The 72,089-nt window shown below is 39.1% G+C and overlaps 3 protein-coding genes across 3 annotated transcripts in view; 2 read left to right on the forward strand and 1 right to left on the reverse strand.

Annotated features, from left to right (window-relative positions):
• Window positions 1-1,072: 1,072 nt before the first annotated feature.
• Window positions 1,073-13,681, forward strand: URAD (ureidoimidazoline (2-oxo-4-hydroxy-4-carboxy-5-) decarboxylase). The gene is made up of 2 exons (XM_051986530.1): window positions 1,073-1,305; window positions 11,717-13,681. Exons 1-2 carry the CDS (start codon window positions 1,131-1,133, stop codon window positions 12,067-12,069), a joined length of 528 nt encoding a protein of 175 aa, XP_051842490.1. The 5' UTR covers window positions 1,073-1,130; the 3' UTR covers window positions 12,070-13,681.
• Window positions 13,682-24,658: 10,977 nt separating this feature from the next.
• CDX2 (caudal type homeobox 2) lies at window positions 24,659-32,103 on the forward strand. Its single transcript, XM_051986531.1, has 3 exons — window positions 24,659-25,510; window positions 29,287-29,432; window positions 30,402-32,103. Exons 1-3 carry the CDS (start codon window positions 24,997-24,999, stop codon window positions 30,639-30,641), a joined length of 900 nt encoding a protein of 299 aa, XP_051842491.1. The 5' UTR covers window positions 24,659-24,996; the 3' UTR covers window positions 30,642-32,103.
• Window positions 32,104-66,868: 34,765 nt separating this feature from the next.
• PDX1 (pancreatic and duodenal homeobox 1) overlaps window positions 66,869-72,089 on the reverse strand; it is a 5,939-nt gene continuing 718 nt past the window's right edge. Inside the window, exon 2 of the mRNA XM_051986532.1 lies at window positions 66,869-67,751. Coding sequence (XP_051842492.1) covers window positions 67,285-67,751 — 467 coding nt within the window. The 3' untranslated portion in view covers window positions 66,869-67,284. The remainder of the gene's footprint in view (window positions 67,752-72,089) is intronic.

Here is a 72,089-nt window from a genome sequence, read left to right on the forward strand (position 1 = left end):
ATTCTTTTATTTGTAATATTATATAATGTATATTAGGTTAGATATAGTTCACATAAGTATATGTGTACATGTATAATCCACACATTGGGGATGGAAGGCAGAATAAAATCTATGACTTCATTGGTATAGGAAATATAGAAGAAGTTGTCTCTACAGATTCAGATCTACAAATAATGTGCAATTTAGAGCTTTGAAGAATTATTTGTAGCATTGAGAAGTTAAATAATTTGCCTAGGATCGCACAGCCTGTACATATCAGAAGAGACACTTGAACCCAGGTTTTCCAACTCTGAGATTAGTTTTCTATCCACTGCTATACAAAGCTTCTTCATATATATGGATACATACACATACACAAAAAGACAAAAACTAAAAGAACTTACAACTGATTAAAAAGGGAATTTTCCCTTAAAATAATGAAAGGGCCATTCTCAAAATCAGGAAGATCTGGACTCAAGCCCAACTTCCAGCAGTACTAGCCATAGGTAAGTCATTTAACCCTGATCAAAGAACCTGAACCTAACCAAATCTTGCTTTCTTGGAGTTCAGGCTGCTTCTTCACAGATATAGAAATACATATGGAAAAGAATATCAATATTAATTTATGAAATGTGTGTAGGAGCCCATAGCAGGTAGACATCAAGTGTAATAGACTCTATCGGATCATAGACCAAGCTCACTGCCATAAATGGCTTTTCTTTGGTTCCTATGAGGAAATAATCTGTAGCATGATGATATAAAACTATTACTGGCACCAATAATAGGCATAACTCAAATGCTCTGAATGACAAAGCCCAAAGATTACAAATAGTCTTGGTCTTCTCCTCTCCCCTAACCTCATCCCAAACAAGCTCTTATTATGTCAACAGGTTGGCAATGTTTAGCTGCACATATCTCCTCTGCCTGACTTTCTGTCTCTTGCTGATGTTTGTTCATTACACAATATTTCCTGTTCACCTTCACCTGAGGGCATTTAAAGCATTCCAAGCTGGTAGTACATGCAAACAATTTTTTTACCTGCATATTCAGCAAATAAAAGTTAACTTCACAAGTTAACACTTGCTAATGACACTCATTCTTTCTCAGCCTCCCCAGTAGGACTTTGCTGTTTTTCCTGCAGAAAAAGAGAGATGGATATCCAGCTGGTCAATTCCATGGACTTTGGGGAGTTTGTTGATGTTTTAGGGAATATTATAGAGAAATGCCCCCTGATTGCAGCAGCCATCTGGTCCCATCGCCCGTTCATGAACTTGGCTGATTTAGAGAAGCATGTGTTTGATTTTATAGACGCCCTTCCACAATCAGGTAAGTTTTTGCTATACTGAGATATTAGTGAGTTTGGCTTAAAACATTTTTATCCTTTTTTTTTTTTAAGTTAAAATATATTTGTCTCAAAGTTGAATAAATTTCTCTTGAGGCTTAAGAATATGCAAAGTGCTACACAGAGTGTGGAATTACATGTAATTTATAGTCTGAGGTCAAGTGGCTCTCAGAAATTTGAGATAAGCATTTACAAGAATAGGGGAGCAGCAGCTGCCTTCCCTCTATGATTGCAGGGACTAAAGGCTGCTGTCTGGTTCTGTCTTTCAATTCTAAGGTTAAAGGTCATGCTCAAGTACTTCATTCCCTATTTCACAAAATGATTTTACTGAGAAAGTCTTTAGAGCAAGAGAAGAGCCAGCTCAGGGTGAAATTCTTTTAAGAGCCCAGAGGAAAAGAAGACATGAGAGATCTTTTCATTGAACTGGGTTAGACTGAGCAGGGCAATGAGAGAGAGTTAATTTAGATCCACTCTCTTCACCAGAGGGGTGGGTGGAAAGAGATGAAGAGGTTATGGGACCTAGTGGAGAAAAGATAGGGAAAATAAAGCATACTTTGGAGGAGAAAGAAAGAGGTCAGAGTCCTTGTGATTCAGAGGATGACATAGACACCTGGTTAATGCCGAATATTTCAGGAGCTAAATCCCTATTCTTTAGTCTATCCTTTCTTCATCTTTAGGAGAGCTTGAAATAAATAAAGAGGTGATTGGTGAAAAGGAAAGTCTAATCCTAACCACAGAGGATTCCAAATGATGATCTAAGGTTAGGGTAGGGTCTTGTTTTTTATCATAGAGCAAAGCACAGCAGGGCATGCATGTGCGCGCACACACACACACACACACTCACACCAAGCTTTGTTTTTGGCAACTAAGAGTGGTTCTGTTAAATAATAACTCCAGTATTAATTTAATGGGGCAGCTAGATGGCACAATGGATAGGACACAGAGCTTGGAATTACGAAGATCCATCTTCATGTATTCAATTGGCTTCAGACATTTGCTAGTTATATGACCCTGAGCAAGTCACTTAACTCTACTTGTCTCAGTTTCCTCATCTGAAAATGAGCAAATGTCAAACCACTCCAATATTTTTTACCAATAAGACCCAAAAATAGTCACAAAGAGGCTAACATAACTGAAAAAGACTAAGCAACAAAATTAATTTAATTTAATAGAGCTTTAAGGTATATAAAGTACTTAACTTACAACCATTTTGTGAAGAAAATACTTGAGAATAGGGAGTCAATGGCTTCATTAATAAAGGAAACTTCTATCCATGGAGGCTAGCACATTTTCTGTAACTTTTATGGTCAAATTTTCATAAATCTTAGAGATTAGCTTTGATCAGAGAGGTTAAGTGATTTTTCTAGCCGTTATAAGCCAAATATAAGACTTAAGTCCAGGTCTTACAGCTTCCAAAATGAGCTCTCTCCTCACTATACCATACAGCTTTTCAGATGTGAGGGCAATCTGAATTTATTAGTCACTGAATTGATAACCAGGGTTAATTTGGCTGATCTAGCTAGCTAACTCAGTGCAACTTATTCTGTATGAAAGGATGTAACCAATATCCTCATTTTACAGACAAGGAAGCTGTGGCTCACAGATATTTAGCTATTTATCTATCACACTCAGTAGTGTCAAGGCTGTGTTTTGAACCCAGGTTACCTGTGGCCAAGTTCAATTCTTTTGCCTGTAGTGGGCTAATTCTGAATTTGGAGTCAAAGAACCTGGGTTCAAATTCTCTGAAGAGCCTACAGGTAGTAAATAGAAAAATCAGGATTTGACAAAATACACATCCCTTTCTGTGCTTTAGTTTTCAGATCAACCCTCTAGTCAACAAACATGAATGGCTCCCTATTGCCTCCAAGATAAAAATAAAAATGCTCTGTTTGGCATTCAAGGATTTTCATAAACATGCTCCCTGTCTTCACCTCTTGTCCCCCATCTTTCTAGTCTTCTCACACCTTACTCCCTGACAGCTAGTGACACTGGCTGTTCCATGAATAAGACACATTAATTTTCAGGTCTGGGCATTTGCTCTGGCTGTACCCTATTCCTGGGATGTTCTCCTTCTTCCATTCCAACTACTGATCTCTCAATTAAAATTTAAACTTTTCCCAACCAATCAATTCCAATACCTTCCCTCTGTTAATTATCTCTTATTTATAATGCATATAGTTTGCTTTGTATAATTGTTTACATTCTGTCTCCCTCATTGCACTATAAGCTCCTTGAGAACAGGGACTGTATTTTGTTTCTTTTAGTATACAAAAAACTTAGCTGTGGCACCTAGAATAATAGTAGGTGCTTACTACATGTTTCTTTCTTTCTTTTTTTTTTTGGAGGGGGGTGGTAGTGAGGCAATTGGGTTGCCTACACTCACACAGCTAGTAAGTGTTAAATATCTGTGACTGAATTTGAACTCAAGTCCTCCTGATTTCATGGCTGATGCTCTATCCAGTCGTTTCTTAAATTGAACTGAATCTGTAAAATGAAGGGATGGACTGAATTGCGCTAATGTATCTTCAAGCTCTAAATCTTTATATGATTCCTGCTTTCAGGAAGTATTACAAAATTGGGGGAGGGCTTGGTAAAGATTAATGTTAGGAGATTTATGCCATGTTTAACATGTATTAGACTACTTGCCATCTAGGGGAGAGCATGGGGGAAGGGGAGGAGAAATTGGAACACGAAGTTTTGCAAGGGCTAATGTTGAAGAATTGTCCTTGAATATATTTTGAAAAATAAAAGGCAGTTTAAAGTTAAAAAGTTTTTTTTTTTTTAATCAATGTTAGTTCATTCTACAAAGACAAAAATCATAGGTTGGCAGAACTGAGAAATTTCAGAATCAACTAGTTCAAGGCGGTCAAACTGAAATAGGCACAGTCATACATTCCATAAAGATCACAAAAGGTAACATAACTTAGTCAATAACTTAGAAAACCATAGATTAACATTATTTATATTCTTTGGTATTTATAAATTTTTGTTAAATGTTTTCTAATAACTATATATTTAACACCTCTGATCTAGTCTAAATCCCTCATTAGAAAGATGGAGAAATTAAGATCCTTAGAAAAATGGCAAATTAATGGCAAAAGCAGTACTAAAACCCTTGACTTCCAGTTCTCATTCCAGTAATCTTTCCATTGTATTATTTTGTTTTTCTTTGTCATGTTCAGTATGCAGGATATCTGCATTCTAGTCCTAGTTCTCATGTTATGACTTCCATTTATATAATATTTTTTAATAAGTTCACTGATATATTTTGTTTTTATATCATCTTTATTTCCAAATATATTCCACTAATATATTTCCTCTAATCATAGAGTAATACCTTTGAACAAATCATTTTTAAAAATTGTAAATGCAAAGAATTGAGCAAAATCAATCGCTCTATTAATGGAGTCTGACAGCATGTGTAATGTTCCTAATCTATAGTCTCCTACTTCAAAGAAAGGTCTCTGATCATTATAATTATTCAGCATTCAGTTGCATTTTTGGTTTTACGATTTATATTGTATAACCACTGTGTATTTTTTTCCTGGTTTTGCTTACTTTATTTTATATCAGTTCATGTAAGGTTTCTCATGCTCCTCATATTCTACTCTATTCATAGTTCTTTTGATGTAGTAATATTCCACTATATTCATAATTCATAAATTTCTTAACCATTCCCTATCCAATGGATATCTCTTGTTTCCAATTCTTTGTTCTTACAAATAGTGCTATGTGTGTCTATGTATATGCACATATATGTATGCATATTTATAATCTGCATCTGTAAACCATCTGTCTATCTTTAATTTCCTTTGGTATATGTGTACCAGCACACAAAGGGTCTGGACATTTTAGTCACTCTCTTAGTATAATTCAAGTCTCTTTCCAGAATGATTAAATTCACAATTCAACCAACAATATAATTCATGTGTATGTTTTTTTTTTTAACAACCCTTCTAATACTGAATATTCCCTTATTTTGTCAGTTTTACCAATTTGCAGGATATGAAGTGAAACCTCAGAGTAGTTTTGATTTGCATTATCTTTTTACAGTGTTTAACAATAAAAGGGATTCTCAACGCTGGTAAAGTTGAGGATTCATTCATTCTTTCAATGAAAATTTAGTGAGCATTCTTGCATATTTTATCATATCAGAAGCCAGTGAAGATCATACAATTATGAAATTTAGAGCTAGAAGTAACTTCATGAAACATCTGTTCCAAATTCTTCTTTTATCAAATGTGAACAGCCCTTGCCCTCAATGGATTTACAACTCTATGGTGGGAAATGAGATATGTACAGCAATGACTCCAATACAAGATGGGATGTGAGAAATGTTCTAAGAGTAGTGTCAATAAAGTGGCATAGGAATACAAGGGAGGAGGGGAGCTCCTGGTTGGGTGATCAAAGAAGACTGGGACTTAAAAGGTACAGAGAGTTCTGAGGGTGGGGGAGGGGATTTCAGGCACCGAATTGACAAAGAACAAGGCATTTCCAGGCCATCATGAGTTTCCAGTTTAGCTGAAACCCAGAGAGCTTTGAATTTGGAATTTTCGTAAAAACTCATACTGTAATAACTAAAACTATCTCTGTGTGAATATGTCCACATGATGTTTCTGTATATTTGAATATATGTAAACAGGTAATATCACCAGAGCAACTTTAAATATGTGACTTTTTCCTGTATTTGACTGAAATGTCCTGGAAAGCAAGGGAAGGAGAAAAAAAAAAAAACCTCCTGATTGATTAATTGGAAACCTGAAGTGAAAGCTAAAACTCCAGTTTCTAAGGAAATCAAGACTGAGTAAATTTGGTTAAGCTATGTTGAGTAATAGCCAGTAGGTGGCAGGCCAGGATCAGTATTGGTCTCTGACCTGGCTGGTGACTAACACAAATTCTTTTAACTAACATTTCAGTTCAGAACATGATAACGATAATATAGCACCTACTCTGTACTAGGTACTATGCTAATAAAAGGTTAAAGTTATATAGGATTGATAATTTGACACCTGAAGCAAGGTTGTAAGGTAGCCAGTTCAAATATTATTATTCCCATTTTTATTTATGAAAACACACACACAGATGAACACGTACCAGTACTTGCCCTCTATAAGCTTATAGGTATTTAAAGAATTGTTTAAGTTTGAAGAGAGGGAGATTATGTTTGTCTGGCAGAGGATCACAGAAAATTTACTGTAGAAGAGACCCCAGATGAGAAACTAGAACAATGAAGGGTATGGAGGCAGCATGATAAAATGAAAATAGTTTTGGACTTGCCCTCAGGAAGGCATTGGGTTCAAATCTTTCCTCAATTTATTAATTGTATGATTCAAGGTAAGTCATTTATTCTCTCTGGGTATCAGTTTCCTCATCTGTGAAATGAAAAGATTGTTCAGGATGACCTCCAAGGTCCCTTCTAGCTCTGGATCTATGACTCTATGATGTAAGGATTGGTTGAAAGAATTAGGCATGTTAAGCTTGAAGATAAGAAAATTTTGGAGGCGATATATACTCACCCATATACATATATGTATATGTGTATTTATATGTACACACACACGTGTGTGTGTGTGTGTGTGTGTGTGTGTGTGTGTAGGATAGCTGAAGACCTTTCAGATGAAAGAGGGATTTGCTTGGTTCCTGAGAGTAGAAGCAAGAACAAAGGATTTATAAAATTTACAGAGTCCATTTTAGGTTTGCTATCAGGGAAGATTTCTTAGTATTTATAGCTATCCAAAAGGGGAACAGACTGTCTGGAGTTGTTAGTTAAAGACTGTTCTTAGATGACCATTAATTGAATATTATCCTAAGAATGACTTTCATGTATGGATTGAACTAGTTGTCAAATTGAGGCTCCTTCCAGTTCTAAATTCTGGTTTCGTGAAGGAGATGGCACTTAAGCTAGGCCTTTGGTAGGAATTTGATCAGTGGAAATGAAAAGGGAATCAGTACATTCTAAGAGAGAAAGGGAAGCTGTGGGCAAAGAAAGAAAGGAATGCCCTAGGTAAGAAGTTATAACCCTGGATTACAACAATTTATTAGTTCCCTTGTACCTATTTTGATTTATTGTCACTTTCACTGTTAGCATCACCAACAGGACTCAGGACTTTCCAGAATTTGAGGGTGAGATGGGATCGTGGTAAGGTATCTGGGGCAGCTCATAAAGATTTAGATATCTGCAGAAATACGAATGTATTCTTAGGTCATTTTGGATAACATCTTGCTTTACTGGTACCAGATTTAAAAGAAAGTCTCTAGTGGCAGATTTACAGAAGGAAGTTAACAAGAAACATATAGGAAGATTAGATAAATGGGTTAAGATCTCAATCTTTGGAAGGAGTACCCACCTAATGAAATTTCCTATTCATATAAAGAAAGCAAAATAACTTGAGAGATTCTATGTCTGTCTTCTCAAGGAGTTGTGGTTAAACTAATATATATGCCTACTACAATTTCCTCACAGGGTCCCTATACTGCCAGTGTCCTTCTTTATCCTACCTTTATCTTCCTCTTCTCTTCTGTGCCCTTTCTACCTTTCTTTTTTTAAGATAAGAATAATTCCTATAGTTCCTATCTCTCACTTCTTTCACCTGCTTCCTTATTTGAAAAGTTTTTTTCTCCCTCTCTCCTTTCATTCCTTCCTTCCTCCCTTCTTTCCTCTCTCTCTTCCTCCCTTTCTTCCTCCCTCCCTCCCCTCCATTTTTCCTTCCTTCCTTCCTCTCTTTCTTTCTTTTGTTCTTTCTTTCTTCCTCCTTTTCCTCTTCTTCCTCTTCCTCTTACTCCTCCTCCTTCTTTCTTGTTGTTGTTGTTGTTGAATCTTCTTCTTCTTCTTCTTTTTCTTGTTGTTGTTGTAGCTTCCTCTTCTTCTTCTTCTTCTTCTTCTTCTTCTTCTTCTTCTTCTTCTTCTTCTTCTTCTTCTTCTTCTTCTTCTTCTTCTTCCTCCTCCTCCTTCTTCCTTTCCCTCTTATTTGATTTATCTCTCACTGCTCTGTGATAACCTCTTTTTCTCTTGGAATTTTCTTTACTATCTCTTCAGAGATTTTCTCTGCTACTGTCCTACCTAGTCCCAACATGAATCCTCTCTTTTCTTCAAGCAACTTAAAGGAGTTCTGGTTTGGGAACAACTGACACCTAAGAGGGAGGGAAAGTGTCCTCTTAGAGATTCCTCCAGGGAACAGAGTTATATTAAGAATTGTCCTAGACTGAGTCAGTAGACTGGATTTTGATCCTAGGTCTGATAATAACTCAGTATGACCTTGGACAAGACATTCTCCACGAACCTCAGTTTCCCCATCTATAAAATAAAGAATTGAGTGAAATAATCTTGAAGGTCTTTTTCAACCTCAGTGATTCTATGATCCTCTGACCGGATTGAACCAAATTCTACTTCTGCCAATAATTTGGGAGAGTACAATGGGAAAGAGCTTTGGTTCAGGAATTAAAGTTTAAATCCCTGGTCTCAATTTCCTCATGTGTAAAATAAGACTGTGCTAAATAATTTCTAAGCACCTTTTAAGCTCTAGTACTCTGTAATTTAGTAACACTACCTCTCAAGATTTCTTTAGCCCAGGAGAACTCTGTAACAGGTGATTGTTCCTTTCTCCACTTTAGCCCCCAGACATTGCTGCCCCCAGATGTTTGGTAGCAAGACAAGCTAAAATGGTGACTTCCATTTGTTTTAGTCTGTGACAGCCAACCAGTGCTAGGGAATGAAAGTGGAGTTAAGTGCCAAAATAAAGGGCTTAAAAGGACACACATACATATCCTTTTACACATACATACACACATACTTAGATGAACACATTTTCAACCCTTGATAAATATTAACAAGGAGATATGTTAACCAGTACAAGAGAGGATCAAGAAAACAAAGGAAATAGATGGAAGGATGAAGGAAGCAAAACCAAAGTAGGATTTGAGAAAAAGGAGAGTGGACTCCCAAATATGGAAATTTACATCATTGACCAATCTGAGGCTTGAAGAAGGGAGGGGAAAGGAAGGAAATTCATTGTAGTCTACCTAGAAACACAGAGAGGAAAGTGGAGCTTCTCAAGAACCCTGTTATCTAGTGTTAGCCACCACTAGAGTCCTTCAGAGAGAGGCTGCTTCAGAAAAGTTTCAAGTGTCCTGTTTCTTGCCTTCTGAATGGATGAAGGAGCAGCTGGAAGGAAGGATGTGATTTGGAACTGAAGATGAAAATAAAATTTTAAAAAAGAAAAAATTCCTGACACCTTTTGAAGCCAAATTTCTTCCATCATACCAAAGTATCTTCAATCAGCAACCAGGGTTAGCTAGATACAGAAAGGGCTTGGCTCTTCCATACCATATGCGCTCTGCATCTCCACTGAATCTTCATTTAGCCCACACATTCAAGGACAGCAAAGTCTAGTTCAAATAAATTCAGTCCTTCACACAATAGTTGATAGCCCGTGCTAACTATATTTTTTTTATTCCCACATTGTACTTTGTGCTAAACAGGACAGAGAATATCAAATGATAGGGACAAATCTTCCATTCTATATAGGTTTATCTTACTTTCTTAGTAACTCCTTGAGCAGGTTGTATATAAACTGTAGAAGAAATAGGGATAAGAAAAGCAGCCATCCACCAAAAAGGAAACATGTGGGAGCAAGTTTGCTCAGGAAAGATATTTTTATTATGAAGTTTTATAAATACACATGTTTTGATATTCCCAGAGTCAGCTTTTCATGGCAGGTAGGTGTTTATTTTAGGTCCTCTGAAGTCATAATGAAATCTCAGAACCTGAGGAAATGGGGTATGTGCAATTTTCAAATCCTGCCTGAGTAAAATATACCGGTCTGTAATTAAAAGTTTACATATAGAATCTTATTTTTTAAATGCACACGTGAAGCCATATATTTAAAGGATCCTGTGGTTAATCCTTTTAATAATCTTCTCGAAAATCACCCCAATTTATCCTTTTTTTGTTAACTTCTCTTTGGTAATCTATTGTGCTCCCCCATTCCACCCCGTTTTGCATAAATGAGGCAGCCTGTATTAACAACAACCACAAGAATGGAGTTGTTAATGATCTTTAGTCTTAAGTGTTCATCATTTTTCCCCCACCTCTTTTTTTCCAGATATTAAATTTGAGTTCAGAGAAAAAGCCAGGGCTTTTGTGCTGCCGTTCCAGCTAAAGGACATCCCAAGTTCTCTAAATTAAAAAAAAAAAAAAAAAAAAAAAAAAAGAAAAGAAATAAATTGAATTGTTTTGTTCTCTGTTTTGCCTGTACATTATGTCTTAACATAACCAACCTAGCCCCACTTTTCTAATTAAGCACTTTACATATATATGTGTGTGTATATATATTCCTCCCCTTCCCCATTCCCCCCCCCCCCCCAGGTGTAAACTGTGTCACAGAGCCATGGAAGGGCTGGCCAGACCAGTTGCCTCAGGGCAAATATGAAAAATTCCTGCGATTTCACTTCTATTGATTCTGCCTTTAAAAGATGGGGGCAACTTGCTCCCAGCGAGGCATGAATCTAGGATATCTTTGGAAAGGGCGGGCATGGCCGAGGGACTAGGGTGCAATTCTTCTGGGAGGAGGGAAGCGGGCTTTAGTTCAAAGGGCCTGAAAATTAAAGCTGGAAATAGGTTTTCTTGCAGTTAATCATCTGCATTGCCCTTTGGCTGTCTGATTCTAAAAATGAGAACTGCCACTTGGGATCACAGGTTCCTGGGGTGTTTATTTGCTAAAGGGAATAGAGGCCCCATGTTTGATCAGATACTTCAGGATAGTATGCCGAGATGACTTTATCCCGGGCCCTATTCCTCTTGGAACAGAATTAAATCCAATCTAATTCTGGAGTAGGGACTTTTTTGTCCCGAAATTAACCCCCCCCCCATCTCCCCAGCTTGGTCCCCAACCTCCCCTAATCGCCCCCTATGAAGCGGCTTTGAAAAGGTCTAACGTGTTCAGAGCTTCTTATCTGGTCTCTGCTCCCAGGCAAGCCATAAATTCCGGGTCCTCTCTCCCTGGCTGTTCCGCCTGAAGGTCTGAGGACTCTACCATAGCCCCCCTCCCCCTTTCCCTCATTCCTTATAACAGACTCCCTCTCCCCCTGGAGCGAACTGAAACCACTGGAGGAAGGAAGGAGAGATCTAGGATATTTTAAGAGATAAGAGCATCCGTTAACGAAAATGTTCCCTCTTCGCAATTCCCTCTCTAGTCAGCCTCTTCTTTCCCGTCCACCACTTCTTCTTTACCCCCCTCCATCCCCAGCCCTTTCCCTCAACTCCAACTCTTCCTTCCCTCCAACCTCAGTCAACTCTTCCAGAATTGATGTCCCGGGGAAACAGATTAAAACCATCCTGAGTGGGAGCCGCGGGTTGGGAGCGGGTGGCTCAGCTAACTTGCGGCCTGTGTCTTTCAGGGAAAGAAGGGATCCTGAGGTGTCACCCAGACTTAGCTGGCCGGGAGTTGCAGCAGGGAACGCTGACCCCAGAGTCCCAGCGGGAGCAGAGAGGGGCAGGACTAAGTAACCTGGGCCCGGAGGAAAGACGCCGGCTGGGCCAGCTCAACTGCGAGTACAAGGCGCGCTTTGGTTTCCCCTTCGTGATCGCGGCGCGGCTCAGCGACAAGGCGACTGTGATGAGGGAGCTAGAGCGCAGGCTGCACAATCAGCCTGCCCAGGAGCTGCGTGCTGCATTGGAGGAGATGCGCAAGATTTGCCACCTCCGCTTGGAAGACATCCTGCGGTCCGGAGAGGACCCCGCCAAATTATAGAACCCTAAAGGGGCGGGAATAGGAGGCAGTGGAGGGGGGTGTCAGTGCGAGGAGGGCAATGGAGGAGTCTAACTTCAAGCTAGAAAATAACAACTCTCTTCATCAGAATGGCGTGCCTTGCCTAAGTGTCTATCCAAAAACAGGATGTGAACTCGCAGGTGGTGAAAATGTGCGCAAGCATGGATTGAATTGGGCAATCGGGGGAACTAGCCAGACACATCCAGCACTTTAATTCAATGGGTTACCATAGTTTGAAATTTAGGTGAGCTTTGCACGGAATTAACCAGTTTATTAATAATGCGTGGAAACAAGAGGCAGCATGATTTTAGTAGAGAGCTGTCTTCAGAGTCAAGAAGCCCTCATCTGAACTCTCAAACATCTTTATTTAATATACATGCCTGACTGTGTGACCTTGGGTAACTCACGAAACCTCTTTATAAGACTATAAATTTCAGTGGTGGCTGATCTTCGTTGATAGACAAATTTCTCTCACTGGAAGTTCTCTACATTAATGTCTGAACAGTTTCTAAAAGTGCCATAAATGCTTATATAGTTCCTTTAAGAAAAACCATGCAAGGTAGGTGGTAGATATTTGTTACTTTTTTTTTTTTTTTTAAAGCAGATGAGCATGCTGAGGGTTGGTGAATTTGAGCCACACGGTTAGTAAATAAGAGGGTTAGTAAATAAGGCAGGGGACACAGCTACTACCCAGCGGTCTCAATTCTCTTTCACTTTGAGCTTGTTGATACCAGACCCTACAAATGAAGCTTTTACCTCATGATGTATTTACTAATCTGCTCCCAGTAATCCTGGAGCAAAAATGAGACTTGAAGTGGGAGGAGTGTCTTTTATATATATATATACTCTTGTTCATTTGTGTTTTTTTTTCCTTCTCAAACTTGCTATACACATTAGGTTTTTGAATTTTTGGGGAAATGTTGCTCTCCCCTTAGGCATCCAAGAACACCTGCTTTAACAGAAAAGAGCTTGTTCATGGATGGTAAGAGACTATTTTAGAGAGTAGAGGAATAATAATGAGAGACCTGGTGGAAGAAATAGCTCCCCTGAAGATGTGCGGGTTGGGTGGGGGACTCCTGGGAGAACTGCAGAAAGCCTTTCTTTGGGCTTAGTAGTTTTAGCGAGGCTTCTCTTGAAGAATAGCTAATAGTTCAAGACTTTGGTGGATCTTGGATGGCTGAGTTGTATGGTTTCTGTATATCCGAATAAGGAACCAACTGTTTCTAAGCCATTGTTCAAGGACTGGTATCATAGCAGACTATTGAAACTTTCTTCTGCTGTCCTCTAAAACATCAAATGAAATCAATCATTCGATGATTTTTATTAAGTTTACAAGATAGTGAGCTAAGCTTTGTTGGAATATATTTTAAAAATCTGTTCAAAGTCATAAAGCTAAGAACTTCAAGGATTTTACAATCTATATAATATAGAAAAAGTGTTTTCCAGAAAAGTATTTATTGGCAGACTAAGTGACTCTCCAGCAGCCCCTAAATTAATCATTTTCAGACACTGATTGCTATCTGGGGATTTGCTGGATCTAGAACTGGAATAAGAAGAACTCATTAAACCTGAATAATTAATATGTTATCCAAAAGGTGTTTTATTCTTCCTGTTCTTCAACCAATCACCAATTAAGTATTTATTAAGTGCCTTTGAGGAGACTCACACTCACACTAAGCTATGTGCTTGGCAAAGACAATGTCTTTGGGAAGAAGGGCATTGAGGAAGGACAAATTCCAATGTGGCCAATGTGCCTGACATTTTCATGGCTGGGCGGGGTTTGTTAGAAAGGGACCAGAAACCTAAAGAAGCAGCCTCCAACCATAGGCCTAGGAATGAAAAACATTTCATGGTCACAAAATCATTGGAAATTTAAACTTACACTTCAATTACTTCCCAAATTGCATAATTCAAATAATCAATTAATTCCTAATGCCAGAATTTTGCTTTTACTTGATTATATATATATATATATATATATATATATATATATATATATATATTTATTTACAAGGACTTTTATTTTCTTTTTCAATCTTGAGGAGAAGTTGAGAGTGAGAGAATAGATTTTTGTTTGGGAAAAAATAAAATTATATCTTCGAAACCCCATGAGTTTGGTTTTTCTCTGTGAGATACAGGTTAACCGACTCGTCTGACAGCCCAGTCACTGAGAGATCCACTAGGTTACCCAAAGTCACACAACTAACTTGTAACAGAGCTACGGCTTAAATCCAAGAAAATCCAGTTTACAATATCACCGTCACATATCAATATTTCCACAATATCACAACTTGTAGATAGATTAGTTGCAAGGTTGTCTTCTTTCTTTCCAACCTCTCTGTAAATTGGCTCAGCTATATTTCTAGGATCTGGATCTGTGTGCAGGACTTCCCCCAACACTAGAGCCCCATCTTAGAGCTATGGGAATCAGCAATGAGACTAGTTAGCTCCAGCTATATCATGTATGGGCCTGAGTTTCCAAGGGGTGGGCATTCCTCAAGCCAGAGCTTTAGAAGGGCTTTCTATAAGTCAGCCTGACAGGTGAATAGTTGCCTCCAAAACATGAAGGGAATTTCAAAACATGAAGATGGTCAAACCATTTTTAAATTTGGGTATTTGAAAACCTTCCCTCTGTTGTATATGGAAATTGATTCATATCTAGTAATATTATTTGAAACAGGTGGTCAAACCATTTTTAAATTTGGGTATTTGAAAACCTTCCCTCTGTTGTATATGGAAATTGATTCATATCTAGTAATATTATTTGAAAGCCTAACCACTATATAGAAATTTTTCTTCCCCTCCTCCCAGCCCCTTTTGGGGGGGACTTTCAAAATAAGCTGCAAATGTAAAGATCCAAGCCAAAACTTCTGTACCACCCCCCATTCTTTTTAAAAGCAAGGTTATAGCAAGGATCGGGATCTCTCAAAGCTCCGACTTTGGGTTTCCAATGATGTTTTATGAGTTTAAAGCCCATCCAGAACAAACTGTTTATTCATGTTGACATACCCAATAAAAAAGACGCTGAATCCATTCCTTTCGGAGGAACTAAGAAACTAGGGAGATTATGCCTACTCCTGTCCCAGGAATTCAGATCTTCTCATCTTAATGGTTACCCAGCCAGGAGGTAACCCGGAAAGAGCGAAGACAGGTGAAGGAGGCCCCCAGAATCGCACTTAAACCTTATTCCTAGGCGTTACTCTCCCGGTTGCAACACTACCGCTTCGTCTTAAAGAATCCCTGGGAAAAGTATCCGCGGAAAGCTTAGATAATAGATAGATTCGTTCATTACATTGTCTCCCCATTCCTCTTTCCCTCCCAACCCTTCAGTCTCTTAGAAGAAACAGAGATTATTTCTCTCTAGTTCTTGCTGGAGGCGCCAAATGGCGAGAATAATCTTTAATGACTAAGGACATATTCTTAGAACATATTTTCTTGCTCATATCCAAAAGATCTTCTGGTGCAGTCCCATCATGTATGTTTTACTCGTGTCTTTTCTATTATTTTTTCCTTTATCTGTTTTTGTGTATGTAGTATATACATACAAGGATTGTACGCCACGCGCTAAATAAATGAAAATCAATTAAACAAAACAATCACAATACGAACAATAGTAATCGCAAAGTTTTTATCTGTCGTCTAGCTAAGACAACTTTACTTGAATATATGGGACCATAATTATTTGATTCATGTCCGTGTCCTTAAAAAAATTAATTCATAGGAGAATTCTCTAGGGGGAGAAAGTGATACATGTGTGGGGGACTGCGGCAGTAGGGAGTGGGGGAGAAGAACTGGATTTATCTTTCCATTTTGCTACTTGGCAAAGCCCCCTCCTTCTCCTTAAGCCTGGATTTCCCGTTGCTCTAATCTCGAGGAATAAGAACTGATTAAAACGGAGATTGGGAAGACTGACCTCCGAAATCAAACGATTAATAAAAAGGGGATATGGAGAAGATAACTCTTAAGGCCCCTTTCAGATCTAGGTCATAAGATTTTATGATCCTAATTAGTGCTCTAAGAAAACCAAGTAAAGAAACTCAGAATGGGAAAAAATATCAGTTTGACGGATTCGAAAGCAAAATATCGCACCTACACACTGGAAGGTAATAAACAATGTAACAGACCAGAGAGCCCTCAATTTCCCTCCTCCAGTATAATTTTATTTATATACTTCATTTTCCAAAAGCACTAGAATATCATGTTCATATGATTCAAATTGATGAGTTCTTTCGAAAGATGGATTATCGTGCAGCTGCAAAATAAAAGCATATTTCCTCTGTGGACAAGACATTCATTACATGAGAACTGAAGGCAACCCCAAATGCCCAATGGCTCTAGATTTAACATTCTTCAATAAAGCTCAGATAACTACAATTAACACAGTAGCTCTGAGAAAAAGTCAACAAGTGTAGAGAAGAGAATGGTACTTAAGACATAGCCCATGTTTTCTAATAGCAAACCCAGACTGCACTTTCAAAATATTTCAGTGAAAGGTCTACATACCACTCTCAGTCTCTTTCATTTTGGAAATGAAAGGTTCTCAATAGATAGATTTATTTTTCTTTTCTTTTCTTTTTTTCTTCTTCTTTTTTAAACATTTATGCAGAACCTACTATGTTCCAGGCACTGTACTAAATGCTTTTTACAAATACCTCATTTGATCTTCATAACAATCCTTTGATGTAGGTGCTCTTATTATTTCCATTTTATATTTGTTGAAACTGAGACAAGCACAGCACCATCAAATCATCTGCTGCATCTAATCAGAAAATGATTAATCAAAAAGTGTAACAGAAAGATTATTAGAAGAAGGAATAAAAAAGGAATAGCACTTCAAGACGTGAAGCTATATTATTTATTATATAACAAAACAGGAATAAAATGGATCAATATAATGAATATGAAAAAAATCAGAAATAATTTATCTTAATGTCTTAGTGTAAACTTCAAATCATAAATTACCTAGGAAAGTATTTTTAGAAAAACTGGAAGGCAGCCTGTTAGACATTAGGTTTAGACCAACATCTTACACCACATATCATAATCAATTAAAATAGATATGTAAACTGAATATTAATGGTTATCCCATTTTAAAAATTTAGAAAAGAATTAAATCGGGTATCATTCATAACTCTGGACTAAATTTTAACCAACCAAGAGGGTAGTGGTGATTTTAATAAATAAAATATAATGCAACTAAGATAAAACAGAAGATTGTGTACTTAGAAAAAAAAATCTTTGCATCTGTTATCTCTGATAAAGTCTTATGTATAAGATGTATAGGCAACTAGAAGATGTATTATATATGTATGTATACATATATGAATAAAACTATTTCTTAATGGATAAGTGACCATAGGATATGGACAAACAAAATAATGATATACCTTAAGAGTATAAAAGAACACTTCAAGAAGTTAATTATCTCATACTCATCAAACTGATAAAAGAGTGGAAAAGTAGTAATAATCAGTGGAAAAGTAGTAATAATCAAAGTTGGAAGAATTTCTTAAAGTCCTAATAATACATTGATGATAGAGATGTAAATTGGTCCAGTCATTCTGGTGAGCAATTTGGTGTCATGAAAAGAAAGTAAACAAAAAAATCTATATACTTTGATCCAGAGGTTTTTACAGCTGGGCACATAGCTCAAGGAGATAAATTATTTAAAAAAAAAAAAAAGAAAAAGGAAAGATGTATATCAAAACATTCAGTACTATGTATAGAAGCAAAGAACTGGGAACAGTAGATGGACATCAACTAGTGACAAGTTGTAGACCTTTTATGTAATGGAATATAAGAGCACTTGAAGAAATTGTGAATATGTTGAACACAGAGAAGTATAGGAAGACTTGGATGAACTGATAAAAAATGAAGTAAGCATTATCAGGAAAACACATAATTTGCACCACATTGTAAATGAATAAAACAACAATAAAACAATTGAAATAATGAAACTTTTATTTCATTTATATTGGGTTTTAATGTTCGCAAAACAATATATTATCATTGGTCTTTTGATATTATCCCCATTTTACAGATGAGGAAACTAAAGCCACAAATAGGGATGTGTCCAGGATCAAACAGCTAATACCACTATAGCACCTACCTACTAATTGAAACTGAATCTTGTGCCTTTATGATGACTAAATTTGATCCCCTTAAAAGACATATGTAATTTTTTTTTGTTCTTCTTTCCTTCATTTTTTCATTCTTTGTTGTAAAGGATGACTCTCTGGGAGGAGAAAGACAGAATGAAATTTGGAAAAAGGAGATGATGTTAAAAAGTCAATAAAATATATTTTTTAAAAATAAAAAAAGCAATGATCTGGGGGCCAAGATATGTGTCCTAATTCTAGCTCTACCACTGGTCAGCAGAGTGGTGTGGGCCAAGGTATTTCATCTTTCAAGAAATCAGTTTTCTCCTTTGAAAAATAGAGGTTCACTCAGATGATATCTACAACTGGATTATTATTTCTATTTCTCCCTTGGAAAGGTCTGAAATGCCTCAGGTGAAAATAGCTATGGATTTTCCACTTATCTGCTATTGAATGAATCAGTAGTTCTTACTTGGATAATATCACCCCAGTGCTTCTGAAGAACATATTTTCATATGGGAGACAATAGCTAGTAAACAAATGTTAATTGGCTAGTAGTCATGTCAGTGCCACAAGGTGACATTTGACTGAAGAGTTGGTTGGAGATCATACTTCTGAGTTATTTCTACTTTGCTCTATTTTTCTGGGGGATCCAGATGAGAAGGCTGATCTTTAATAACCAAATTACATGAGTTCTGGTTGAATTCTCTGTTTAGAGTTTTGTGATGGTCTGGTTTACTTTTTCTAAGACACAGCAGTAAGGGAGTATGAGTTATCCTTAAAACCATACACATTGATAGAAAGAGGAAAAGAGGATACAAGAAATGTTTTAAAGCTCTAGATCTTTTTATGTTATCTCATTGAAGGTAGCTCATTAATATCCTGCAACACTGTTTCTGGAAGGAATAGCAAAAGTCTTAGATGGGGGAATCAGAGGTCTCTCAGGAAACATCAAGTTCGAATCTGAAAGTGAGAAAAATGTGTTTCCTTATACTGTTTCTTCTTTCTCAGCTATTTGGCAGTAAAACTGAATCTGCTGAATACTTCATCTTAAAATCTGGATATTCTCTTCACCAACCTACCCTACCCCAAGTAGAGATGATAGACTGTAGAATAAAGGTAGTTGCTGGTATAGTAAACAAAGCACTCAACCAGGCAGACCAGTTCAAATCCAGCCTCAGACACTAGCTAGCTATGTGGCCTTAGATAAATGATTTACCTGTACATGTCAGTTTCCTCAACTGTAAAATGGGAATAATAATGGCATCTACTTTACAGGATGGTTGTGAAGATCAAATTGGAAAATATTTGTAAAAGCACCTAGCTTAGTACCTGGCGCATAGTAGGTACTACATAAATGCATATTCCCTCCTCTCTTTGCTTGTCGAGAGGTGGGGGAACATTTTTCCTTCCTAGTAACTCTTGTAAATCAAATAAGGACAAATGTGTGCAATTGGGACTCTTTCCTATTGTTCCTGGATGATACCAAATCTGTTACCCTTGAAGACTAATGCATGTGGGCAGGTGGTGGGCTTAGGGGAGACAGCATTGGGAAAGAAGAGTTATATTGATTCTGTTAATGTACATTGTTTAACAGATCTACGTTCTCATAGTGAATGAGAAGTTGAGTTTTTGTTAATGGTGTTAGATTATAGATTATTAGTACTAAACAGACTTATGCTAATTTTGATTGAAGGAGCTTTCCAATCCTGAACAGTGCTTGGAAACTCCTCTAATTTCAAAGTGAAGAGAAAATTTGGAAATTTTATTTTTAAAAATTTCAAAGTCTAATATGACTAATTCAGAGAACATTTCACTCTCCTTTCCCTTTTCCCTAATTTTCTGGGTGATTCAAGAAAATGCATGAAGATAGAGACTAAATTATACAGGTAGTTAATTGTGCTTATCTAAACTGAGTCTTTACAAGTATTTTAAATTTAAGCTCTAATCTTAAAATAGGTGGCAGGGACATAAGGTTCTCCTACCTTGCACTTGGGGAGCTACAATTGCTATAAGGATCAGGGGTCTAAGAGAGCAGGCATAAACATTATAGACCTTTGGAGCTATGGAGGCCCAGCCGAGTCAATGATCTGTGGATTCAAGGAGTGTCTCATCTCTCAACCCTAGCTTCTCATTCTCTTCCCTCCCCCTTTCACTGTGTGCCCCCTCCAATACCTTTAGCCTATGCTTTGAAGAACCGGAGCCTCAAAAGTGAATAACTTTCATGACCAAAAGTCTTTTGGATATTTGAAATGTTATGATTTAGCAGAAATCATTAAAAAAAAAACCACATATAAAAAAAATCTAATTGGTAACAAATATCAATCATTAACATTTTACCTGGATCCCCAACCTCTATTAAGAGTGAGAATTGTACCCCTATTTCTCTCCACCCTGAGTCCCTCTACCATCTTCAACACTACTAATGCCTGCTCTTGGCCTCAGTCACCCTCATACTTCTATAAATTAACCGTGGCCCCAACTTAACTCTGCCCCTTTTATCTTTAGGAAATAAGTTGTTTGGGGGTGTCCCCTTCTATTGATTGAGTTAGCATGAGGTATCATGTCTCAGACTGTAATGGGAAACCCCATAATGTTTTTCCCTCAAGAATATTAAATGCGAAATTATGTGTATATAAGGATGTTTATTTCTTCTTGGTCAGTTATATCTGTGAACCCATGAAATTTCATAGTTTGTTTGGATACTGGAGTGGTTTGCCCTTTTCTTTTTCAGTAAAAGACCAAAAAAAAAAAAAAAAAAAAAAAAAGGCTATGGCTTGCCCAGGGTCACACAAGCTCCTGTCTGAGACTGGATTTGAACTTTTTTTTTTCAGGACTTCACACCCAGTGCTCTATCTACCGAGTCACTTAGCTTACTGATGCTTATTATATGAAGCATTTTTCAACAAGAGAAAAAGGCTTTATCTCCTTTGTTTTGCACCAAAATTTCATTACCACTATCTCTCCCAGGCAACCCTCTTTCCCCATTCCCTATTTCATTCCTTCCTCACCCCTTCAGGAAGTTTGGCATCCACCTATATATTGCAAGGCTAAAAGTGTTTCAAGGCCAAATTCATTTATTCAACACCAGGCTAAGTGGAAGACAAAATTTGAAAACGGGAAATACATCAGAGACAGCCAAGATATTCCTTTAAGCATGATCTAATGATCCCAGGAATAAGAAGCTTCAGATTGTAGAGGTCCTCAGGAATTATCTAGGAAGTTTTACATTGCAACATCCATTGGGATCAGAGAAGTCATAGTTCTGGGGAAATAGTTTTTCTTAGTGAGGAAAAGATAGTGGGTGATTTTTTTGTTTTGTTTTGTTTTGGTTTTTTTGCTCATTCTCCGGATCCTTGCATCTGAGAGATGAACTCAGATTTGATATATTGTTACTTTCTCCACTATATCTACCAAAACACCTACTGGTGAGGAAAAATAGGGGTTGGGGAGGAAAGGATTGTAGAAATCCGAAGAGCCCACTATTCAGAAAAGAGAACTAATCTCTAGCCTTTCTGTTGGAATGAAGGATGTCAGGATTTGCTCAAAAAACAAAAACAACTTCACCTTTCAGTCACCCTTCTGCTGCTTCTCTATCTTCACTCTCCCAGCCTCTCAGGTCTTAAGAGTCTGAGAACCCTAAAATTGTCTCTGGATATGCAAGTGGTTATCGGAGGAGCAGTTTTCCAGAAAATTTTTGGAGCGGGGACAAAAAAAGACATTTCTTCGTTTATGAGACCGGATTCAGAGGAAACAAGGACACTAGATTGTCTAGATCATTGATTTTCTCCAACATCCTTCTCTCTCCTCCCTCCCCCAACCTTCAGCACCTGGTCCTTAAGTCCAGTGCTGTCCGAGACATCCCCTTCATGCTAAGGGGATTACTTAAAATGGGCATAAATTCCAGATTAGTAGGTCAAGTATCGTTTCTGAAAAGGTTCTTTTTTGTTTAAGGATTGACTTCTGTGAAATGAATTTTCCCCATATCCCCGCTGCACATGTATAGTGGCAGATTCCCTGCCCCCATCTTCCCCACTCTTCGGTCTTCTTTTCGGACGGGCTAAGGAAACCCTCTTTCCGGAATCGAGAGCCCCCAGCCTCCTGAGCTCCGACTGAGAAGCCCCAGCAATTAGACTGCGGCCTGCCGAAGGGGTCATAAAAACGCAGGAAGCGACTACTCCAGGGTGAAGGGGAATGGCTTTCCCCAATAAACCCGATTGTTTTCAAAGAATGTTCTGGATTCCAAAGAAGAGCCCTCCGCCCTCTGCCTGCGCCCTGGGTGGACAGCGCGGGTGAATGGGGGGGCCCGAACAACAGAGATAGATTGTGTCCAGGAAGAAAAGAAGGTATTTGCTAGATCAAAAGTCTGCAAAATGTACCATCTTCCCCTCTTCCCTTTTACCTTCCAGTCTTCCTTCTAGTATTTCTAGAATACTGAATTTAGAATAGGTTGAAATACTCGCTACATTGCTTTCTTTTTAATGATTTTGATTGTTAGGGAAGATGGAAATGCAGCATAATACTATTTTGTGACTGCATTCTCTCGCCACACTTAGTAGGGAATGAGTTGGGGTAATTTGGGTTATGGTCAGCCAGTCTCTTCCCTGCGTGAAAAGCTGGGCTGCTTTGGGACAAAATGAGATAGATGCAGAAGAAGAGTTCTTAATACTTTTGAATATTATTTCTTCCCTTCTGAATGGAAAGGTGAGATAAGATGAAGGCTAGAAGCGTTAATTTTAAACCAGGAGGTATAGTCGCTAGAATGGTGAAGTGGGAGATAGAGAACTCAGATTTTAGTCCCCGCTCCACCACGAAATTTCCTACACAATCGTGGACTAGAGGCTTTGAGCCTCGGTTACCTGATATGTAAAATATGTGACAACTAATGTCTTCCTATTTTGCAGGATTATTCTAAGAGCCTCAGACAAGCTAAAGTATAGGTCAGGGATTTAGAAAGTAAAGACTAAGGCTCTTTTTTAAAAAACTTTTTATTGACAGAACCTATGCCAGGGTAATTTTTTACAGCATTATCCTTTGCACTCACTTCTGTTCCTATTTTTTCCCCTCCCTCCCTCTACCCCCTCCCCCAGATGGCAAGCAGTCCTTTATATGTTAAATAGGTTATAGTATATCCTAGATACAACATATGTGGGCAGAACCGAACAGTTCTCTTGTTGCACAGGGAGAATTGGATTCAGAAGGTATAAATAAGACTAAGCTCTTAAAATTATTGTCTGAAATGACCTAATAAAGAAGAATGTACAAGAGCGTCAAGCACGAACTCTCAGCTTAGCAGAGAGGAAAAGTTCTAGTGAAAACAATCAGCAAATAAACAAGTCGGACCTAGCTCTGTAGTCCATTCACTCCTCTTCAGAGTGATTTGAACACCCTATAGGTGGCTACAAAAAGGTTTTCTTTAACGCTGCCTAGGGTTTCTAATAGAAGACAGTGTCCATCAATCGAAATCATCTCAAATGAATACGAATTCCCAGCCAATATGCAAGCAGTTTCCATTGCCAGTGCGTTGTTTTGAGGATCGACCAATGACACTAGCTAATTAATTCAGGACTCGGGGCAAGAAGTCCAAGAGGAATTATCTCTGTTTCAATTTTTAGTTCTCCACAGTCCGGAGGAGATTTCTTCACCCGCTTAGGGATGGGAGTAGAGAAGTGGAGAGGAGGGGGTCCCTTGGGGAAAATGTTTATTTTGCATGGGGGAAGATTTTTGGATACTTTAAAAAATTCAATTCTACTAAAAAGATAGTTACCTCTTTGGGAAAAAAAAAAAAACCCAGATATCACATTGTCTTGCAATTTTGTAGCAATATAAAAATCCCAAACAGGAAACCTAATGACCTAAAAAATAAAATCGTTCCCGTCTACTAGAACTTTACAGATACAAGCTTGACTTGAAGAGAAGACGTAACCCAGAGCCAGCACCATGATTTATCTCGTGCCACCAGCGAGTCATTTCCTTGAGCTGGAAAATAAATAATTTAGTAGTGACAGGTTTCTGCGGGCGTGTGTCGCCTTTGCCAGAAGCCCAGGCTGCCTCCAAAGAAAAGATTCTCCCTTGGTATGTCACCTCTAGTTGCTCAGAGAACCTCGTCCACCATAAGAAGAGAATAAGAAAGGAATCATCAAAGAAATGCTCCTACCCACTCCACCCCCATTTTTTTGTAAAGGCAGAAAGAGTTTTTTCGTCACCCTTGGTGCATAAACAGGAACGCTTTAGCCCCCAAACCTAGATCCCAGACTCCCACCAAGATATTTCCCTCTCTCCCTCCCTCTCTTTTGCAACCCTCTTGATTTAATTCTTTGAACCTGTGATTGGAGGTTAAAGTGCACCAGGTTGGAAGGAGGAAGCTCTTAAACAATAAAGGTTTGAATATTTAGCTGTGATCTGGTCGCTGCCCTCTCCCTAGCTCCCTCCTTATCTTTTTAAATGCAAATCTTGTTTAGGGGGGTAGAATGCTATATGCGCTCTGCGCCTCGACGTCTCCTGCCATTGGTGTCTGTGCCATTACTAATAGAGTCTTGTAAACACTCGTTAATCACGTAAGTGCTTCTGCTCGGAAACTCGACTTGCTAGTCGCAGGAACTTCTCCTCCTCGGCAGCCAAGTTTCTTCCACTTCGCAGAAGAGAAACTCAAGGAAGAGCTGAGCGTGGCTCAGGCACGACCAACTACCCCCCCCCTACTCCACCCTTTCCCTTTCCCACTCCCTTTTCCCTTCCCTTCCCTCCCCACTCCCAACCTCTAGCATCCCCACCCAGGCAGCATGGTGAGATCTGCTCTGGAGTTCCTGCCACCATGTACGTGAGCTACCTATTGGATAAGGACATGAGCATGTACCCCAGCTCCGTGCGCCATTCTGGCGGGCTCAATTTGGCGCCGCAGAACTTCGTCAGCCCCCCGCAGTACCCGGACTACGGAGGTTACCACGTGGCGGCTGCGAACTTGGACAGCGCCCAGTCCCCGGGTCCCTCTTGGCCCTCTCCTTACGGCGCTCCTCTCCGGGAGGACTGGAATGGCTATGCTCCCGGAGCCACCGCTACAGCCAATTCAGTGGCGCACGGTCTCAATGGGGGTTCCCCTGCAGCAGCTATGGGATACAGCAGTCCGGCCGATTATCACTCTCATCACCACCCGCATCACCACCCTCACCATCCAGGCACTGCACCCTCCTGCGCCTCGGGGCTACTGCAGACACTCAACTCCGGGCCGCCGGTGGCCACTGCCGCTGAACAGCTCTCTCCTGGCGGTCAGCGGCGCAACCTGTGTGAGTGGATGCGGAAACCGACGCAGCCCTCCCTGGGCGGCCAGGGTAAGCTGCAAATTGAGCGGGGCTAGGGGTACAGGACCTCTGAAAGTGGAGAGGGGGGCAAAATCTTCAGGAAGTCCGGCTTCAGGGTGTAAGCTCCAGAGCTCCGGGAGCCTGCAAGGCTGAAGCGCTGAGAAGCGTCTATAAAATCTCAAACCCCGAAGATTTGGGGGAGAGATGGAAACTGGGAACAAATCCTGGGTCTTCTAGTCCTGAGACCGGGAAGTAACTTTAGTGTAATAATTTTACCTGTGGCATACTGAAAACGTGTCGGAAAAATCCAGGGATCAAAGTAAAGAATAATTAGGGAGAGGAACCATCCCCCCCGCTTCCTCCCCCTCCCCCCGATTTGGTAGTCCAGTGTTCGGCTTCCTCTTTTCTGACTTGGAGGAGAGGCGTCTACAGGTAAAGCTAGGATGAATTCTGAATGTCTGAGTTAAATATAGAATTGTCCAGGAACTCTTTCCCGCTATTGTTTTTTCGATTCCTTAGAGTCTGTATCCTTTCGCCCCTTCCTTTCTCCACAACCATATTCTCCCAGAGCATGGACCTGAACCTAAGGGAAAGCTGCAAATCCAAATAATTCCCCCTGATTTTCTGACTCTATAAAAGACCGAGAAAATAAACGAAAAACACTGAAGTCTCCCAAGGTCCAGGCATAGGATGTTCTCAGTCTTTTTAGGTCCAAATTTACAATCAGAGGCGGTATCTAGCCCAGGATGGTCATAAAACCATAGAATTAAAGCGGGTAGAGACCTTAAAAGTCATTTGATCCAACTGCCTGCCTCGTTTTACACTTGCAGCGACTCGGACCAAGAGAGGTAGTTAGTTATGTGACTCGCCCAAGATCAAACAAGTAGTAAATGTCGCAACTGGGATATGGATGCAAGACCTTTGGTTCCAAATTGAATTTGAATCCCTTCTCACGTTCCCGAGAATGTAGAATAATTGATACTATGATTGGGGGTGTGAGGTGGAGAGAATACTGAGCCTTGTGGGTTCAAGGCTAGGAGTTAAGCCTCCAGTATGTGAGGGAAGTAGGGGGACTCTGCTCTGTAGCTTCTGACTGAGAGCCCCACCCTGGCTCGGGTAAGGTCCAGAGGAGCAAGGAGGTGGGGTGTGTGTGTGTGTGTGTGTGTGGAGAATTCAGCTTGTCCTGTTCTTTGAACCTTTGTTCTGAGGTGCTGGTGGGGGAAGGGGAAGCGATGAAGTTGTAGTGAAGTGGCCAGGCTTTCACTTCTCATGTAAGAGAGAGGGATGGAGTCTTCTGGTTGGGTGGTGCCGGGCAGAAGTAACTATTGCCAATTACTCCTTTCTCCAGCGTTTGTTCTTTGGAGATTCATGGGTATTGGTTTTGGGAGGGGAAGAGGGATAAGAGTGTGGGAGGGAAACTCAATGACCTTTCTTGAAATATTTTCTTCGGAGCCCCATTCCTCTTCCTCTTCTCACCTGTAATCAAAGTAGCAGCCATTTAGATTTTTATAACCAATTACTGCCATATAAATCATTGGAAGCTGTCACCGGACATTGGTTTCTGAGTCATTGGACGGACACACACCTCGGCGAACAAAACACTTTCCTTAAAACCTAGATTGGGAAAACTAGTTGTAAAACCGAACTCCGTTCACGCGGGAGACCTAGAACCCAAAGTGATTACCTCTATGGAAACACTACGTTTCCTATTTGACCACCTCTTTTAGAATCCCAAAGGTGAGAAGACCAAAACTTGATTGAGATGAGAACTTTACGGAGTAGAAGACCATCTCCTTGTATATCCTGAGGAGATTGAGGGTGGGGAGTAGGGGTGGAGAAGGAAAACCGCGGGAGCTGGAGCTGCCCAGGGACACTGGAGGAGAATACTGTGATGTCCCGCGTTGAGGTGGCAAGGACACCGCCCGGCGCCTTCCCTCCCTTGTGATGTTAATGTCCCCGGAGCCCCTAGCCTGCTAGTTCTGTGGCCCGCTCTTCTGCTGAGCTTCATCTGTCAAAACGCGGGGGAGGGGGCTGGTTGCCGGCTTTGCTTTGATATACACCTTCCCAGCTTTACCATTGTCCCTTTTACTGTCCGGAAAAAGGGTGGTGACTTTTCGCAGTCAATAATGAATTCTGACATGTCCATCTCAACCTCTCGACCTCCTCCTCCCCCTAATCTTCCCACCCTGGTTCTCAGGGAATGAGAGGCTGCGTTGAATACGAACGCTCTGTGAAGGGAAGGGGAAAATGGGGAGAAATAGGGAAGAAAAGCTAGGGACACAGTCGGCTGCAGTTTGCGTAAATCAATCGATGCTTTCCCAGACTTGGAACTGAGTCTCTAAAGGGGAAGGTCTTTGGTTCCCGGAGTAGCCAAACACATGAGCTCCCGGGGAGAGAATTGGTCCTTCTAGCTGTCAAAGCAAATGGGCGTGCTTCCAGGTTTTAGGTTTCTCGGGGTTCCCGAGCCCTGTTTTCCTGCCTTCTGAAGGTGCGGGTGGATGGTGTAGTCTATTCACATGCGGCCTCCAGAACTCGTGTTTATGTTAATATACACGGTGGGGGTGGGGGATGAAAGCTCCCGCCGCCATTTGTTCAGTAGTGGTAATTCAAACAGAATGCTGTTGTTATTAAGGCATTGAAAAGGCTTTTCTTTGATAAGATCGCCCTGTTCTGCATTGTTTGTGCTGGTGTTCTCCTTTCTGCGGCCCGCGGAGCTCCCTCTGATCAATCCTGTATCTTCCCGGGACGCTTTTGTTGTGGTTTGCAAAGGATTTTACCTGAACAAAGTCAGCCTCCAGGTCATTAAACACCTACAGGCAGATCTGGGGACCGCTTAGATCTTCCTAGAGGACTGGACTGCTAGAGCTACGGAACCTGTTCCTCAAGGAACGGATCTAGGAGAAAAGTCTTGAGCTGTGGGGCAAGTGGGACAGATGACATCTGCTAAGGGGATAAGGCAGAAATCGAGAGAGGGCTGGTTTGGAACAACTATTTCAGTATCATCATCCTCTCTATTTGTCATGGCCCTTAAGGAAAACAATCATTCTGAGATTAAATATGTTGACTCAGGCCAATAAGCATAGATCGCCTTTCGGGATAACTGGATTTTCAGCAGAAAGAAAGAAAAGGGTAGAGGGGATAAACTGGGCCAAAAATATATCTGCTTAGGTTTAAAATGTCCCTTTGGGAATTTTTGTATCAAAACACCTGGTTTTACTTGCTATAAGATTATTCGTTTCAGAAAAGTCAGGCCGAATATTAGAGCATTAGAATGTTTTTCAGCTCATAGGGGTCAGTTCTAAGAGTGGAGTCTTCATGAAGGTATACTAAGGAGCTGTTTCCTTTCTCGATGTGCAGGAACCTCTCTATTATTAAAGTAGGCAACCTCAATAAAAGCAAAACCAACTCCAACTCCACTAATAGCCTTGCAACCCCAGCTTCACCGAACCTAGTAGGAGCTCTTTTCTTGAATTCTGTAGTGGAGTTATTAATTGTGACGTTTCCTAAAATTTGTTTTTATTTCATTTTTTCCTCCTTTGTAAAAATCTTGACATTACTGAGCTCCCCCTTTCCCTGACCCCATAAAGCATGGAATTCTTTTTCCTTTGTATATGAGTAGTTTTGGTGAATTAGATCTCCTCAGGCCTTCTCCTGCCACCTTGTCAGATTCTGCTAAGTTTATTCAAGTGGCCCCACGCATCGGTTGAGGAAGAAAAATAGCCTCTTGGTTAAAGAGATTTGTCATTATACTTTGACTGATGGGCTCTAGCCTAGTTTTCCTGTCCTGACTTCTCCTTCCTTTGCAGTTAAAACCAGGACGAAAGACAAATACCGAGTCGTGTACACTGACCACCAGCGATTGGAGCTGGAGAAAGAGTTTCACTATAGTCGGTACATCACCATCAGGAGGAAAGCAGAGCTGGCTGCCACATTGGGACTATCTGAAAGACAGGTGTGTACCCTTCTCATAGTGGAAGTGATGGTAAAGCCCTGAGGAGAAGAAAGTCAAGTTCTGGGGGTCCCAGTGAAGTAGGTGGGACTAGCAGGATGGGAAAGGGTAGAAGATCAAAGTTTCCTTCTGCCTTTGTATTTCTTGCTCCACCCCTCCCTACCCCCACCTTCCTTTTCTTTTGTATTGATCACATGTTTTTGTGTGTGAAGGGAGTGTGAGAAGGAAGGTTCTCAATTTTATCAGGAATTCAAATCAGAATTTACTGAGAACATGCTGTAAACATATGTACATGTGTGTATAATATGTATCTATGTATGTCTATGGGCATATATATTCAATTGTATATGTATGTGTGTGTATATATGTGTATGTATATATATATATACACACACACATACATACTCAGCATTGTTAGAAACAGATGGAAAATTACAAAGAAGTGTAAGATAGTCCCTATCCTCCAGATGCTTACAATCTAGTAAAAGACTGAAGCTTAAAACAAGAAACCACTATGTATAGATACCAAAAAGTCAGCCTTATTTGGTTGCCAAAAAGTCACATTTGGAATCTCAAACCCACATTCCATAAGATTTCCATAGTGTATAGCACCCACAGGCTGTTTTGGTCCTTTGGTAGGCACAAATCTTATGCCTTTCCCAGTTTTGAAGCATTTCTGGCAAAAAATTTTGGAAAAAAAAAAGTTAGCTTTAGTAGAAAGAGAGGGAAGTATGAGAAGAGTCTGGGAAAGGAGAAGCCCTTTTAATTGTGATTCAATTGGGATTAGAAACACTTGTAGGAAACTGTTGAGAATGGAAAAATCTTCTGAGGATACAGAATCTTACTTCACTTTAGGTAGTGGGGACGTGCTTGGGAGATAGAAGCTTTGTGGATCCCGCTGTGGTTCTCTCATTCTAACTTTGCCTTTCTCATTTTTCTTTCCCTTCTCCATCCCTCCTTCCCCATTTTTAGGTTAAAATTTGGTTTCAAAATCGAAGAGCCAAGGAAAGGAAAATTAACAAGAAGAAATTGCAGCAGCAGCAGCAGCAGCAGCAACCACCTCCACCTCAGTCACAACCCCAACCTGGTGCTTTGAGAAGTGGCCCAGAGCCACTAAGTCCAGTAGCCTCCCTGCAAGGCTCAGCTCCAGGGTCTGTTCCTGGAGTTCTTGGGCCTGCTGGAGGGGTGTTGGCCCCCACCATCACACAGTGACCCATGATTGCTGAGACAGCCACAAGACTGGAGTGGTTCCAGGTTGGGTATGAGGAAAGGTACTGGGAAGGACTAGCTTCTACCCTAAATTAGTACCATCTCCATCGTGACACCCACCTGTCTGTCCTCCTAGGGGAAAAGGGGACCCAGGATACATGGACTGGGGAAATCCCATAGAAGTTAGCCTCTGATATCTGACTTTTCAAGATTCCTTCCATTCTGGGGAAGCAAAAGCTTCCAGGACTTCATGGTGTTGGTGAAGCTGAATAGGCATTGCTTTTGGCCTTTTCTCTCTGCTTCTTAGCACCTTCAGCTGCCAACATCTAAAGGCTTCACTCCCAACAGGAAACTGAGCAGATCCAGTGGACAGAAAGTGTTTGGTGCCATTCATGACTTCTCTCACTCCCTCCAATTACAAAGAGGCCCATTTGTCCTGGGTCAGAAGATTTGGACTTAGAAGTCAGAGTAGAGAAAGACAAAAAACTGTACTTTAGAGTTAGCTGAACCCAAAGTGATTGGTGTCTCTTTCCTCCTCATTCTCTCCTTAAACCAACACAGGGAGGGACACTTCTCAGGGGGTACTGTGGCTCCAGACTTGGGAGAAAGCACAGCTTGGAGAATTGGACATTGTTTAGAAAGCCTGTCACCCTAACCTCCCAAGCCTGAATGTATATTTGGTGTCATAAATGCCAGAGCCAACCTGGGTTTCCTGTCGTTTTCACAAACTTGATGCTGGCCTAGAGATTTCTTTGTTGTTATTACTGCTCTGGAGTTGCTGGTCTTTCACACATGGGAGCCCTATCACAATATTCTAAAGTATTCTGGATTGAAGAGGGGGAAAAGAAGTGATATGGTAGAAGAGAATTGGGGGAGAGGGGAATGGAGAAAAGGAAAGAACTCTGAAACACATTTGAATATTTTCTTAAAAAAGAAAAAAAAAGGGGGGGGGGGAAGATAAATGAGCTTGCCAGACTTCAGACTCCTATTTATCTGCCTAAGATTTTATCTGGAGTTATCTTTAAAAAAAAATTAAACATCTTCACTCCAGTCAGGAGCTAAAGCTGAAAGAATCAGAGGGATTAAATGACTGGTCTCACTTTTTCCTGGAGGGTCCGCTTTAGGGAGCGGATCCTGTGCCCTCACTGCCATGCATAGCCTTCCCCCCACCCACGGAATTTGTTTTAACCCAGAGTCTTGGGGCAAAATGCATTTAAATTATCAGCTTCTCAGTCCCAGATCTTTGGAGCTATCTGGGGCCACCCCTGCCCGAGGAAAGGGACCCAACCTGGGCGGACCTCAAACTTAACCAACTGCCTAGTTCACTCGGCAGGTCCTTTTATCGGCGACCACCCGTGTCCCTTCCCAGCAGGTCTTTTACAAACCAGTTATCTGAAAGAAAAACATCGACTGAAATGCAAATTTTTCACCTTTATCCTGCTAAATACATAAAGTTTCCCACAAATCGTAGTCATCAGTCTTGCTGCTAGTTTCAATTCTCTAAAGTTTTCCCTCTTTTCTATCCCGTCCCTTTTATGTTCCTTTCCTCCCTCTCTCCGGTGAATTAAAAGGTATGCATCGGAAAGACCTTTAATAATCCCCGTTTATTTTCCGGGTTTTCCCTTCTGCGCCTCAAGACGTTCAGTCCTTTGCAGAAATAAGCGCCAGATGTGGGTGAAGGGTTGACCGAGGGTGCCTGGTGTGGCCCGTAGCAACAACCCAGCGCTTCACCTCCAGGGTGGGGAGACTGGGAACTGCATTCCCGTCTGGATGAATTTCCAGCCCCTGATCTGCAATCTTCTGTGTTGCATATTCTGATAGTCCCTGAGGCAGAGGGAGGGGGCGCCTGGCTGGTTAAAGTATCAGCCAAGAGGAAGCGCACCTAAATCTTTCTTAGTCTCAGTCGGCCTCCTGGTCTTCAATCTGTTATACACTCAAGGAATAGCTGGAACCCCCCCCCCCTCTCAGTTTTTTTCATAAAGAATTCGACGAAATACGAAACCAAGCAAACAAAACAAAATAAAATTCTGAAATGTTACAGTAGGTCCAGAGTTAGGGTAGGTTCTTGTTTCTTAGCCTATTCCGAAGAAAAGGTTACCGGGGCCCAACCCACACCCAACGGGATTTCAGGTGTAATATGGATTGAATGCGCTTAAAATGAGATAACCCTTTGTTCGAATCCTGTCAAAGACCCTTAGTGGCAGAGTAATACTAGGCAAATCCCTTATCTTTCGTAGGGCCTCAGTTTTCTCTTCTGTAAAATAAGGTAGTTGAACTGAGTGGTCTCTTAAAATCGCGTCTAAGATTTTAGGTAAGATAATGATATGTGGGTTCAAATCGGCTCCCTTAGTCCTGGAGATGATTGCCTCAAGGGCCCTCTCTGTTGAAAATGGGGTTTTTAGCAGCCTAGATGCAGTGTTGGTTGGGCTTCTTCTGAAGGAATTTTTAAAAAATGATTTTTCAATTATATGTAAAAATTATTTTAAACATTTTGAGTTCCAAATTCTCTTCCCCTCTTCTTCCTCCTCCCTCCCCGAGATGGCAAACATTTAATATAGATTATACATATAATCATACCAAACATATTGAAGGAACGGTCTTGGGGGGCGGAGGGGGAAGGGGGAAATCCACTTTTAAAAATTACGTTCCCTTGCCTAGTCCTAGGCCACGTGTGTTAGGCAGAAAAGAGCGCAGGAAAAGAAAGACGCTGCCCAAAGTCCATACAGTCTGGCACTTTTGGGCTGGCAGCGCAAGGCCAGAGGGCAATACAGCCTAACCTGCCAGTCCCCGGGGCGCCAGGCTGTGGTGAGGACCTCCCTAGGCTGGACCCCGCCCACGCCGTTGATCCCAGGGCAGGGCCTTGGGGGTTCGCTGCCTATGTGGCCACAGCCGTTGCTATGCGTTGCCGTGAAACGCCTGTCAATAAATCCTGTTTGGATAGTGGAGCAAGAGCACAAGGTTTGTTTGCTTAGTGGTTAGAGGTTCAAAAGTCGGCATTGTCCCACTGCAAGTGATTACAAGTTCTTCCCCTTCCTTGGTACCACCTCCTCTCTCCCGTCCCCCACTCCCGTCCTGAGCTCCCCAGGTTACCCTTAAGAGGAGAAAAGCTAGGGGACCAAGTTCTGTGAAATGCAAAAACCCTTGACTACCGCTGAGCTCCGGCAGCAAATTTCTCCAACTACAGGAAATGCAAAGAAATTATGGCCCCCAGGGCAAGGTAAACTGCCCCACGTTTCCGACACGGGGCCATAAACTCTTTCCCCCTAGGAATAGAAGGAGGCCACCCGCACCGAAGGTAACCCTTGGGATCTGGAGCTAATATGGAGCTGCCTGCCACCTGGAGGCTGCATTAGAGAGGATGGAGCGCTGAGGTGGCCAACTTTATTTTTCAAAAGATGATACAATTTATGAAACGCCTCCACACCCACCCCCAATCCCCGCACATCTTCAACTCCCAAGCGGAGAGGCTCGGGATCTTTTTGCTAAAGCTTCTTAAAAGGCGCACGCTTTGGGAGAAGTGGAGGGGGTGGTGGTGAGGGAAGGTTGAGACCTTGGGCGCCTGCGCAGCCCTGCCAGGTATGAAGGTGGAGAATTGTTCTCTGATCTCGAAGTAGGTTAGAAACATTCCTGTAGTTTGGGCTAATTGAGTTTCTCCCTTCTTTCTCCACCTATGCTGGCGTCAGGGACTCGGAGACGACCCCTCTCCCCCTTCTCCCCCCGCTCCCCCGCCCCGAAAAATGGGCCACTTCTGTTAAATGTTGTCTTCAAATTCAGTAGGGTTGAGTTTCCTCATCAGAGGGATTTGCTACGTGGAATATTTAACTGAAGCTGGGCTTGGAAATATTCACCTTAACTTGAAAAAAGGCCTTTTAAATTAATCGCAGTTTTAACTGTATGGAGAGTGCATAGCATAGTTACGAAGTGTTGGGTTCAAATCCTACTTTTTTTTTTCTCCCGAGGCATTCAGAGTTAAGTGACTTGTCCAGGGTCACATAGCTAGACTTGCCTAGTGTCTGAGATAGAATTTGAACTCAGGTCCTCCTGACTCCAAGGCTGACGCTTCAAGCCCTCTTATCAGCAGTGTGACCTTTGACGCGTAATTTGACCTTTTGTTGCCCCAGGCAAGTCCTAAGACTATAAATTTCTGAACAGTTACGGATCTGCTGGAGTGATCTGAATGGCCTCCCTGGGTGATTTTACAATTATTTGGTGAAATCACAGTCCTGGATAAAAGGGGGAGGGAAGGAATCGGAGGAAAGGGGAGGTGTAAATACTGAATGCTTGTTACAGGGAAGAGAGAACTGGATTTGAAGTCAGAAAAAAATGGAGTAGATATGTATTATCTGTGTTATTTTGACAAATCATACAATCTCTCAGAACTTCAGTTTCCTCATCTCTATATCTGGGATAATAACAGTACCTGAAGATCAGAGATTTAGAGCTGAAAGGAGTCTTAGCTATCCTAGCAAATATCCCTGTTTACAGATGAGCAGACTTAGAGATTCTATGCAGGTTTTCCAAGGTCTTCTAGTTATGCTATTTGCATAAATAGCAAATTGACTACCACTCTATGAAAACTCTCTCTTTCATGGATAGTAAAATGGAATATTTGCTATTTTACCCAACATGACTTTTAATTTTTTTTTTAATCCTTGTTACATGCTTTTATTACCTTTCCCATTAACTCTCCCCAATTAAAGTGAAAATGAAAATTCTGGTAATAAATATTTTTGCCTACCTGATCAAATTCCCCCAATATTCATGTAAATATGTTTCTCATTCTTCATTTTACGTCCATCACATTTCTGCAGGATGTGTCATGTTTCGTCTTGTGGTCTAGTGCTTTTTCATTGCATTATTCAGAATTCTAAAATCTTTCAAAGTCATTTTTTTTCTTTACAAAGTCTCATCATATAAATTGTCTTTGTCCTGCTCATTTCATTTTGCCTCAGTTCAAAGAGGTTTTCCCAGTTCTCTCAGAAACTATCCATTTCAGCATTTCTTATGACACAATAATATTCTATTACTATATTTATCTTCTGTGTTCTATTTAGCTTTGCCCCAGTAGGAAGATATCCCCTTAGTCTCCTGTTTTTCTCTATTAGGAAAAATGACTACATCTATTTTTGTCATATAAGATCCTTTTCTTTTCTTTGATCTCTTTAGAATATAGGCCCATTAACTTTATTCTTTCAAAAGGTAATAAATATTACAAAACATAAATAGTACCTATTACAGTTTTAAACATGAAGAAAGTAAAAAATATATGATCTGTACGAAAGCACACTAAGAAAATTATATCGACAGAAATGGTAGTCTAAAGTCAGGACATTGGTCCTTTGGTTTTGTAGCTATACTTATTCTTTATATCAGAAACAGTCCTGATAATGGAAAGAGCTTATATTAGACAGAAGATATATATGGGTTCTAATTTAGACTCTGCCCTGTTGTGATTATGGCTATTTAACATCTGTGACTCTTCATCCTCATCTGTAAAATAGAGATAATCCTTCTCTGTCTCAGACAACTAAACCATTCAGTGAATAGAGTGCCAGTTGTGGAATCAAGAGAACTTTTCCCGAGTTCAAATCTGGCCTCAATCACTGACTGACTGTGTGACCCTGGACAAGTCACTTAACTCTGCCTCATCTGTAGCTAGAGAGAGAAATGTATCTTTGTCAAGAAAACCCCAAATGGAGTCATGAACAGTCAGGTATAACCAAACAACATTTATAAGGATTAAATGAGGTAATAAAAGCTATACACTTAAAAAAAAAATATTTCAGGAATCCCTAATTTCATGGATATGGGATTTTTCCTTACCCAAAAAGCTGAAGGACTTTCCAATCCTGGATAGACTGTTTTGAGAATTTGCTTCCACAAAAATATCCATCAAGCACTTACCATATTTTAGTCACTGGGTATACAAAGACCCAAACAGAACAGTTCCTACTTTCAGGAAGCTTATATTTCATAGAGCTGAGAGTGAAAAATACCTGGTGACTTACAAATAATTATATTCTGCCTAATAATAATATTAACTTCTGATCCTTTAATTTAAATCTACACAAATTGACCAAGAGCTCTAAGCATTCAATTATTTTTATAGTACTATGAATTTCTGTTACAAATACACAAATAGTTACAAATGGTAGTTGCTTAGCAATGTTTATTGAATTGAGTTACATTATCTTTTTTTGATCCTCACTATAACTAGGTGAGATAGACAAAGATTATTATCCCATTATGTAGATAAATAAACAGAGCATTTTTTATGGACAACATGATATATATATATATATAATTGATAGTTTGCTGGAATTTGAGTAGGGAGGACCTGAGTTCACATTCTGTCTCAGAGGAACTCTGGCTCTGGATGAGTCACCATGAACCTCAGCAGATAATATAAAATGCACCTACCTCATTGAGTTGTTTTAAGGATTGAATGAAATAAAGTACTGAAAACTTTACAGAGCAAATACATATTATTCACTACTACTGCTGATTAGTACAAAGAGCCCTCGGTTTGGTATTATAAGACCTAAGTTTGACTCCTAGCTTTGCCATTTGCTACTTACATGATCTTGGACACTTTAAGTAATTCACCTCTCTATATCTCAGTCTCCTTATCTGTAATTGAGGAGCTAACCAGATAAAAAATTTCTTTCAGCTCTAAAATCCTGTGTGTGTGTGTGTGTGTGTGTGTGTGTGTGTGCGCCTGCTTATTTTTACGAGGCAATCAGGGTTAAGTGACTTGCCCAGGGTCACACAGCTAGTAAAAGTCAAATGTCTGAGAATGGATTTAAACTCAAGTCTTTCTGACTCCAGGGCCAGTACTCTATCCACAGTACTGCCTAGTTGCCCTTGTTTTTTCTCCTAAATAGTATTTTCCAATTACATGTAAAGACAAGTTTTAACTTTTTAAAAAAATTATTATAGCTTTTTATTTACAAGTTATACGCATGGGTAATTTTACAGCATTGACAATTGCCAAACCTTTTGTTCCAATTTTTTCCCTCCTTCCCCCCATCCCTTCCCTCCCCCATAGTAGGTTGACCAATACATTTAACTTTTTTTTAAATAAAATTTTTTGAGTCCCTAATTTTCTCCTGCTCTTCCTTCTCTCTAAGACAGTAAACAATTTGATATAGTTTATATGTATGCAATCATGGAAAACATATTTCCTTATTAGTTTTGTTGTGAAAGATAAAATAAAGCAAAGGGGGGAAACGTGAAAAAATAAAGCATGTAAGCTTTGATCTGTATTCACACACCATCAGCTCTTTTTCTGGATGTGGATAATATTTTGCATCATGAGTCTTTTGGAATTGCCTTTTGGAATCATATTTCTGAGAAGAGCTAAATCAGACATAGTTGATCATTGCACAATGTTGCTGTTACTGTGTACAATGACCTCTTGGTTCTGCTCATTTCATTTTTCATCACTTCATGTAAGTCTTTCCAGGTCTTTGTGAAATCTGTCTTCTCATCATTTTTTATAGCACAATAGTATTTTCACTACATTCATATACCACAACTTGTTCAGGTATTCCCAACTGATGGACATCCCCATGATTTCCAATTCTTTGCCACCACAAAAAGAACTGCTATGAATATTTTTGCACATGTAACCCTTTTTAAAAAATGATCTCTTGGGGATACAGACTTACTGGTGGCATTGCTGAGTCAAAGGGTATGTATAGTTGATGCCTCTTTGGGTATAGTTCCAAATTTCTCTCCAGAATGCTTATATAAATTCACAACTCCACCAAAGGTCAAACACACTTTTATTAAGAGCCTCATATGTAAAAAGTACTGTGCTAAGAAATGAAGCTAAAGACAAAAATGAGATAATCCCTGACTTTGAAGAGCTTTTACTCCAGGGGAAGGAGTAATATATATATATATTCAGGTAAATATAAGGAACACTAACCACTGGAAGGAAATTAAGAAATATTTCTTATAGGAGATGGCTTCTATGACAATCAAGAAAGTCTAAGAGGCAGGGAGGAGATAGAAGTGCATTCTAAACATGGGGAATAACTTGTCCAAGTCTCAGAGCAGGGAGGTAATACATTGAATACCAATACTTATAGACAGTAGGTTGTTTAGTTAAAATTAGAACTGATTATTACACATTTCAAACTGGATGTCCCATAAGGATCTCAAATACAACTTGTCCAAAACAACCTATTATCTGTCCCCACACTAAACTTTCCCATTTTTTAACTCCTTTATTTCTGTCAAGAGGACTACTGCCTTTCCAGGCTCCTAAGTTTGAAAACTTAGTATTTTCCTTCTCATTCTTTCTTACCCCTCAATCCAATTAGTTGTCAAATCTTGTCCCTTCTACCTCTTCAGTACCTCTCAAATCTGCGCCCTCACCATTCACACAGCCACCATCTTAGTTCAGATCATCATAGTTCTCTTACAGCTATTGCAATGTTCTCCTAATGGGTCTCTCTAACTCAAGTCTCTGATCCACCCTCTAAATGACCTTCCAAAGTCATTTTCCTTAAGCTCAAAATTGCCTTTTTATGCTACTACTTGACAAACTATCCTGGTTCCCTGCTAATAGGATCAAATATAAACATTTCTGTTCAATATTTAAAACTTTTTACAACTAATACCAACTTCCTTGCCCAGCTTCATTAAATGTAACTCCCTTTCCTGCACTCTAAGGTACAATGAAATTGGCTTTCTTACTGCTCTTGTCATAAGATTCTCCATATCCAATCTTTTGGCTTTTGCTCAGGCCATTTCCAATGATGCCTAAAATGCATTCTCCCAATATGAAACCATGCCCAAAGACCTATCAAAATGTGCATACTCTTTGATCCAGCAGTGTTTTTAACTGGGCTTATATCCCAAAGAGATTTTAACAGAGGGAAAGGGACCCACATGTGCATAATGTTTGTGGCAGCCCTTTTTGTAGTGTCAAGAAACTGGAAATTGAGTGGATGCTCATCAATTGGAGAATGGCAGAATAAATTATGGTATATGAATTTATGGAATATTATTGTTCTATAAGAAATGACCAGCAGGATGATTTCAGAGAGGCCTGGAGAGACTTACATGAACTGATGTTGAGTGAAATGAGCAGAAACAGGAGATCATTGTACATGGCAACAAGATTATAAGATGGCCAATTCTGATGGACATGACTTTTCAACAATGAGATGATTCAGGGCAGTTCCAATGATCTTGTGATGAAAAGAGCCATCTACACCCAGAGAGAAGACTGTGGGAACTGAGTGTGGATCACAATGTAGCATTTTCACGGTTTTTGTTGTTGTTTGCTTGCATTTTATTTTCTTTTTCATTTTTTAAATCCTTTTTATCTGATTTTTTTTGTGCAGCAAGATAATTGTATAAATATGTATGCATGTATTGGATTTAATATATATTTTTACCATGTTTCACATATATTGGATTACTTGTCATCTAAGGGATGAGGTAGGGGTGAGAGGAGATTGGGACACAAGGTTTTGCAAGGGTCAATGTTGAAAAATTATCCATGGCTATGTTTTGAAAATAAAAAGCTTTAATAAAAAAATAAAATGAACTCTCCTTACTTTCTCCTCTTAGAATTCTCAGTACAAGCATTACTTTATTTTTACTTTTTAAAAAATTAAAGTCTCTTTCATCTCTCACTTTGACTGTCCCCTATTGAACAATTTAAAAAATAAAAATCCTTCATTATAAATATCCACATTCCAGCCAAAACAAAAACAAATACAAACCCTCCTGCTTTAGCCAAAAGTGTCTGTTTCAATCTTCATTTTAGCTGTATCACTTATCTGGCAAGATGGAGCAGTGTGTTTCATCTCCAATCCTCTGTACTCATGATTTATCATTGCATTGTTAAGGGATCTAGTCTTTTAGAATTATTTTTCCTCGTAAGCATTACTTTCTATATAGGACTTTTTTTGAGCCTGATAGTTGCTAGGGAACTTCCTTCCCAAACTACCTTTACTTTGCATGTGTTCTTTACATATTTTTTGCCTATAAATTCTTTGTACATTTTTTATGTTACTTCCCTTCCTTATCTCCCCATTTCCTACACCAATAGAAGAGAAAAAAGTAGGAGGTCAAAGAGACTTCCCTCAATCTACTACAACACCTTTAAGTCTTATTAAGGAAAATAAGAAAACTCTTTAACTGAAATATATAGTCATTGTTGTTTAAGATCTTTCATTTTGAAGATATCTACAAGCCAAGTTTTTACTTTCTCTTCTATGTTTTACCTGAAGCCATCCCAATAGGCTGTGGCAATGATTCTTTAAGACCGGCTTTAAACCAGGCCAAAAATTCACTCTCCCTGGCCAGTTAGCCCAAATTATTATTTTGACAGTCAAGATTTTTCTTAATATGAGTGAGAAATATTGTTAGTACTACTTGTGTTAAAGAACTTTTGCTTTGTTGGATGGGAGGGAAGGACGAAAGGACATGTGTTCAATTCTCTTGTAAATTATTTGGATTAGCTTTTGTTAGCTTTTGAGTGATTCTCCTTAATGGGCATTCATTCTGAATAACCCACAGCTCTCAGTCTCAGGGCGGATACTCTATCCTCCTTTTACTTTTCTGGCTCCACCTCCTCTTCCTCTTTTTTTTTTTTTTTTTTAAACAAAAGAGTTATATAATATAGGAGGTAGAGGAGCTTTGAATTATATATATTAGCTAGCTGTGTTTTTTGGGCAAAACCACCCCAATGACAACTGTCATAATAAGATCTGGACTTTATATCGATAGTACTTTCTTTGTAGGAGCCTGGGATTCTGTTTCAAGATTAATTTCAGCACCTGCAAATTAACTATGGAATATATTAGGAATATCAAATCTTATTATGACAGTTGCATACATCATGTTAATTTTCTTCTTGGATTTCTACGTCATGAAGTGATGAATTAATTTACAGAGGAAGCAGTATAGATGACCTTTTGGCTCATGTATTCCTGGAAGCAGCAGATGTAAATTTTATGCTCCTTTTTGCAAAGTGAAATTTTTGTCACTAACCAGTAGTGGGTAAAGAAAGACCATGTTAATTAGATGCAGTTTGTTCTGCAGCAAAATTCTTACCCCACAAATCTTGTCTTCAAATTACACTCCTCAACTATATTACATAAACTGACTTTCTCTGTAGAGAAATGATTCCTAAATCTTACATCGACAACCCACATGACCACATATACATACAATTATTATAAACAAAAAGAGCTCAGGTCAAGCCTAGCTTTCTCAGGACTTTCAAGCAATAAAATTATCTTTATATAAAAGTTAGATCATATCTCTTCAGCATTTTCTTGGTAAGGACATCTAGTGCAGCTAAAGGTTTCAATCCTTGGCTTAGTTTTCCCTCTAGAACAGGAGCTTTTTTCTAATTATTCACTTGTTATCTCAGAACCTTCAGCATCACCAGTCTGCTATCTTAACACTTTGTGTCTGAAGTATAACAATAATAGGTTTTATGCAAGTGATAGTTGATAAATTCTCTTCCAACTCAAGTAAAGCAAACAGTGAGAAACAATGTAGGAGCCACCACTACTGTTGTGCAAACATACAATCTCTTGTTGTGGGGCACTTAAATAATTTCAATTTATTGATGATTAGTGGAATCAGTGACAAGTATTAAGTGTCTAAGCAACAGATTAGGGGCTATTTAAAAGCCAGGACTATAGTCACTTACAAGTCTGCTATGACACTTAGAGTGTTATTCCACATTGTGATAATCTATATCATCTGTGGGAAAGGGAAAAAAAAAAAAAAAAAAAACTTGTAAAGGATAAGGGCTCAATTCTTTTACCACGACTGGGAATCCCCTTGGTAGAGCTAAGCTAGGGTGTGTTCATAGCACTAAAAATGAAAAGAAACAAAAGATGCATACTGAATCCAGGGAATATTTTACAAGAAAAATACAAGAAAAGTTACAGATGCTTGCAGGAGCAAAGAAGAAAAAGAACAGTTATCTGGATTCCACAAAAAAGTCAAGATAGTAAATATTTCCCAAACCATTTAGTAAATATATATATATATGTATGTATATATGTATATGTATATATATATATATAAATTGGGGGGAAGGAGGAGGTTGGTAGCAGGGCTTTTACCAGTGTTAGAAATACACATAATTTCATGAACTAGATTGAGATTACTATGCCCTGAAAACTAAAGAATGAAAAAGAAAAGTTGTTTATCCTGACCTATCCTTACATGTTCAGATAGGAACAAATGTTTCATTAATTGCTTAAAATTCAACAATACTTACACATCTTAAGTATACTATTTTTACTGTCTCAAAGTATATTGAACTAAATTACAGTAGGATGACCTTTCCATCATGAAAAGCAAATTGGTATTATGTCTCACAAAGTCATTCAAGTATTCAAATCTTTTGACTCTCTGATACCATTAATAAGTTTATACCATTTCCTTAAAGAAATCAGACTATGGGAAAAGTCTCACATGTACAAAAAGATAACACAGCATCACTCTTTTATCTAAAAAAACCCAAAACCTGGAAACAATATAGAAATAATTAGATAATTGGTAAATTTTGGCATGTAAGCACAATAGTATATGATTACACCTAAGAAATGAGGAAAGGATTCAGAGAAATCTAGCAAGACTTGTATGAACTGATGCAGGGTCAACAAAACAAAAATCAGGGGAATAGCTTAAATCTGTATTACGATATTGAAAGACTAAAGAATATATCAATTTAATATACAATTCCAACTCCAGAAGACGTAATGAAGCATGTTTCTCATCTCTTGGTCAAAAGGTAATTAGACTGTGTGTACACCAGGAAATATAGATTTCTACAGACAACCAATAAAACCCATTTATTTTGCGTGACTATTTATTTGTTACAAGGGAGGGCTCCCATTTGGGGGGTGGGGAGAAGGAAGAGAATGTGGTACATTAGTAATAGTGATTCAAAAAAAAAAAAAAAGAGAGAGAAAATATCAACAAAGCACCTAAAAATTACACAAAATTAACCTAAAGGAAGCTCACAAGAGCAAGAAGTATTGGTATTGCTGTGTTCAATTTGATAAATATTTTTTTTAAAAACCACAGTTAAACGTGTTGTATTCAAGGTTTCATATTGCGATTCTTTTTTTGTTGTTGTTTTTGTTTATGGGAGTGTTCATGTTTGTTGATGACTGTCAAGTTCAGTAATTGAAGTTCAATATTCAATAAGAATATTTAATTAAAATTAAATATCTCACATTTCATTTTTTTTGGTAGGGGGAGTCATAATCCTTGGACAGAATTTTGAAGAACATCCCCATTAAAAAAAAAAAAAAATGTAAGAGGAAACATGGTGTTCAGGCAGTGCTCTAGACCTGTGTTTGAGTCCCACTTTGTCATGTAACAGCTGTGTGTGCTAGTCAATTTTCATTGAGAATGTTTTTTTGTCCAACAAATGGAACTAAAAAAATTGACACTAGACACCTCAGAGGATTAGAAGGTTGTTGTGAGGGAACATTTGAAGGCATATAAATATATTACTATTGTTTGTCTTTGCAGGGTTGGTTGTGAAATCTTAAGTAGTTTCTTCAGATTGACTATACATTTATGGACCAGCTCTAACCCTGCAGTTCTCATTTCTGTGATTCTTGGCAATATATGGGGTTAGTTTGCTGAGGATCGAGAAGATCATAGGATCATACCATCAGAGGACTAGTAGTCTAATCTCTTCATTTGGTTTTACTTCATTTTATTGAGACTAGAATCCCTCCATCTCCCAAGATGGAAATGCTGGGGCTACTCACAACCTGATCCCACTGCTGATCAGCACAAAAGCCTTGCCCTGCTCTATTTCTGACCTAGGTTTATTCATAGGTAATCTGGTGGTCCCCTGTTCCCAAGAGCTCATCATATTGGTGAGGAATTTTGTGTAGACATCAAGTTACATTTCTACTGCAGCTCAGAACTCCAGAGCTTAAGATAAACACCAGCTCTAGCCTTCTCAGTAACAAGAACTACAAGCCTGCCTACTACATCCAGCTTGCCCTATCATTTACAAATGGAGAAACTGAGGCACAGAAAGGCATCCCCCATCATACAAGTGGCAGGCCTTTGTCTCTTAAGTGAGAAGTAACAGAGTGGTTACATTTTCTGACACTTCATCCTCCCTTCACCCTCAATCTAGTCCTACCCTTTTATTATTTATTATCACCCCAATGTTAATTCCTTTTTTAAAAAATGCTCTGTGATATGTATACATACACACATATGTAATTGTTTAGTTGATTGATCATGTCTAATTTTTTGTGATTTCAGTGGATTCCTGGCAAAGATACTGGAGTGGTTTGCATTTCCTTCTTCAGCTCATTTTACAGATTTGGAAACTGAGGCAAGCAATATTAAATGACTTGCCCAGGGTTACAGAGCTGTTAGTGTCTGACCTCAGATTCGACTCAGTTCCTCCTGACTCCACTGCGCCACCTACCTGCCATATATACATACATACACATGTATGTGTATATACACATATATAAATGCATGGAGAAAGCAAAAAAAAGTTGAATTACCACAATACAAATGCATTTACTGAGCATACCTATGAAACTGAAAGAAATTTGCTTACAAATAAAAAGATTGGCTCTGTTCGGGGGACTGCTTCTACAGTCTCAAATATACTACAAAGAGAGCAATCTGCCTTTTCTAATTTCTGCTTCCATTTGGTTTGCAGGCCAGCCAAGTTAATCGCCTGTACCTTTCCTTAATTGCACCATCTGACTTTTGCACTGTTCTCTTTTACTCATTAGGGTTAGCGATCTTACTTTTTCTCTATACAGTTTATATAAGCCCGGCCAAGCTTCCTAAACATTTGCAACATGGAAGTGGAAGATGCCATATTCTCAGGTAAGCCCCTATAAGCTGTCTCATTTGGAAAGTAAATGTCCGGGCTGAGGAAGCTGAAGTATTCGGTTCCCATTTAGAAACTTGAGTTTGTTGGCATTTTAAATACTGTGATTTAGTTTTCTTTTCCAAAGCAGATCCCGAATTCTCTTTTTCTTTGTCAAAAGCCCTCAAGATGATCCTACTGTGATTTTCAGCTCTTGGTTCCAACTCTTTCCCTATTTCTTCTCTTTCCCTCAACAAATGGTACCATTCATTTCTGTCTAACTTTTCTCGGGTTCAGTCGGTGACTGAGACCTCACGATCTCCCCGATGTTCATCAGGATTCTGGGAATTTTCACAGCAGCTACAGGATATTTAAATATGTGTCGATTTTGGGCAAATCACTTACACTTCTCCCAAAGAATCTGCAATATGGGAAGATTAGCTAGGAGGTCAAGAAGATCATCCAGAAGAGCTTAAAGATCTAGTAAGGAATATCAGATGGTCTGTTCCTGCTTCTTGTAAAATGGACTCATAATTGGAGAGAGAGGAAGAGGAGGAAGAGGAGGAGGAGGAGGAGGAGGAGGAGGAGGAGGAGGAGAAGAAGAAAGAAGAGGAGGAAGAGGAGGAGGAGAAGGAGGAGGAGGAGGAAAGGGAAGGAGGGAGAAAAAGAAGGAAGGGAGAAAGGGAGGAAGAGAAAAAAGCGCCTCCATCTCGCCTTTTACAGATAAGCACCAGGAGATGCCGGGGGCGGGTGTGTTTTGGGCTGGAGGGGGGGGGGGAAGAGGGGGGAGAGGAGAAGGGAAAGGGGAAGGGGGTGGAAGCACAAGACTGAGGATCCTGGGAATTCCCAGCAGGTGGCACTATAATCCCAGGCCTTTGGGTAAATCGCTGCAGCCAGTCAGCCTAATCCTCTGAAATCAATTACACCATTTCTCTCCCCACCTGTAGTGGAGTGAACATAAAAGCACGATGGAGAGCGTTGTGGACGTGGGGGATTTTGTTCTTGGTCTATGCGAGAGAGGGAGGAGTAAGGGCTGAGAGTAGGGGACGGTGGGGGGGAGCCCGGAGCGAGGTTCACGGTTTGATTTTCCAGCCTAGAAGGGAAAAGAGAAGTTGGAACTTTTCTATTCGGCTTTAGTCGCACCTCCTCCGCGGTGCCTTCAGGGGGCGCTGCGAGGTCTAAGATTGCGGGAGCCGGCAGACGATCTGCGCGGCGTCCAGCGCCGAAGTGACTGAAGCTCGACCAGGAAGCTGGTTGGCGCGAGATTTTCTGACATACCTACCAGACTAACTGTCCAGGAGTCATTTTCCCAACTCGTGAGGGAAGATTTAATTTTTAAAATTTTATTTATTTATTTGGCTGAGGAAGGACAGGGAAAATGACCGTAGGGGTTCTTAACTTTTTTTGTTTCTTTGTTTCACGGATCTCTAAGGACAGTTAAACAAAGTTTATGGAGCCCTTCTCAGAATATGTTTTTAAATGAATAAAATACCTAGAATTACAAAAGAAGCCAGTTATGTTGAAATAAAAATATTAAAAAAAAACTTTTAAAAGTTTATAGACCCCTCATGTTAAGAGCCATAGTCTAAAAAGGAAGAACTCCGCCAAAATATGAAGCCTTTTTTTTTTTTTTAATTTAAGGTGCAATTTTTTTTTTTTTTTCAGCTATAGAGAGAACATACTAGCCTGCATTTTCTAGCCTTCACTGGGCATGGCCCATTGACCATCAAAAAGTACCAGGGTAGGGATCTTTTGATATTCTTCTGCAGTGTTAAATCAGTGATTTCAAGGGGAAAGCAGGGGTCCGAGGTTGGCGCCCAGCAGGCTAGCTTGTTATCTTGGCTAAAGAACTTCACCCCACTTGCCACTCGCTGGGCTTGCATGATTTCCTTTGGTTTTCATGGGTTCCGGGAAATTCCCCCTTCTTCACTCTTTCTCTGCTTTCATATTAAGATTGTGGAGATGTGGGAGCTGATACTAGAGTTCTGAGAAAACTGGCTGTGACTTCTCACAACTGGTGAAGAGAAAATTCTTTTTTTTTTTTTTTTTATAACAAAACTTTTTATTTTTCAAAATACAGGCAACGATAGTTTTCAGCACTCACTCTTGCAAAATCTTGTGTTCTATAATTTTCTTCCTCCCTACTTCCCCTTTTCCTTAGACAACAAGTAATCCAATATAGGTTAAAGATGTGCAATTCTCCTAAACATATTTCCACATTTATCATGCTGCACAAACAAAATCAGATCAAAAAGGAAAAAAAAAAGAGAAAAAACCCAATAAGCCATCAACAACAGCAACAACAAAGGTGAAAATACTAGGTTGTGATCCACATTCGGTCTCCATAATCCTTTCTCTGGATGCAGATGACTCTCTCCATCACAAGGCTATCAGAAATAGCCTGAATCATCTCATTGTTGAAAAGAGCCAAGGAAGAGAAAATTTTTAACTTCAGGTATACTAGAACTCAATCATTAACATTTCTTCACTGGCTAGTTTTTCTTGAACTCACTATCCCTCTTGACCATGTTTTCTGAATCCTAGAGGAGCTCAGTTAGCAAAGACCAGTTATTATAATTTATAATCATAGTATAAAGGGGTCTCAACTACCTACTAGCAGTTCTTTTGATGTTTCAGTATTTTTTAAAGTCTTCTTTCATTTTGAAGGGCATTCTGAATGACCAATTGAAAAAAAAAATCTCTACTATACAAACAGTAGGGTTATGTTTCCCACAGCAAAGAAAGTTGCAAAAGTTAAAAAGAAGCAAAGCATGCACTTAATAGCTAGCCAGCCACGCCAAAGCAGGGCCTTAAAAAGAAGGCCCTGCTTATGAAGAATAGAGACAAAAGAGATAAGTCATCTGAGACTCAGCACAATTGAAAGCAAAGATTCTTGAATGAAAAGAACTACATAGGGTCTCATTCATATATACAATTGTGCAGGGTGCCCTAGGTTTATTAAAAAGACATATTCATCGATGTATTGAGAATCTGGGCGTCTTAAGGTTATTTTACATTCAATTCTTTTGTACATACTATTATGGTATTGTCTTTAAAAATCAAATACTATTTAAAATTTTTTACTGCTTCTTTTGGGGTGTGGAATTAAAATCACTTTTATTTGCAAAAATATTTCTGGCTTGCTCTTATCCAGAGACATTTTTCTTATAAGAAATAATAAAAAGAAAGCAAAAAAAAAGCAATTAAAATAACATATATTTGAATTTGACAGTATAATAATTGTTTCACAGGAATAGCTGTCAATCCCAGCATACAGAAAAGAGATAGAAGTACATTTCTTTCTCTCTTCTTATGGACTAAACTTGGTGATCAAATTTATAACGCTGTTCAGTTTTATTTTGTTTTGTCTTCTCTATGTTTATTGTTGTTGGAATTACAAATTGTTTTTCTCGCTTCTCTTTGCAGTGGTTCATATCAAAGATATTTTTGAAAGTCTTTAATTTTTTCCAAAATATATTTTGATGGGAATTTAAGTGTTTTTTTTTTATAGGCCATATTTTTTACAATGAGGTTTGACTTGAAATAATTTTTCAAGTGTTCTCATAAATTCCATTTCCCTCTCTCTAAATTACTATTGTTATTTTTGTTCATCCTTTGGTTCTCAAAAGGACCAGTGACGTCATAAAAGTGATGTTTTGATTTGTGAGTGGATTGAATTTAAGTGAGATATGTGAGAGTAATGAATCCAAGACTATGCAATGAGATGTCAGGAAGTTTCATTTATTTAAATTTCAATTAAATTGTAAAATTTTTGCCTTATTTTTAAAAAATCAGATTATACTGGCAATATAACCTTTCATAGCTCTGCTGCAATAAGTCAATTGGTAGAGTGTGGAGTGATTCTTTACCTCCTCCTTTAAAATAATAATTTGGGATAGTCCTGTGATTTTTTTTCTCATGACAAGAAAAAACAAAAAAACAGATAACCAATGAGGCACAGGCTTTTGAAATCATAGTCATAGACTATTCAGAACATCCCTTCCAAGAATCTCCTATTGGAGAAAGATAAGTTTCCCAAGAGAGAAGGGAGAGTCTGGAGAATGAAAGTCCAGAACAACTTAAGATTTCTTATTCACTCTGGCATATTAATGTATGTGTTCTTTTTTTCCTTAATTTTTTTTAAATAATGGCTTTTTATTTTTAAAATATATGCAAAGATAGTTTTCAACATTCACCCTTGCAAAACCTTGTGTTCCAAATTTTTTCTCCCTCTTTTCCCCCAGTGCCCCTTCCCTAGAAAACAAATGAGCCAATATATGTTAAACAGAGCATGTGCTCTTAATGATGGTAATGGTAGGGTATCCATGAACTTGTTTAAAAATAATTTGATAACTATATTTCAACATAATTGGCTTATTTTGGAATCCTATGTAAATTTTTTGGTATTGAAACTTCAATTCTACAATTAAAAATTTAGTTCTACAAACTTCACTAAACTGGCATGGAATTATGTCCATAGCGCATAAAGGGGGGTTAAAGAACCTCTGCCTGAGTTGATTAGAGATAAGTGGAAATAGGAGGGGACACTGTTTGGGGCATAAAGAAATAAAAATAAAGATTAGAGAGTGTTAAAATTAAGAAATAATCAACTAGCACAGAACTTTCATGCTTTTTTACATGTCCCTCTAGGAATTAATTTGCATTAGTATTTAGTTTTGTAACTTGGAACAGGAGACGCAATATGGCATAAAGGTATAAAGCCAGTCTCAGAACTTCGAAGACCAAGTCTTGCCTTTGATACATGTCATGACTCTGTCACATATGACTGTATGACATATGTCACATATGTAATTTTATTTTACTCAGTGACTCAAGAAATTCTCTAAGACTATGAATTAAAGGCCATTTTTTAGCTCTCATCAGTAGAACAAGTTTCCACACTGGAAATTCACACTGACTAAATTGTTGTTCCAGACAAAAACATCATAAACATTTGGAGCTAATGTTAATGCCGACCTCACAGGGTTACTATGAAGATCAAATGAGAAAATAGGTAGAGGGCTAATAAACATCAAATTTCTATTAAAAAGCTATTATTATGAAAAAATATCAATTCAATAAACAATTATTAAATGCAAGGCACTGAGTTAAGCACTATAAGATCAAAAGATCAATTCAGTCAACAACATTTATTAAGTGCCTATTATGAGCCTACTCTGGGCTAATTAGAGATAGAAAGAAAGGCAAAAGAGTCACCTAATCTCAAAGTACTGTCAATCCAATGAAAACATTCAAACAACTCCATACAGAATAAATTGTAGATAATCAACAGGGGGGAGGTGTGCTAGCATTAAATGGATTGGAAAAGGCTTCTTGAAAAGGTAAGATTTTAGCTGGGACTTGAAGGAAGCTTAAGGTAGGAAGCAAAGATGAGAGAAAGTTGGAGAAAGAAGGGGGGAGAAAGAGGAGGAAAAAGGACAGAGGGAGGGGGGAAAATGGGGAAGAGAGAGAGGGAGGGGGAAGGAGGAGAGGGGAGGAAAGGAGAAAGGAAGAAGGAGGGAAAGAGAGGGAAGGAGAGGAAAGAAAGGGAGGAAGGGAGGGAAAGAGAGGGAGAGGGAAAGAGAGAGAGGGAGGAAAGAGAGAGGGAGGGAGGGAAGATGGAAGAGGAAAAGGAAGAGAATTCCAGCCCTGGAGAACAATCATTAAAAATTCCTTGTATCTGGAGATGGAGTGTCTTGTGTGAGAAACAGCAAGGGGTTCAGTGTCATTGGAGAGTACCTAGTTGTTATTTGTCCTACCTTTTCAAAGAGGACCAGTGACTTCGGAGGATGATGTCTTGACTTGTTCGAGAATTGGATTTAAGTGAGACAAAGTTGCACGAAATCATAGTCTCATTCTCTCTTCCAGAGTCACCAAACAGATGACTCAGTATACAGTAGATAACCTTGGAGTCTTCCATGTCTGACCAAACCCTAATCATCCATGCTTCAGCCATCTTCATGGTCATTGAAACAAATTGTTCTCATCCACCCATTCTGCTGGGGAAATTTTTCACATGCTCGGGGCAGACACTCTAACTGACCAACAGGTTTGAGTAATGTAAGAAAACTGGAAAGCTAAAAGAGAGCTTTGAAAACCAAACAATATTGAATGTTCCTGGAGGTAATGGGAAACCCCTGGAGGGTTTATTCAGTAGATGGGGGATGATATGGTCAAACCTGTACTTTAGGAAAATCATTTTGACAACTAAGTGGAGGATGAACTGGAATGGAGAGAGATTTGAGTCTATTGCAATAGTCGGCTTGGAGGCAATGAGGGTCTACATTATGATGGTAGTTGCACCAGAGGAGAGGAGACATACATGAGAAATGTTACATAAGTAGAAATGATAGAACTTGACAATAGGTTAGGTATGGGGTGTGTGTGAGAGAGTGAAGTCTCCAAGATGATGTCTAATTTTCAAACCTGAGTGAGTGGAAGGATGAGGGTGCTCTCAACCGTGAGAGGGGAGTTGGAAAGATGGTGGAGTTTTGGGGAAATATAATTTATTCAATTTTTGAACATGTTGAGATATCTATGGGATATCCAGTTCATGAGGGAGATAAGAGCCTTGAGTTCAGGAGATAAGTTAAGGCTAGGTAAGAAGATTTGAGAATCATAGCATAAAGATGATAATTGAATTAATAGAAGCTAATGAGATAACTAAGGGAAAATTGTATAGAGGGACAAAGCTTAGTACAGAGTTTTGGGGGATATTCACAGTTAGTGAAGATCCAACAAAGGACATATATAGGAAATAGGAGAACCAGGATAGAGTACTAGAGAGAAGAGTGTGTCAAAGAGAAGGAGATGCTCTAGCATCAAAAGACTTCAGAGAAGTCAAGAAGGATAAAGATTAAGGGGAAAAAAATTAGATTTGGCAATTAAGAGATCATTGGTAACTTTGAAGAAAACAATCTCAGATGAATGTTGAAGTCAGAAGCTAGATTGTAAAGAAATAAGTGAGAAGAAAGGAAGTCAGTGCTTCTACTGTAGATAGGTTTTTCAAGGCATTTAACTACAGAGGAAAAGAGAAACATGCACTATTGGGGATGGATTTGTTAAATGAGGGTTTTTCTTTGTCCAGTGATTGCACTACCCAAATAAATTGGGTAGGAAATACTAAGTGTGGAGTTGGAGAGCCATGGATAAAAGGTTATTTTAGGTAATCAACTTAATTTTCCTCATTTGTTTAGTATTGCTTATCTTTCCATCTAATTTGCCATATGACAGTTCTTGGAAGAGACTTTATGAATTTATGTGATCTTGAAAAATATTTGGAAGAGGTATCCAAAAGCAAAGATCTTGATTCATTATAGATAAAGGTTAAACTCCAGATAAATTTGGATTTCAAAGCTTTGGAAGCCAGATTAACGCATCCCATTATAAAAGCAACTTTTAAATGAAATGACTGCTTGAGAGTGTTTGGGGAAATGTATATGTTTTGGCTTGTATTAGAGTCTTACTAATACTGATGAAACTCTTCAAGTGGATCATTGCTTTGGACAACTAGGTCAGCCCTATTGCTGACTGTCTTATTATTAATAAACTTCCTTACCTTCAACTGGAAGGAAGCCTTTGTCCTCTTCCTACTGGTCTCACAAGCCTGACTTTGACTTTCCAGTTCTGCAGCCATCTCATCTAGGTCTTTCCTAATACTCTCACTTTAAGTAAACTTCCAGCCGTTCCTGGAATCTTAAATCTCTGCACAAGTAAGTAGGTGATTAATTGTTGTTTTTTTTTCCCCCCAAGTTTTATAGCCCTCTAGAAACAATGATAGCCTTTCCTAAGTTCTACAGCTTCCTGTACCTTGGAACAGTTTCTGAAGAAAAGGGCAATAGGAAAAGCATTTAAATAAACATACAATTTAGGCACCTCTTTCCTGTTCAAAGAAGAGCTAAAACAGTACTGAAAACTGTTTACTAAAAGGATATATTATTATAGCTCATCCAGGAATAATTCATAAATCAACTGCTAGTGATCAGGGTACCCTTCATCTTTATTCCCTATGAAGCTCCATAAATTATTTAATAGGGATTAGGCCTTTGATTTTATTGGTATAGGGAATTCCCTGGTGAACTAACTTCATTTAGATCTCTCAAATTTTTAACAGTCTTTCTTTTCTTTAAACAATTTTAATAATATTTTATTTTTTCCAATTATATGTAAAGACAATTTTTAAACATTCACTTAAAATTTTTTGAATTCTAAATTTTCTACCTCCTTCCCTTAACACACCCTATCTAATCCAGTAAACAATTTGATATAGGTTATGTGTCAACAAAAAAGCTTGTAGTTATATTAGAGCACTGCCAGTGTAGAGATTTCCTTTGATATTTCAGTAGTTTACGAGATATGAGTTCATCAATGCAAGCCATTCAGATTGCAAGTCTTCCAGGAGCATATTCATGAAAAGTCTTGGATAAAACAATTTATCACTTTAGACCAATGTTTGATAGGGGAGACACCTGTGGCAGCATGGATAAAGAAATAGTATTTCACTGATTGAAAGTCATCACATTTATTTGAAATGGAACGGAAAAGCATTAATTAAGTGCTCATTAGGTGCCAAATCCTAAGCAATGGAATAGAAAAAAAGAAAGATCAGTCTCATCTTTCAAAAAACTCACTTGATTGGGAGAGAGCACATATCGGAGAGTTCAGCTGCAGAGCAAATGGCAAGGTCCAGTAGTCCTTAGGTGAAGTAGCAAAGATGATGGCAAAGTTCAAAGGTGTTTAAGATGCATTGTTGATGAGTTATTCCAAAAGCCTCTGGATGGGTGGGGTTTAGGATGAAGCAATTGTGGGGATGAAAGAGTACTGCACTAATCTAATAGGATCTGCCCTACAATGCTCCATGGAAGTATCTGAGTGATCAGTTGTGCTCATAAAACAATAGCTGTTACTATTTTCAGTATCTGGTTTATGACTGTCTGGTTTCTTTTTTGAAACACATTTTACTTATGTTTTTGGGGAGAGGGGAACAAGTCAGTATCAACTCTTCCTTTTTCAGTTAGAGTTCTGGCCCAGAAGAACTTACTTTCAAAAACTGACCAAAAAAACAAAAAAAACAAAAAACAAAAAACAAAAAAAACCCCACTTTATCTTTGTAGATACAATCTCTTGGAACTTCAATTGCCTCATCCATAAAAATCAGAATAAAAATTTCTCCTCTGGCTTTCTCCTATAAATTTTATTGTTGTTATTGTTGTTTTAGCATTTAGCATTTCTATAAGTACTATAAGTATCTCATTTGATCCTTACAATACTGGGAGAGTTAGCTGCTTTAATTATGATAATTTTACAGATTAGGGAATTGAGGCATACAGTGTTTGTGCAGTGTCACACAGTTTAAAAAGTGTCTGGGACTGGATTATGGATGTCTTTTCAACTCCAGGGCCACCTGTGTTCTACCCACTGTGTCATCTAGTTCTCCTAGAAGTTTTACGATGATCAAATCAGATTATGTATGTGAAAGTGCTCTGTAAATTATGAAGTATTTCATAGGTGTGTGATAAGAAAACTTTGCTTATATCTGTCAGTTGAGGTGTCAAAGGCTGCCTTATTTATCCATCTAAATTCATCATGGACTAGAATTTGGTGACTACAATGCAGAGACTAACAGAGGAAGAAGCTATTTGCTGACAGTTTCCTAGGATGCTGAGAGGTTAAGTGACTCCATTGTAGTTTTAGAGGTAGTATGTCAGAGTCAGGCCTCGACTCAGGTACACCTCAAGGTGATGATCTCCCTGTCTCTCAAGATGCAGATAAAAACTTTACCAGATTAACCAAGGCAAGTTTTGAAAGAGCATCCTATTGATTTGAAACAGAAAAAAATTAACCAATGGATATGAAAGCACTAATTCTTTGAATTATTTAGGATTTAAAGTAATAACAATAATAATAGTAACAAATTTATAATAAATTAATAATCAAAATATTAATATATGAAACAATAGATAATTTATACAATCATTATTATCATTATATTCTATATAATGTATAATATACAATTATATTATATAACAATATATAAATATATAAAATATAATAAAGTAATAAAATAATAATAGAATTTATATAGCAAACTTTAAGGTTTGCAATGCACTTTTAAAATATCATCTAATTTTATCCTCATAATGATCCTGGAAAGTAGGTGTTATTATGTCTGATTAATAGACGAGGAAATTGAGACAAATTAAATGACTGGTACAAAGTCAAACAGCTACTGCACAGCTGAAATAGAATTTTAACTCTGATGTTCCTGACTCTGCTCTACTAGGTGATGAAATAAAGCACTTGGCTTTTAGCTACGTAGATTCCTCTTCTTAAATTCAAATTTTACCTCAGACATTTAGTAGCTGTGCAATCCTAGCAAGTCACTTAATGTTGTTTGTCAGTTTCTCATTTATAAAATGAGATGGAGAGGGAAATGACGACCATTCCAGTATCTTTGCAAAGAAAACCACAAACGGGATCACAACGAATCAGACACAACTGGAAATTATTAAACAACCACTTCCTAGCTCCAAGTCCATTAGACCTAGTGCAAGAGGATTTTATCCTGTGTTTAAACAGTGAGCATTAATAGAGCACCAACCCTAAAGTTAGGAGGACCTGAATTCAGATCTGATTTCAGGCACATAACACTAGCTGTGTAACCCTGAACAAGTCATTTAACTTGTCTCAGTTTTCTTGCTTCCAAAAACAAAACAAAAAAAGTAAAACAAAAAAAATTAGTCATATTCTTTTGGGGGAAGTAGGGTATGGGGAAAGCAATGACAGTTAAGTGACCAAACCCACAGAGCTAATAAGTGTCTGAAGCTGAATTTGAATTCAAGTGCTATGCTCTGTCCACTATACCACCTAGCTACCCTATTGATTTTATATTCTAAGTCATAAAAGAAATGGAAAAGTGAAAAAAAAATTAAAAGTCCTTTACTTCCTATTCCATTTTTTACTGCTCTTGTGGAAATCTGTGTGTATGAGGGAAATTTGAGAGTACCTTGTGGGCAAATACTTATTTGTTTTTGAGACATAAAGAGTTATGACTGGTAATGGAGAGAGGAAGAGAAATTATGCTATTATTATGAGGTGCTAAAATGTGGGAAGTTGCTTAAATGTTCTAGGGAATTAGTTATTAACATGACTATGCTTTGAAAGCAAAGATATAAGGAGTGACTCTTTAAGTGTCTAGATGATCATACTGATACCAGAGTTCAGATAATTGAGTAACAAATTCTATTTTTGTGGTGGAGCGTAGAGAGGAGCTCAAGGGATTCCCCCAATACAGTGAGATTCCTCTGTAATGTCTGGACTAGCTTTCTGGAGGTCTTCTGGACGGGCTTTGGTCTCAGCAGTATATATAGTCACCACGAGGAGAGTCAGGAGTAGAGTCTAAAGTCTTTATTCTCAGTCTGTCTCCTTCACAGTCTGTGTATGTCACAATCTGACCCAGTCTTGATCTTAGTGAAGGAGTGCAGGAGGCGAGAGAGTGATGGTCAAAGATGGAATGTCCCATCATCAGTACTTCTCAGTCCTTAAATACCCTATTACAATTACATCATTACAGCATACTGAGTATGTGTGAACTAGAGAACCATTACATCACCATGCTAAGTACTAAGTATATGTGACTAGAGAAGCATCATCTCATCAATTCCACTGAGTTAACACCTTGTTGTAAGTATCCTTGTTTCAAATATATTTCTCCAAAGTTCCAACCCTCTACATTCCTCTACCCTTTCCAGAGTAACTAAAGGATGTCTTATCTGATTATTTATATTTTGGAATGATTGTTATTTCTCTCACATACATTGAGTGACAGAGAGATTACATGAAATTGCAGTTATTTATACTCAAGAGTTCTGTGGATGTACATATGAATTCACTCAATAAATATTTTTAAATGCCTCCTAAGTTTATGACAAAAATCAGTCTCTGATATTAAAGAGGCTATTGATCAATCAATCAATTAGCAAACATTTATTAATCACCACTGTGTACCAGGCCTTATGCAAGGTGTTAGGGATACAAATACAAAAGTAATATAGTCCCTGCCCTCAAGCAGATTACATTTTATTGGGGAAACATAGTATACACATTCACAGATAAATAAACACAACATAATCATTTCAGAGAAGAAACCAATAAGGGGAGAATGGGGAAACCAGAAAGGGAAGATGATGCTTGAGTTGAGTTTTGGAAGAGCCAGTGATTCCCAGAGATACATGTGAGGTTGAAGAGCATGCCTGACATGAAGAATAGTCTTGCAAAAACTCAGAGAGAGAAGATAAAATATCATGTGTAGATAATATCAAGATTTAGGGTTTAGGCTGTGTGATGGAATGACATAAGAACTTTGACCTGTTCCATTTCTGATCTGGGCTGATTCTCTTTTCCTGAAGCAGCCTGATGGTTTCCATCTCCCATTGGCTGATCATATTAGGGTCAGACTTAGGACAGTCACCTAGCTTAACCAATTACAGCTTAGAGGATGAAGGATTGAGATCTGAAAGCCTCTAACTCCCTGACAGAAGGGAATACAGGCATGTGCCATCACACTCAGCAAATGTTTGTGGAAATGTATGGTCCTAACATTACTTTATAAGTGACCTACTCTTGAGTGATTACCCTTTAGGCACAATTGGATTTCTCTGGACAACTATCACATTTAAGAAGCCATATTTCTACTGGGCTCATCATTCCTTCATTCCTTTCTCATAGAAGAATTCTTCGAAAATATGCATTTTAATCAGATATGAAATATTGGAGTTCAAATACCAACCATATATTGCTTTTGAAAATAATTATGTGATATTCTTTCTTTATATCCTCTGTTTAGGGAAAATAAGATTAGCCAGTAAATGATCTTTGAGGCAGAAAACTGCCCCATTAGAAGCCAAATAATACCCTATTGTTACTTTGATAAGACCTAGAAGTTGAAAACCTTAGAGACTATAGATCCATCTGCCACATTTTATGGGAAGGGAGGGTGGAAGAGAGAAAAAGAAAAAGGATTTCTTAAGTGCCTCCTGTGTGCCTGACACTATGTTAAAAGTTTTATAAATTTAACCGTATTTAATCCTCAAAGCAACTCTATGAGAAGTTTGGATAATCTAGGCAGACTTGTCCTGGGTCTCACAGTTAGAAAGTTTTTGAGATCATACTTGTACTTGGGTATTTTGAATTCCACTTAATCTAGCTACCTTAGAGATGTTAAGTGACTTAACTGGTACAATTAGAAATTGAACCCAGGTCTTTTGTTCCAATCCAATAATCTTTCCACTATGCTATGTGTTTCTTCATCATTCAAGAGCAATTTCTCATAGGTTATGCCAGGAGAGCACGAAGTCTGACAGATTCTCCCAACTTGGAGATGTCCTACTTATGGTCTTAAGGACAGACTGTGTCTTCCTTGATAAGTTTACCACTAACTGATAAATTCTTTAGTTATGGATACATGTGAAACATGAAAAAGTAGTTATGTACATTTACATGAAAGTTCACAATTATAAAGTGTTTTACATATATTATTTTGTTTTTCTCCTTATTAATAAATTTCTGTGAGGAGTACAAGTATAACTGCCTCTATTTTATGGATGAGGAAACTGAGTTTCAGATGGATTAACACCCTCTGAGATCAACAAGTGGTAAATAGTAGAGTTTAGAATGAGATTTTTTATTATAAATTTATAATGCTTTAAAAAAAATCTTGACTTCTTATTTCTAAAGGTAGAAGGGGAAGAGGTTTTTGGAAAACTCTGAATGCAGAAAAAGAAAAAAACCTGATAATGACATTTTAAAGAAATAATCACACTTCATATACCTACATGTAATACAAACTTACACCATTTAGTATTAAAAGATGACATTACAGTTGTATATAGATATGGCTCAAATTTTGGAGGTACAATCCAGTCTTTATGGATCTCAAACACATTGTGACTGTCCTTTGGTTTGCATTTGTGGTTATTTGCAATAATTGAGCTATTTAAAAGTCTCATCTATCTTTTTTTATCCAGTGCCTTTGCTCAGAAGATTTTGATAACTAATGAGCTGACTGACTAGTTTATTGTTGAGGTTTTCTTGTAGCAACAGCTCAGTGATTCAAGAGCTACATCATTGAAATCTATAGTGAAATGTACCTTTCCTGTTCTCAGTTGCCCAATTCATGTTGTGGCTAGGCAGTACTTAATCTTTCCCCACTCTCATGTCAAACTTAAGAGGTATGTTAAAGTGAAACAATGAGAACTAATATTTCAATAGAACTTTGAAGTTTACAAAGTCCTTTTCTTAATAACAATCCTGGAATCATCACCCAAGTATCATTAGCATCATTGTACAGAGAAATAATTGAGGTTCTGTGAAGTACCAGGAAACTAGTAAGTGTCCAAACCAGAACAAATGAGAAGAAATTCATAACAGGTGCTCAAAAATGCTTATTGATAAATAGTATTCCTGTCAAGGGAAAAAGACATTTCAGAAATAAACCATAAAATAATATGTAGCATTTATGTAATCCTTTATGCTTTCATAGAGACTAATTTATTTATTCCTCAAAATAATAGGACAGGCACTATTAAGCCTATTTTATAAAAAATCTATTAAACCTATTTTACAAAAGAAGAAACTGAAATTCAGATAGGTTAAGTAAATTTATTCACAGCCACATTACTAAGTGGCAAAGGTGGACCTTAAACCTGGTAGACTAGTCCCAAGTGTATATTTATGGCTTTGAATAGAGAGGAAATCCTAGGAAGTTTCTGGTGAAAGAGGGTGGAGAATTTGGAACATTGAATGGTCTGGATTAGCTATTTAATGCACTTATGAAATAATCAAATCTCCAGTTTCTATTCTGAAGACACAGATATTAGATGTCAGTACTTTAGAATGTTTTTGGCATTGGAAAAAGAACCAGACTAGAAGTAATTTGACAAATTAAAAATTTATAGATGCCCTCTTATTCTACAGAGATCAAAGGCAGCAAGAAAGGTCCCATATGCATCTGAATATCCACAGAAGTTGTGTGTGTGTGTGTGTGTGTGTGTAAGTGTGCAAAGTATTGGATACAAAACATATGCCAATGGATTGGAGGATGACCATAATAGAATATTATTAGTACTAGTTAATACTATGAAAGAAATGCCGGCTTAGAGAGCTATAAATGGGGGGAAAAGGAAATACCTGAATAGATTGATTCAGAATAAAGTTAGCAAAATCAGGAGAATAATACATACTGTGTATGAAATAATATAGAACACCATTGAATGGTAACCTATCTCTAATTAAAATAACCAAAAACAAATGATGAAACCCTTCCTTTTGAATAGAGAAACGTGGGACTATTAATGTGCAGTGCTGTATAGCTACATTGCCAGACCAGGTGGTTGTGCTAATTTTGCTTAACTATTCTATATTACAAGGCAAAGTTTGGGGAAGGATGAAAAGAAATGAAAGGTGTGAAATTTTTAAAAGACAGCAATTCTTCTTTTAAACTATCTAAGAAAGCGAATTCTGGATACCTGGTGCTTAATTTGATGCCACTTGCACCGAAATCAATTACCTATAGAAAGGGAAAATAATAAACCTTAAAATACCAACCTCAAATGTAAAATCAGCCTAAAATGCCTTCAGATAGTAAGAACTTAATACTATACTGTTGGAAACGTTGAGGAATATAGTTCCTGGAAGAAGAAGTTTTGATACTGGCCGAGCACATCTGCCTTTAGCATACTAAAATCCTAAGATGGATCATTGGCTGCTGGGCTAGATTTCTGGAAGCGTGAGCCGAGAGTGATAAAACAGGAGACTCTCCCCTCCACCCGGCTTCCCTCTAAATCTCTGTCCCGTGGCTACGATCACATTTCCACCCCAAATGCCTTCAGTCCCACTTCATCTATCACTCTCTGAGGATTTTCAGGGGAGCAGGAGGAAAAAGAAGTTAAACTTAGAACTTGGATGTGTTCCCCCAAAATCCAATCTGCACTGAACGACAAGAGACGCGGGGATACCTGCTCTTTATTGTCTTACCTAAGACTCAGCACCGCCCGGGGATTTCTGGAGAATCCTTTGGATTCTTTTTCCTCCCTTGGGATCAATAGTAACAGGAAATAGGGGGCAGGGGCGGAGTTCGAGATTTCCCTCATAGGATTTTGAATGAAGATAACTGGTTTATGATCCTGTTCATTGAACGCGGGGGTTTAGGAGATGTATAAAGAACACTAAAGCCTCACCGCTCACAGGGGCCAGTTGCCTCTGCTTGACCAAGCTCACATTTTCAATGAAGAAAATAGAAAGTTAAGGAGCAAACATTACATTTCTCCTCAAATCTCTAATCTTCTGAAGCTCATATTCTCGAAGGAGGTGGGGAGGGGGGGTGAGGTGGATTGAGGAGGCAGAGTTTTATTTAGGTACCTTTTTTTTTTTTGAGTGAATAGAATTTTTTTCTTCTTCTAGGTTTTCTTTATTTGCAAAAACAGGCTGAAGGCAATAAGGATCCTGAGAGAATGTACTGGGTCCATGCGGAGAAACAAACAAACAAATAAATAAGTCGGAAATAATAACCCGACGAATGCCCTGTTGGAAATAAGGCAAACCAAAACTTAGGACCGTAAGTAGATGAAGAACTAGAAATGATTTCAGGTTATATCACCTCCAACTCCCTCATTTCCTTTATAATAGAACTGAAGCAAGATCGCTGGAGAAAGGGATTCCAATTTGCCAAAACGGGTCTCTACTAAAAGATCCTTGGGGTCAGCGACTTCTTTTTCGACTTTCTTTCGAAACTCACAATCAGCTTCGGAAAAAAGACAGACTTTTTTTTGGGGGGGGGGGGAAGGGTTGGTTTTGTTTTAAGGAACAATTTCCTTACCCAATTGCGCTCCTGACCGAAAGTGGCTTGTCTACCGTCCTCGGACTGAGAAGACAAAGAATTCTAACATTTATGTAGATTATAAGGTCTGGCTATTATTAGTTTAATTAACAGGACTATTTTAGTGGTGTGTTCTCTACACGACTAGTTAGAGGTATCAGGACAATAATGGACGAGGGAAGTGAAAAATATATGCAATTTGGAGATAATGAGTTGGTCTCCAATTCATGTTTGAGAAGGTAGATTAGTTGTTAATACACAAAGGGGCTGTATCTATATCTAGATATAGATAGACAGCATGGAGAGAGAGAGAGAGAGACAGAGAGAAATGACTTCTTTATTTAGATGTATGAAGAAATGGAACAATTATAATTTGAATGGAAGTAACAAGGTCTTGTACTTCAACTAATTTATTAAGAATTTAAAATATATCGTTTTATTTGTGCCTCACAACAACCCTGTGAGGTAGGCTATGGAAGTTATTATTAGTCCCATTTTGCAGTTGAGAAAATAGACTCGGAGAGGCTTACTAGTCAAGGATGCACAACTCGAAATTTTGATTCTAAACTCAAAGCTATTTGTACTCTACCAGAAGAAATCTGTGTATTTTCCTGCCGGCGATCTGGGGCTGAGAAAGAGAGGTGACCCGGACCCTCATTGTTTCTTTTCCTTTTTATTTGTTTGTTTGTTTTTTCAAATCCTGAAATCAGGCTCGAAAGTAGCACAATCCCCAGTTTTCAACGAAAGGTGAAATTACTCTTTTCAACAGGCCTAAAGCTAGCAACTTGGGATTTTTTGAGCCCAAACCCAGAAATTTTGGGTCCTTGTTCCCCCAAAATTAAGTGTCAGCCCCCAATCCGGAAATTTTATCTCTCTCGACACTAGCCTCCTTTCTATAGTCTTAAAACACTCGCAGAAGGAATCCAGAATGATTGAGTTCAGCGCGAGAAAAGTTACAAGTTCTAACTCGCTTCTGACACACGTCACTCAGCTGCTGGTGATTGTATTTTGTATTTGATACCTTTAGCAAAGGCCAAGTTCCTGTCTGCTTGCCTTAAGGGTTTTATGGCAAAAGCGAAATCGCCTTGCCTTTGATACACTGACAAGGGTTATCAGAAAGGCTTTCTCCAGCGTCAGGGGGGAAAGCGGATTCGTTTTGGGTCCGAGAAGAGTCAACAGTTGGAGCATATTTTTCCCCATCCCATTTCCATTCCTTAACATGGTCATTGATTTAGGTGCTTAGGTGCTTTCTTGCTCTTCAGTCTCTGCCCCCTCTCCTCCCTCCTCTCCCTTGATTCCCACATTCGGGCTTGGAAGTCCTTTTCCTTTTTTATAAAAAGGAATCTGGAGAGGTCCTTGAGACATTATCGGGATGACAAGATTCAAAATTCTTTTTAGACGCTCTAAGAAGGGAAGTGGTGCTGATCTAGCTATCGTGGACCTGTATTCTATTTTCCCACTCACTGTCATTCCTCCCTCGAGCGCGCTTTAGTTCTTCCGTGAGGAGTTCCCCTAGTCCGGTCCCTCTATTGAGTGGGGAGCGAAGGAATTAGAGTTCTACCGGAATGCTCTGGATCTAGACTCTGTGGCTGTCTCGTGACTCGCAAGGATTTTGCGGTTCTCGGACGTCCCTAAACCAGAGCTGAGAAATGGTGGGAATTGGAAAAATTTTCTTCTGAATCCTCACCTCCTCTTTCCCTTCTTTCCAGCGCAAAAGCTTACTTAACATCTAGCAGGGGTCCTCAAACTACGGCCCGCGGGCCAGATGCGGCAGCTGAGGACGATTATCCTCCTCATCCAAGGCTATGAAGTTTCTTTATTTAAAGGCCCACAAAACAAAGTTTTTGTTTTTACTGTAGTCCGGCCCTCCAACAATCTGAGGGACAGGGAACTGACCCCCTATTTAAAAAGTTTGAGGACTCCTGACCCGCCTCAGGTTATCAGGACTAACCCAGGGAAGCTGAAGAGGAAGATTTAACAGGAGCATCTCCGAGTCCTGGGGGCCAGCTCATTCCTTTGTAGACGCTGGAATTCCTCAGTTACCAGTTCGGCTGCTGGCTGCGTCCACCTGCTACTTGGGAAAAGGAAGAGAAGGGGAGGAACTCGAGACTATGGTAGAGGGCCACTTCTGAAGGGCTAAAATAATGATAATTTAAAATTTTGGTCTCAGGAGCTGTCCGACTAAAAGGCTGTGATCCCAGCACCCCAGAGTCGCAGATTATTCGCCATCTAAATGAAAGCATCGAAGAAAGGCAGAGGAGGAAACTCCGGGGCCCTGAAGCCAATTTTCTATCAATGCTCTTACTAGCTGTGAATTCCCTTTGTTCTTGGTGCTCTCTCTCTCTCTTTTCCCGTGGGCAGATAACCAGGCCCTGGGGCGGGGGATACACAACTGTTTCAGTTTGACTATTAGCCCTAGGTCTGCAGTCTATAACCCAAAGAGGGATTCTGAAAAGGTGCAAAAAGAAAGGATCAGGGTTTAAATTTCACTCTTATTGCTTCCAGTGTGACCTTGTACCATTCACTTGACCTCTCTGGGCCTCAGTTTCCACATTACATAAAATTAGGGGGTTCGACTAAATAATCGCTGAGGTCTTTTTCAGTTCTATATCTTTGAGCCCTATGCTACTCTTCTAAAGATAACAGGACAAGATAAAGAGAGAGGGTCCTAGAAATCTTCAAGTGCATTCTAATCCAAATCTGTTAGCAACCAGACCGGAGATTTAGATTATTCTTAAAATCTGGAGACTTTCAGAATATTTTTTTTTGGAGGGGAGGGCCTTAAAGAGCATATGGGAACTTTTTCTTTGTTTTTACTGTTTAAAGATAGCCTTAGTAGGCCGGTTCATCTTGGAGGATAGTCTATCAAGTGGGAAGACAATTCTCTACAAAAGTGGGTTTCAATTTCCACATAGGCTTCATTGTGTCATTATATACTTACCTCTTCACTGTTCATCCATGGATTATTTATTTTGTGGTTTAGCTAGCAGGCAATGTTAAATTCCATACCAATTATATTCCTTTATTTTCCTATCCCCTCCTCTCCTATCTTTACCCTGATTATTCAGTATTCCAGGATTGTATGGGACCAGTTTAGCCCAAGTAACCTATAATTAATCCTCACAAACCCAATCCAAACAAAAAAAAGTACCTATTATAAAATTTGAATTTTTTAAAAATAGCTGCTAATTCTCCATCTCTTAGTATGGAAATTTGACTTTATTTTTTTCCCTAATAAAATCAAACTGCTCTTTAAGACTGCTTTGATAAGCTAAAATCTCTTTAAAGATGAGAGGGGAGCAGAATTTCATTACTACATTAAAATGTTTTATTGAATGTTTTTCAGAAACATTACCTGATGTCTTGTGTGTCTGGCACCACAGAATGCACTTCAAATCATGTAGAGCCTTTCATAAAGTACTACTAAATTATTTCTTAAAAAAAAAAAAGAGACAGAATGACATAGCTGATAAGAGATCTGGACTAGAAGGCAGAAAGAGCTTGATTCAAGTCTAGCTTCTGATTCTCAGCTGGATGACTCTTGATAACTTTAACCTTTCCTTGATACTAAGATTCTTACCAGCTGAGCAGATACTGATCTGAGGTGATTGAGGGAGTTTAGTGACTGGAGTTCTCTATGAAAATATAACAGATCTGTTCTTCTCTTCTCCCTAATCCACAGCAAGATAACATAAAGATGCTGAAATTTAATATATATATGTATGTGTTATGTATACACACATATATGTATATATTATGTATATAAACATTATATATGTATATATGTGTCTGTCTGTCTGTCTGTCAATGCAAATACCGGGCTTCCATCTCCCGCAGATATTCACAGCCCTCCTTAGTGACACACTTAAAATTTTTCATGAACTCAAGAAAAATCCAGGTTTATCTTCACCAGGGATTCCTCCATTGATCTGCTTTGGGGTATAACTAGAAATCTTTAAAGATAAAGATTCAACTTATTCTTGTTCAAGGGGTGTTTGCTTAAGAGCCTCCCAATTGCCCACTCCTGTCTTTTCCTCTGCTAGTGTGCTCTATGTTTGAGAACAGGAGGCAGGAGAGAATGAAGAAAAGATACAGAAGAATCTTCTGTCCGTCCACCTCCCCTCCTTTTACAACACTTTCTCCCTCATATTCCGTAATTTCTTCATCTTCAGGAAAAGGGATGATCATTGGATGACAATTTTTGAGATTGCTCAAATGAGTTTGTTTTTTAAACTTCAAATGCAACACTTTTTCTATAACCTGATACACCAATTGCGTTAAAAACGACGTCGGCCACAGCTTTCCACTGGTGCTAAACTAAAAATCATCTATGAAAAAGGTTCATTCTATGTCTAAGCAATCATATTTTGGACAGCAAAGGTTTTAAGATGAATAATATAGCAATTAGGGACATGTCGATTTCCCGATTCCCTCACCTCCCCTTCCTGCAACCCTCTGCGTGGGCAGTAGTAAACATCGGCCCATAAATGTGGCAGATCACAGTTTAATTTAATTTACTTTTATTTCGAAGAGTCTGCTCCTAAGTCCTAGCAGACTCTCCGGAGCTTGGCTCGGGGAAGCCTGTTAAGAAGTTTCAGAGGCATCTGCCAGGCTTGTGACTCAAAGCAAAACCATATTGCTCCAATCACTTCAAGGCAGTTTCAGAAAAAGAATCTAAAAATTTTAAATTAAAAAAAAATTCAGTTTCTTTTTCTCTCTCTCCGGATGTTTGTGCGCAAAAGTTTGCGAACACAAGGCTGCGCGGTCTCTCTCCTTTCGACTCAGATGGTGGCTGAGTTCCTCAGTGGAGGGTAGGGGGTGGCACTATTTCCTGACTCCTGCCCCCAGCAAATAGACATCCGGGGCTCGCTAGTCCTGATCTCCTCCTTCCTAGAGGGTTTTGAAGTGCGCCCAAACTTTCACCGAGATTCCTGCGGCCGTGCGGCCTGGGCGCTCGGGCACTGGGGCTGAGGTTGGGGAGAGATGCTAAGGCTGGGAGGCACTCTCCCTTCCCGGGCTGAGGCAGCAGCAGGGGAAGCAGACTGCACGGTCACCCCCAGAGGTTGTTGTAGTAGCTCTTCTTTGGCCCCCTCCCCAGAGGACACCACGCAGTCCTGCTCCGGTTCCTTGCCGCCAGCCCCTGCTCCTGCCCCTGTCACCCCACCTCGCTTCTTGTCCTCTTCTTTTTTCCACTTCATCCGCCGGTTCTGGAACCAGATCTTGATGTGCCGTTCGGTCAAGTTCAGCATGACGGCCAGTTCTACTCGACGCGGGCGAGAGATGTACTTGTTAAAGAGGAATTCCTTCTCCAGCTCTAGCAACTGCGCCCTCGTATAGGCAGTCCGCGTGCGCTTGTTCTCCTCCGGCTCCACCACGTAGGAGCCGCCTGTCAGAGACCGGACGGACTCACGTTAGTGACATTCTCTTTTAGCCCTTGCATCCGACCCATACTATCAACACAGATCTGGTTATGTGGTGGTTTTCGTTATTGAACTTTCCCATTACAACTACTGCTATATAAAGTTACTGTGTATAACTTTTAAGTTTTCAAAGAACTTTCCAAACTATGTAACTGGCTCCAACTTCGCAAAATCCCTAATACAACAGACATTTCTAATCCTGTTTTATATAGGAGGAAAAAGAGGTTATTCCTGTCAATATTAAATTCGTTTATATATATGCATATTATATATATATATACATATATATATATATTTTTAATTGGCTTAAAGAGTTCCCGGTGAGGGAACGCAGACTTGAAACTTTCCATTTATAATTCCGAAAAGAGATGGCTGCCTGGAGGCATTGAGAATTTAAATGATTTATTCCCTCAGACTCACACTGGCAGAGAGTATGTCAGATCGGACTTGAATCCTAGGCTTTCTGATTTTGGAGACAGATTTTCTACCCATTAACCCACTCGATCTTTTGGAATTACTAGGTTCATGCATTCATCCATCAATCTACTCAGTTTTCAATAGTTTCCAGTTCAACCAAGTGATTGACTACACTCGAAGTTCTAGGATTAGGCTCATTTACATTCCGTAGAAATGGATGGCGTCCTATATAATAACAGCTTCCAAACCCAACTAAATTCAGCTAGCCGGGACTAGGAAACCGCCACGGAGAAAGTCTAAACGTTGAGAGCCAGGCCTCATCTCTTTCCTGGTTCCTCTGAGGTCTGGAGTGGGCTGAAGGAGGAAGCTGAAAGGACTGCTGTCTAACTTCTATCAGACATCAGCGTTCCCAGAAGTGGTCACCCGATTAGGGCGAAAGCTATATCTCTCATGTAGTTTAGGGGAATGGTGTCTCAGTACTTCAGATGGGATTTTTCTTACTCTATCGAATTAAATAACAAACTTCTTTTAGCATGAGGGCGAAATTCTTCATTAAAAGGTTCAATAGGGGAAATGGGTCTTACTCCGTGGGGATTTGGCTTGCTTCCATTCAAGTTTTTGCCTTTGAACTGAAGTAGGAGGCTCTGGGAAAAGTTCAGGGAAGTAGTATTGAAAGAGAGGGAGTCAGTTTAGTTTTACTAATCAGAAAAACTGATTAAACTCTCAAGCTTAAGAGGGAATAGAAAGTGTAAAAAAAAATCTAAAGAAAAACTGAATAACAATTTCCCCAATCTACATCCAGAAAGAAGAACAAACACATACACAAAAACAAAAAACTGCAGGAACCTGGCGAAGGGAAGGTGCCTTGCTTTTAATGGGATTTGATTTCCAAAAGTCTCACAACTTGGAAGAAGACTCAAGCCCAGGGCAAAAGTAAAACTATCCCTTCCCTTTACTCTCCCTCTCACACTGCTCCTTCCCCCAAAAAACTCCCCACCTCCTTAGTGGAAGACATAATTCAAATCAAATCCACATTTCATTGTTATTAGAATCTGGAGATGCCACGATCCTTTCCAAGACTAAGAGAAGTCCTGTTACTCTGTGTGTGAGCACCCCCTCCTCCAAAATGATATCCAATGCAGAAATACTTAGCTTACTTTTATGAGCTTCGGTATTTCTGTGACCCACTTCACCCTTAACTTGATGGCTCCAGCAAGTGTCTGAACTGCACTGCCACAAAATGGCAGTCAAAGTGTTTTAAAGGCTCTCTGCAAGTTACTCCTACTCTCCAGCTCTCACTTTGGGTTATTAATATTCTCTGTTCACACAAAGCAGCAAGCAAAATTTTTGTTCTCCTGGTTTGTTGCAGGGAACCCAGAGCTCAGGAGATGCTATAGGAAGGGATCCCAGGTGACATCAATAAGCAAGATAGTTCTGTAATGTGAGCATGACTAATTATTGTCAATAATTTCTACTTGTCATGGCCATTTGGAATGGTGAACATGATTAATCTCTAAATTTTCTAGAAGCTCTATGAAACTTTAATACTACAGTATAATAGAGGTAGGTTGGAGTCCATTGCTGCCTAGAAGCCAGGAGACAATTTTTGACCACTATCCTCTGGTTACCGTCTACTTCTTCAGACCATCCACTTCCATCACACTCTAGCCATTTTCTAAGCTCATAGATTTCTTGTTTTTATGACATTCCAAGAGGATAAGGCCTAAGGTCAACTCCCTGTATGTAACTTGAGAGAGAAAGGGGGGAGGAGAGAAAGAGAGAAAAAGAGGCGGGGAGTGAGAGTTCCTACATGGTGGTCTATTCTTCCTGTGACTCTAGTTCATCCCTTCCAGTGGAAATTTACTGATTTATTTTATCTTGAGTCAGATTTTGTGGGGATACGATTAGAGGGGAACTCAGATGGAAGGACTGGATCCATCTCTGAGCGAAAGATTTATCTCTTTTCCCAATGGTTTCCTCTTGCTCCTTCATTCCTTCTTAGTGTCTCCCATGGTCCAGGAGAAATTGTCCTCCATCTGAGAGTTTTTTTTTTTTTTTACTTTTGACTTTGCCCTTGCCACTGATTCCAAACTTTACTTCAAAATCATTTTTACCTTACTGTTTCTCTTCACGGGAGGAATACTTATTCCAGGACAGTAACAACGCAGGGTCGAATGGTTTTAAGTTTCTGAACATCTTCATCCCCGCCCGCCCCTCCCCTGCCTGAGTACATATTGGGAAGGAGCAGCATTGGGGGAATGGTATGGAAGTGCAGAATGGGTCTGACGGGAAGGTCCCTCTGAGGATTTACATGTCCATAATTAGAGGGGAGGGCTTGGAATTCACAGCCTGCTCTCATTCCCAAGAAAAACTTCCCATCTTTCAACCCATTGAATTCTGAGGGCTGAAGTCTTTCTGCGAAGTAGGAGAACTCTGTACATCACTTTCAAGAAACTGGGACAACTTTTCTTAGAACATTCCCACTAGAAGACATGACAATAAAACCCTAAATCTTCATTTCATTTTAGGCTAATCTAGCTGCATTTCTTTGACTTTTCTCCAGGTCCTGTAGGAAAAATAAAAGAAAAAGTCCCTAAATATGTGGCATCCCAAATGCCAGTATCCCGCTTCTATTGAAATCCTACTTTTCCCACTCAGGCTTTCCTCTCTCAGGCCAGGCCACCATGCCAACCCTGGGTGAAAGGAGCCAGTGATTTCTCTATGAGCTCAGTAGAGAAACTGTCCCCCCTTCTCTCAACTGTCTATTTGAAAGAAAGGATTAATGAAATATTTGCAGTGCAGGTGTGACCAGAAGTGCACCAGTCCAGATGCGATAACATTGTGCAGCTACTGAGACAGAGACTGGCTGTGCGGCAGCTGAACTCTCAACCTGGGCTTCTCAGGGGACGGGGGGAGGGGTGGAGTGGGCAAGAGTGAGGGACAGAATGACCCGGGGCTTATACAGCCCTGCCCAGAAGCCTAGTCCCTCTGGGGAATAGCTAGGTTACTTGCCACCCCACCATTGCTTCCTTTTTAATTCTCAATGAGGGAGATCTTGACCCTGGAGCCAATTTTGTTGTACCGGAAGCCTTGCAAAGGGGTGAGCACAGGCTTCTTGACACCCTTCCCCCCAGTGATTGAACCTTACAGCTCTATCTCAATGACACTCTCAAACTGTCTATTGAGAAACAAGTATGGTAAGGCTTTATTAATCTTAGGATCAGGAAAAAAAAAAAAAAAAGCTCCCAGACATAAATGATCTTCCAAGCTGCTTCCAGGACCATTCTCTGACTTTTCTGGAATAGGACAAAATGCAGGGAGAACACTGTTTCTTTTCCCTGACTCTGGACCCCCCTTCCAACTTTCTTTTTCATCCTTGAATGATGTTTTTCTTTTCCTGGTCCGAACTCTGGAATAACCATTAGTCATTTGTAAAATTCTCCCTTCCCTAGTGAAGTAGTCTTAACCAGAAAACTCTAAAGCAGGCAACATGGTGTAAGGCCTGACGTGTCACCTACAATCAATAGGTGAGTGTGTTACTCACTGTGCATCTCAGCATTAACTTAGTTATCACCAATCTGTGTTATTGTCTGCTACTGTTGTTTGATTAGGGCTGTGTGGGCCATTTACCTGGAAGGGCCCTGCATTCTTGCACAGCACCTGGCCTGCGGCTTTGGGCCTCTTTTCACCAGATATGGGCAGGCACGTAAGGGAATCACGCTGACCCCTAAGTCCATTAAGAGCTTGCTATCTGGAGAAAAACATCTGACAGTAATTGGGGAGATCAAACTATGAATGGGGTGGGCTAGATGGATGTTTTGTTTTTGTTTAGGACCTACTGAGATTCAAAATATTTCCCCCCCATTTAAATAGGAAATGCGCAAAGG

The sequence above is a fragment of the Antechinus flavipes genome, chromosome 3, assembly GCF_016432865.1.
Source record: "Antechinus flavipes isolate AdamAnt ecotype Samford, QLD, Australia chromosome 3, AdamAnt_v2, whole genome shotgun sequence".
In the NCBI taxonomy this organism is placed as follows: Eukaryota; Metazoa; Chordata; class Mammalia; order Dasyuromorphia; family Dasyuridae; genus Antechinus; species Antechinus flavipes.

Bases quoted from the DNA above. Each gene is read 5' to 3' on its own strand.
- URAD (XM_051986530.1), top strand. From the start codon at position 1,131: ATGGATATCCAGCTGGTCAATTCCATGGACTTTGGGGAGTTTGTTGAT. The intron at 1,306-11,716 runs GTAAGTTTTTGC...TGTGTCTTTCAG, and splicing joins AGACGCCCTTCCACAATCAG to GGAAAGAAGGGATCCTGAGG.
- CDX2 (XM_051986531.1), top strand. From the start codon at position 24,997: ATGTACGTGAGCTACCTATTGGATAAGGACATGAGCATGTACCCCAGC. The intron at 25,511-29,286 runs GTAAGCTGCAAA...CTTCCTTTGCAG, and splicing joins GCCCTCCCTGGGCGGCCAGG to TTAAAACCAGGACGAAAGAC. The intron at 29,433-30,401 runs GTGTGTACCCTT...CCCCATTTTTAG, and splicing joins TGGGACTATCTGAAAGACAG to GTTAAAATTTGGTTTCAAAA.